This window comes from Benincasa hispida, chromosome 1 (assembly GCF_027475165.1).
Source record: "Benincasa hispida cultivar pf3 chromosome 1, pf3_genome.v1.1, whole genome shotgun sequence".
In the NCBI taxonomy this organism is placed as follows: domain Eukaryota; kingdom Viridiplantae; phylum Streptophyta; class Magnoliopsida; order Cucurbitales; family Cucurbitaceae; genus Benincasa; species Benincasa hispida.
The window spans coordinates 32,044,874-32,116,962 of NC_143478.1; the positions used below are offsets into that span (position 1 = coordinate 32,044,874).

At 35.3% G+C, this 72,089-nt stretch overlaps 1 protein-coding gene across 4 annotated transcripts; it reads right to left on the reverse strand.

Moving 5' to 3' along the window:
- Positions 1–15,034: 15,034 nt before the first annotated feature.
- AHG1 (Protein phosphatase 2C family protein) lies at positions 15,035–23,312 on the reverse strand. 4 transcript variants are annotated; one of them, XR_016531694.1, is made up of 6 exons: positions 22,181–23,312; positions 21,649–22,032; positions 20,497–20,602; positions 19,894–19,997; positions 19,616–19,807; positions 15,874–15,975 (listed from the first exon to the last, which is right to left on the reverse strand). XR_016531694.1 is itself a non-coding variant. In XM_039027755.2 (4 exons), the coding sequence occupies exons 1-4, from the start codon at positions 22,613–22,615 to the stop codon at positions 15,635–15,637; spliced, it is 1,266 nt and encodes a 421-aa protein (XP_038883683.1). In that variant the 5' UTR covers positions 22,616–23,295; the 3' UTR covers positions 15,035–15,634. The 4 variants fall into 4 exon arrangements, 2 of the variants coding, with proteins under 2 accessions (XP_038883683.1, XP_038883693.1); XR_016531692.1 differs by having other exon boundaries at positions 15,874–16,400; positions 19,596–19,807; XM_039027755.2 differs by lacking the exons at positions 19,616–19,807; positions 19,894–19,997 and having other exon boundaries at positions 15,035–15,975; positions 22,181–23,295.
- Positions 23,313–72,089: the final 48,777 nt, after the last annotated feature.

Consider the following 72,089-nt stretch of genomic DNA (forward strand, 5'->3'; position numbering starts at 1 on the left):
TAGGTACAACTATTTTAATTAATCAAAAATTTCAAACTTTAGTACAATGGTTGAATTCTTAGTCAAATTCCAAAAATAAAAATCATTTTTTGAAACCTATTTTTTTTAGTTTTCAAATTTTTCAAAAATCATTGATGAAAGGTAGGTAATAAAAAAAGAAATATGGAAGTGAAAGTGGAACTGTTTTCACTTATTTTCTTATATTACTTTTTTTAAAAAAATATATTATTACAAACAATCATCCAAATATAGCAACAAGTATAGAGTAATGTTATTCATTCAAACATAAACAAGATTTATAAAACAATCATCTAACTATAAATTCATCCAAACAACCATATATTACTACTGTCATCATGCAATCAACTATAATTAAGAATATATGAATATTCATCCAAATTACTATAGATTCATGTTAACGAACCTCACGCAATGCTCAAGTATGCTAATAGTCCACCTTGACAAGAGCACAAAAAAAGTAATGATTAGCAACAAATATAAGTAAGATAAAGAAAAATATGTAACCTAAACCCCGAAAAGGATTATATAAACCATAACAAAGACAAATAGTTATCGCTTTAGCAAGAGAAAGTTGGTAAATAGTGTTTGATTCGACTAATTCATAATAAGACCAACCCCAAAACAAGTTACAATAAAGAACATTAGTACTATACTTAAGAAGTACTTAAGAAGGTATAATAGGGAGGCACTTGTCAACACCTATGATAGAAAAAATGTTGGATAAAGAGGGAGAAGACATACCATTTGCATTTATGAAGTAGATGGAATGTGTTTTTCCTTATACTTGAAGGCAATTGAGAGCATAATTATAAAGTGCAAAAAAAAAAAAAATGGAATAGGGTTGAGCCTCAGAGTTATGAAATTCATTCATTGAAACTTGAATTTCAGATAATATCGTGAATAATGATAAATGAGAAATCAACAATGTAGATAGAATGACCAACAATTTATTTTAAATCATAGACAAACAATAGTAAATTATTTCAATCAAGGAAGAAGAATTGAAAATTAGAGACGAACAATAGAAGCAATAGAAACAAAAAAGATGTAAAGTTCATAGAAACACAGAAAAATGAAATATTGGAGACAAGAGAAATGAGATACCAATTGCATTAAGCAAGTAGATGGAATGGGTTTGGCCTCAGTTAAAATGAAATGAGACACATATAAATAATTGTGTGAACTATTGGCCCATGAAATTTTTTATGTGAGATGCACATGTAAATAAAAGTCCATGGTTTTGACAAAAACCTACCCAATAAATAGTAACTAACAACCACTGTCAATAAGTATACAATAAACCATCCGAAAAAAGGGGATAGGTAATGATGAGTAAATAAATAGTACCTAATAACCACTGTCAATCAATATACATTAAATCATCCTAATAACAAGGGATATGCTAATGATGAATAAAGTAAACAGTACCTAACAACCACTGTCAATCAATATACAATAAACAATGGTCAAGTAAAGGCCAAAAGTTACAAAATGGACAATAAATGGACAAGCAGAGATTGAAATGAACAAACAATGGACAAATAGTTACCAAAATTTACGAAAATGGCCAACTAATGGACAAATAGAGGCCAAAAGTGACAAATAATTGATAGACAGTGACCAAAATTGACAAATAATAGACCTTAATTTAGAAAACAGACAAATAATTAAACCAAGAATTAATAACATAAACTATAAACAACACAGTGAAAATGCCCTAATCAAAATCCATTCTTCTTCATTAGTATTATGAAAAACATAACATCAAATACCAAATCTAAGTTACCAAATTCATCAAACACTACATAGACAACACAGTGAAAATAACATCAATATAATGAAGAACATAATATAAAAAATAAAAGTTACCAAATTTCATCAAACAATACCATATCAATATAATGAAGAACAAAAAATAAAACACTATATAGACAACACAGTGAAAATAACTTAATCAAAGTTACTAAATTTCATCAAATTCGTCAAATAACCTAATCAAAATTACCAAAATCTATCGAATACCCTATAGAATCAATAAACAGAGACAGTAATAGCAAAATGATGAACATGAAACGAAATTCATAGCATAATTTCGAAGCAAAATAATTCGGAGCAAAACAATGAATATGAAACAAAATAGTGGACAAACATGGAACATGATTTACAAAATTTTGAGCTAAAATTGAAAAAAAAGGACCTCATCATCAACTGGGAAAGGAAAAAAGAAGATTACCTTCGACTTCCCCCCTACCAAGCTCTAAATCTCGTCCTTCACACCCTACCACTCTCCAAACGATAACCTCCACCCTCACCAAGCATAATCGTCCCTCAACAAAGCAAATTAGGACCTATTTTGACAAAGTGAGAAGATCGAATAAAGTAGAAAAGGGAATCAATGGTTTAGAGCGGCGAGAGAGACAGATCATTTGGAGTGGCAAGTGAGAGATCGTTTGGGGCGACAAGGGGAAGAGATATGAACTATAGATATGTGAAGGGTCTAAAGATAAACATGCAAGGTGAGAACCACCATCTACAAATTTAGTTTCGACGGCAATGAAATTGACGAAGATGAAGAAATGTGAAACCAGGTCTGAAGACGACACCGAAACCAGATCTGAAGTCAGAGAAGTAAAGAGAGAAGAAAGAACGAAACCAGATTTGAGCATAATGTTTGACAGGACAAGAATGGAGACATAAATGACGAGGGAGAAGAGAGAAGATGTTACAAATAGTGAACGATGTTGATCGTGGGGTTGGGAACGGTGTTCCCTGGGGTTATCAATCTAAAGATAAAATTGGATCTCCAACTAAAAATAGTTGGAGCCCCAAAATTGGAGTGGGATATTATAGCCTACTCCACCCCACTCCACTCTTGGGCCCAACCAAGTCCTAAAAGTTCGACTCTTATAACCTTTCGTTTATTTGACATTCTACGTCAACGTGGCTTTAAAAAAGCTTGAAGGTTTCATAACTTTAACTTAACCTGTAGAAACTAATGCGATAATTAACTTGGGTTTGGAGAAATAAGGGACTATCAATCTCCTCATGTTCATATCATAAATTTAAGTTTAATGTAATTCTAGATTGAGTTGGATCTATATATCTCCTTGCAATTCTCCCACAGCTCTCTATAATGCTCTTTTGTGTGATCCATGCACCATAACTAAAACTAATTTTCTTGCTTTAGATGCTTTCACTTAATTAATTTGTGAAATGTATTTACGTTGTACTTTTTATTGAATGTCACTCAATATCATGTTTGGTTGTTCCTTGATATCATTTGTTATTTTCTAGCTTAGCCTCCTAGATCTCTTAAATATGGATTATTAAAATATCTACGAAAAGGTTTTTGGCCGATAAGTCATCTCTCTTTGCATCTTGACAAACATAAAGCCAACCATTTATAACCATCCAGGTTGGCTATAACTCTCCTCTTATCATTTTTCACAAATCGTATTTGTCATCTGCTTTTAAAAGCATGATCATCTACTACTTTCTTGAACTCACTTGAATGACATGCCTAATTCAAAATCAAAAGAAAATTTCAATGAGATTAGCTCACTAGAGTCAATGTCACTTCCATTATCATTCTCAAAATTCCCATTTGTTTTTATATTCTCAAACAATGTTGATGTACTACCCTATACACCTTTATCAACATTTATATTAGAAATCTTATCATCGCCATCTTCAATTTAGATTCACTAGAATTACTGTCACTCATTGATAGTACTGAAAATGTGTTATCTTGTCTTATTTAATTTAGGATTGTTTTAGAATTTTACGTATCTATTTGGTTGTAGGTTTCGAGCACATTAAGGGTAGAACCGAGCGTTAGAGCGGAATTGAGCTAAAATGGGCTAAAATGGCACTGTATAGCATCGTGCTCGATGCCAAAAGGCAAAATGCTCGATTTCGTGAAAAGCACAGCACCGCAACACTGTCTTAAAGCGTTACAGTGCTTCAAAGTCTAAGCGCTCTCAAATTTCTATCAGTGTCGGGGCACTATACCTTAGCACTGTGACACCATCACAATTTTATAAATACTAATTTTAGCAGCTTAGGTCAGAAAAAATCTTGGATTTCTACCGAATGAAACTCGATTTCTCTCTATTTTCTTCTTCTTTCTGTCAGTAGATTATTCAAACTCAAACCCATTGATCAGTATGTCGATTATGGGCTAAGATAATCTTTTCTAGTTTGGGTTCTTAGGAGTTTTCTCGATGTATCTATGAGTTTTTTAACCAATGTACTTACTGGATTCAATTCCAAGTATTAGAGTTTGTTAATTTGTTGTTCTCTAACTATTAGAGTTTGTTAATTCGTTGTACTCTAACTACTTTGGATAGAGTTAGTTTTAACTCTAACTACTCTAACTAGAGTTAGTTTTATTTCTTTTGTATCTTATATATATACCCACCTGTACACTTCAATAAAACGACGAGGGAATTATTTTTATCAAAAGACTCAAGGTTTCAATATAGTATCAGAAGTGAAACGCAAGTTCTTCTCTTGAGTTTTTATCATATCCCCCTTCGATTCTTCCCACGCCTCCTTCAATAGTGAACTTCCTGCTTTCCATTTTCCTTCTTTCTTGGAACTCTCTACCATTGCCGGTGAAGACCCGATCCCCTCTCCACAAAACCCTAATGTTCCCACCACTTCTTCTACCTTTGAATCCTCATCAATGTCGCTTAATCCCACCGTTCTTAAACAATATACCAACCCCTATTTTCTTCACCATTCCGACAGTACTAATCTGATTCTTGTATCCAATTTACTCACTGAAACAAATTATACATCTTGGAGTCAAGCAATGGTCATCGGTCTCAATGTGAAGAACAAATTAGGATTTGTTGATGGATCTGTACCACGCCCAATGGGTGATTTACTCAATTCTTGGATTATCTGCAATGGTGTAGTCACTGATTGGATCCTTAATTTATTATCCAAGGAAATTTTTGCAAGCACCAACTTTGCTGATTCTACTCGCGAAATATAGGTTAGCCTTCAAGAACGATATCAACGCAAGAATCGTCCAAGAGTCTTCCAACTTCGACATGAGTTATCGAATCTTTCTCAATATCAAACTCCTGTAACTGCTCATTACGAAAAATTGAAAGCTCTCTAGAATGAATTAGCTTCTTACCAGCCAGTGTGTTCTTGTGCTCGTTGTACTTGTGGTGGTGTTAAAGATCTTGTTCAATACTTTCAAACTGAATACGTAATGACCTTTCTCATGGGTCTCAATGATTCTTTCAATCAAATTCGAGCCTAGTTTCTACTAATGGAACCTGAACCAACCATCAATCGAGCATTTTCCTTGATTGTTCAAGAGGCAGAACAATGTGCAATCCCATCCCCTACCATGACACCTTCCATTTCTTCCACTACCCTCATGGTCAAAAACTCTTCAACAGCCAATGGCACTACCATTAATTCATCCAATCGATTAAATAAATCCAAGAAGAAAGATAAACTTGTTTGTTCTCACTGTAACATTTATGGCCACACTGTCGATCGTTGTTATAAGCTTTATGGCTATTCACTCGGTCATCGATTCCATAAAAAAAATCCTTTCATCTGAGAAGGCAGCCCCAGCTGATTGATTCTCTTCTCTGACTTCTGAACAGTGCCAGGGGTTATTGTCATTATTACAGTCTTCTTTAGCCAAGACCAAGACTGAAAATGAATAAACTACCACTACCTCACATGTTGCAGGTATTTGTCCCAACTCCCATGATTCTCTTATTACATCCGGTGCTTAGTTTTTAGACTCTGGAGCAACAACTCACATATATTATCAAGAGGATGCTTTTATATCTCTTATACTTGTTGCAAATGTTTCAGTTTCTTTGCCAAATCAATCTAAGATTGATGTTCAATATATGGGAAATGTGTAGTTATCTTCTAACTTTATCCTTCAAGATGTTCTGTTCATACCTGATTTCTCCTTCAACTTGATTTCTATCAGTGCTCTCACTAAACAATTACCTATTGCTGTCAAATTTGTTGAATCTTCTTGTATGATTCAAGACAAGTTATCTTTGAGGATGATTGGCAGGGCTAGTTTGTGGCAAGGTCTTTACCTATTTCATGTTGAACGACAAGATAGACAGGTTCTTACGGATGTTGTTGTCTGTAATGCATCTCATTGTTCAGTTTCTATTTGGCATGCTAAACTTGGATATCCTTCTCATAAACACTTGATTTCTTTAAAGAATTTGATATCTATTGATTCTTTTAGACTTTCTACAAATGAACCTTGTTTGATTTGTCCTTTAGCAAAGCAAAAACGGTTGAGTTTCCTTTGTAATCAGCATTTAGCAAATAAAATGTTTGAATTGATCCATTGTGACACCTAGGGCCCTTATTCTACTTTCACACATGCTGGCTGTCGTTATTTTTTTTACTATTATTGATGACTTTTCAAGATATACATGGGTTTTCTTAATGAAGAACAAGTCTGATGTCTTGGAAATTATTCCATAATTTTTTTCTTTAATTGAAACTCAGTATGAATTCTTTGCTTTAATTGAAACTTGGTATGAAACCAAGGTAAAATGCTTTAGGTTAGACAATGCTCCTGAGTTATCATTTCAAGATTTTTTTTCATCCAAAGGTGTTGTTCATCAATTTTCAAGTGTAGAATGCCTTGAATAAAACTCAGTGGTTGAAAGGAAACATCAATACCTATTAAATGTGGAAAGAGCCTTGATGTTCTAATCTCGAGTTCCCATTCAGTTTTGGGGTGAATACTTACTGACAGCTACATTTTTTATTAACAAAACTCCATCCCCTGTTTTAAACTGGAATACCCCTATTTTCGTCTTCACCAATCACATGCTGATTATTAAATTCTTTGAGTGTTTGGTTGTCTTTGTTTTGTTGCTTCTCTGTCTTCCCACAAATCTAAATTTCATCCACGAGCTATTCCATCGATTTTCATGGGATATCCTCATGGAATGAAAGGATACAAGTTGTATGATATTGAAAACTAGAAGTTTTTTTGTCTCAAGAGATGTGGTTTTCCATGAAACTATATACTCTTTTCACTAAATCACACATTAAAACCATGTTGTTGATTTATTTCCCGACCTTGTCATACCTACATCTTTTAGCTATTCTGGCAGTTATACAACCCATACTCTCGTAGCTAAAAAAATATAACCACACAGTTGATACATGCACTAGCCACTTCCCTAATTCTGACATGGATGCGCCCCATTCATTTCCTGTTCCGACTGACAACTCTCCCTCAAACCACAGCCTTTCTCCTACACAGGCCCCAACTACACTAGCCTCAATCTCACCTCCTGAACAAAACTAAATTTCACCAGATATGCCCTCACAAGTTCTCAACAACCAGCCAGCCATTCTTAGACGTTCTACTCGAGCCATTAACCATTCTTCATACCTAAAAGACTACCACTGCAATCTCCTACAGTCTCAACCACTTACCTCTTCAACAACAAATACCTTGGGTATGATAAGCTGTCTTCTGATTACAAGCACTTTGCTTTATCAGTCTCCTTTGTTTTTTAACCTAATTTCTACCACCAAGCTGTTCCCCGTGAACATTGGCGCAAGGCAATGACTGAAGAACTCACAACCATGGAAACAAACAACACTTGGTCTGTTGTCCCTCTTCCAGTTAACAAACATTCCATTGGTTGTAAATTGGTTTATAAAGTCAAGTTTAAAGCAGATAGAACCATTGAAAGATACAAAGCTCATCTGGTTGCAAAAGGGTATACCCAACAAGAGGGGCTTGATTATATTGAAACTTTTTCCCCAATAGCAAAACTTATGACTGTCAAAGTTTTACTAACTGTAGTTGCCTCTCTCAATTGGCCATTAGTCCAACTCGATGTGAACAATGCATTCTTATGGTGATCTCCTTAAAGTGATATATATGGACCTTCCTTTGGGCTACAAACATAATCTTGTTACATTTAAGGGGGAGAAACTTGTATGCAAGCTTCATAAATCAATCTACTGGTTGAAACAAGCCTCATGTCAATGGTTTGATAAGTTTTCTCATGCTATTTTACAACATGGCTTCAAACAATCCAAGAGTGATTATTTTCTTTTTATTTGTGGCAGTGGAATTTCTTTCATTACAATTTTGGTTTATGTAAATGATATTATTATCACAGATGCGTCTATTGATAAGATCACTTGTTTAAAACAACTGTTGAATGCCAAGTTCAGGTTAAAGGATTTGGGTTCCCTGTGCTATTTCCTTGGGTTAGAGATTGCTTGTTTAGTAAAAGGCATATTCTTGTCCCAAAGGAACTATACACTACATCTATTAGAAGATTCTGATTTTTTGGCAACCAAGCCATCTTCTGTCCCTATGGATCCTAATGTAAAGTTGCGCATTGATGAAAGTACACGGGAAGCTCCTTTACTTAACCATATCTCGACCTGACATCACATTTGTTGTCCACAAACTTAGTCAATTTGTTGCTAAGCCAAGAAAGTCTCATCTATATGTTGTCCATACTCTTTTGAGATATCTCAAGTCATCTCCTGGTCAAGGCATATTTTTACAAGCTTCTTCTTCATTTTAGTTGAAGGTTTTCTCTGATGCTGATTGGACCTCGTGCCTTGATTCACGAAAATATACTACAGGCTTTTTTGTTTTTTCTTGGAGATTCTCTTATCTCTTGGAAAGCCAAGAAACAAAGCATTGTTTCCCGATCTTCTGTTGAGGTGAAATATCATGCATTGGCTGCCACAACTAGTGAGCTACTTTGGCTACATCGGCTGCTATCCGACTTATAAATAGCTTCAAATCTGCCAACTCTGATATTTTGTGACAATGATGTTGCTACTCATATAACAACTAATCCAATGTTTCATCAACGTACGAAACACATTGAACTAGATTGTCATTTTGTTCTTGATCATGATACCAAAGGAACCGTGAAGCTCATGTCAATTCGGTATTCTTCCCAGCTAGCAGACCTCTTTACAAAATCCCTTTCTCCTTCTGTCTTTCTTCCTCTACTATCCAAGATGGGTGTCATTAATTTCCTCATTCCATCTTAAGGGGGAGTATTAGAGTTTGTTAATATGTTGTACTCTAACTATCAGAGTTTGTTAATTTGTTGTACTCTAACTACTTTGACTAGAGCTAGTTTTAACTCTAACTACTCTAACTAGAGTTAGTTTTATTTCTTTTGTATCTTATATATATACCCACATGTACACTTCAATAAAATGACGAGGGACTTATTTTTATCAAAAGACTCAAGGTTTCAATACCATGCTTAATGAAATATTATCATATTCTTGTATGCTTGGGAATTGTATGATATTGATTTTGATTAACATTCATTTCGTGACATTTGATTGTATGTTGATACGTATAAAGCGATAGGTTAGGTTGGCTTGTAAATTGATTAAGAATAGAATTCTTCTAACCAACTTAGAATTGAACCAAATGAACATTTAACTAGGTGGTTGAAAGTTAAATATTTCACCTAACGTTCTCTAGATCTTAATGCAATTAGGATAATTTGAATATGCATGTCTTTCATCTTTTCGAATTGGATTAGTTACTTGTTTAGGACAATTTAATTATCTTTTCTAATTGTATTGGTTAGGTGTAAGCAATTAATTAATTTTGGCAATGAGACTTTAGTGATAAAATATTTTGGAAAGGGAAAATTCCATACAACCCAAGCTACGCTTTCTCATACAATTCATTAAACCTTTAATTTGTGCTTTTATTTTATGCTATTTAAATTTTCTTGCATCAAAACAAATTCAAACCCCACCATCGGTTACCCTCGGGTTGTAAACTGTTTCATTGAAAAATTCAAGGACTCTATGTGTTCAACTCTTGATATCACTACTCATTAGTTTTAATGGAAAAAGTTTAAAATTATTTGGTCTGGATTTAAGTGATCAAGTCCACCCGATCACTCATATAAGATAATGTTTTACTATCACTATCTAGCAATATTACTTTATCCTCACATTCATGTGCGACATATATCTCAAATGTCATTCCATCACTTAGGATACTAACTCCATGTCATCTTTATCTTTTTCTAATGCATGATAGTTAACACTCACTTCTTTTGCTGGATCCCTACACCACAACTTTAAATTAATAGTACCCGACTTTTGGATACCGCCGATTACCTCAAAGAAAGACCAATAATATGGATCAAAATTTGTACAACGATCGACCATGGCTCATGCACTACAAATGTTCCCATCCCCTGCATATAATATAAATTTTGAATGCAAGTGATAAATTATTTAGATATATTAATTGGATGTGACATAAGAAAATATCCTTCATCCAACCTTCGGTAGTTGGATGCTCGGCTTTTTTTTCTAACCTTACAACCCAATCACAATTGCTAAAATAATTACTACAACATCAATAAGGGGCGAAAACTCATGTTAGTTCATTCTAGTGCTCAACTTCAAAGTTTTAAGGGAAATTAAAAGAGCTGTAAAAGAAATATTTAATATTATTGTATTTTTTTCTTGCATAGGTCACGAATGAAATCAGACCAACATCAACGCGAATCAACTCAATAGAACGGTGAATATGAACGTGAAAAATCAATGCGCTGATTTAGATGTCAATTGGGAATACCGACGCAATCACGTAAGGGCCAAAGGGCATGTGTCCCCCTAACTTCTCGTATTTTGCATTTTTAATATAAAATTAAGTAATATTTAACTATATATATATATATTAAAAGCTAGTAGTTTTCACAAAATCCAAAGGTGGTGTATGGTTTCAAAAGATATTTTCTTATTTCTTGTCAAGATATACGTATTATATTATTCACAAGTTTTAATTTTGTTTCAAATCTTTTTAATTTTCATACTTTTAAAATCTATGTAATAAATCATCATACTTTTATGATAATACTTTTTTAGAATTATCTCTATATCAATATAAAAAGATATTTTAAAAGAAAAATAACAATAAAGACCATAGAAGCCATCATTTTCAAAAAGAAAACATAACTCTAATTCTAATAAATCTTGTATGTAAATCAATTTAAGAGAACTGCTTGTAGATCCTGATGTAAGAATTAAAATTTATGAATATAATAATAAAATTTAGGATCAAGTTCGTAGAGCATACTTACGACAAGGTATTTGTCAGTCTTAGAATCATATTTTTTCATTTAAGAAATTTAGATCGATTTCAAAACATGAAAAACTCGTAAAGAACAGTTATAATATGTACTACATTATTTAATCTATCAAGATATGAATATTCTTTTTAATTCTTTTTATAGTTTTTTAATTACATTGTGCTCCTTTACAGAATTCTTGACTCCATCACTGATTGGGAACCAAGCTAAATCTTCTTTAATCTTTGACAGTTTGGTTGCACAATAGGAAACTCGACAAAAAAATGAAGGATGAGAAATCTTTAGAAAAAAGAAACATAATTCCTCATTTTATCATAAAACTAACCCTAAGTCTCTCAATTTTGAAGTGACATTTCACTTCTTTAATTTGAACTATTTCAACTTAAGCTTGAATCGACTCTGTATAAAATTGTCTATTAAAAAATACGCATGGATCTAGTTAGATGACAGCCACCTCAAACTTTTGTTATTTCTTAACCATAACTTTAACGGTAGGGACTATATCATAGTTAATTTTAAAGTACAGAAATCAAATTATTATTTTTTAAAATTTATGGTGACTAATTGTATTTCAAATCTATATTAATAAACAATTTTTTATTTTTTTTTGTGAGGGCATTAATAACAATTATTGCCAGAGCATTACAGAAGTTTTCGTTTTTATTAAATCAAGATATAACATTCTAATACTTCCCTGGCTATAATATGTTTTGATAAAAAAAAAAAAAAAAAAAAAAAAAAAAAAAAAAAAAAAAAAATTATTGGGTTTTTTTGTAATGAAGAAATTTCACTTATATGAATTGATATAATATATGTGTTTTCTCTATAATTATTTATCCATTCAACATTGCCTTATTTTTGTTTAAAAAAATAGTAATAAATAATATAATAAAACATTGCCTTATTTTGAAGCATGCGCTTCAACCCACGCATGGATAATAATGCCATCATGTGCTTCTCATTCCTTCTTTCCGTTTTTTATTTCATTATGTTATTTAATTTAGTGGATAAATAAAACTCTTAGAAAGAAAATCAAAGAAAAAAAATCTATAAAAAGACAAATAAAATCCAATTTTTAAAATTGAGATTTATGAACTACATTATTCCTATTCTTTCCATTTTCCGCCTAGAATATGTTTCATTGGTTATATTCTAAAAAAATATATGGAAACTAAAACTACTTGAAATTTGATAAGATATCTCATTCTTTTTCCATTCACATATTTGAATAATTATAATAATCTCATTTGGTTTCCTTTACAAAACTAGAAATTTATTCAGTTTTTTAAAAATAAAAAAAATTAATCAAATTATATATAAATATAGCAAAATGTCACTATTTATCCATGATAAACCATGATAGACATCTATCAGTATCAGTAATAGATATCTATCGTAGTTTATCATTAATAGGCAATGATATTTTTCTATATTTGAAAGTATTTTCAATCGTTTTACTATTTAAAATAATTACTTGTTTATCAATGTACGTGAAGTACTCTTGTGCACCTACGTCACTCGTTTACCTTAAAAAATCACTAGTGAAATTATGAATATTATAGGAATTAGGATAATTGATACCTATTAAACTTTTAGGTACCACTTACGCAAATACTCCTATATATTTATATAAAAAAAAAATATACAAGATATTAGACATTTGAAATTTCTAATATCTTCCATTTCGAACGTCCAAAATTATCTACATTCCCAAAAAAAAAAAAAAAAACAAATAGTGGTACAGAAAATAGTCTAACTCTCTAAATTATTAGGTGATAAATAATTTAGTAAAACAATAGAGGAAGTGAACACCAACCAATTGGAGGGAAATTAAGTGGAAACAAACTTGGAAACAGTCATAGAGATAAGTTGAATATAAAAAAGTGAATTAGGTAATTTTCTTTTGTTTGATTTTGTTCAATTCAAAGGCTTTGTCTAAAGAATTATTAGTTTCAAATGGTGGCCCCCACTATTCCAATGGGAGAGCATTATTAAATGCATCATTTTTCTTTGGTAGGTTTTATATCTTCATCCTCATGTGTGTGACTCATCTTAATTTACCAATGTCTCTCTATTATTACCTCTTTTTTTTTTTTTTTTTTTGGACAGCTTTGAATACTAAATTACATTAAATACCCCCAAGTCCCAAATTATTAAAATTCAGAAATTATTATGAGAATAAAAAACACTAAAAACCAGCAAAGTCAAAGAAGAAAAAAAAAAAAAGACTTGTAACTACTCCTTTGAGAGTGATATTAGCCTTTCTAATGAACTCTATTTTCAATTCTTTCGGATCTATTACTCCAACATATCTATTTTTATATGTAACTTGATCGTTTCATTACTTCAATTTGAACCTACCAAATCATATGTTCAGATCTTGTTTTTTATATTTAGGATGTATTTTTTTATATTATACAAAAAAAAAAAAAAGTATAGCCATAATAGTTCAACTCAATAAAATTAAAGTAAAATTAATGATAAAAAAGAGTACGTGGCTCGAATTTCGCACCTTATTGTTCTAAATAAAAATAGAAAGAAGTAAAATATAAGGATGGGTGTTTTTGTAATTTAGGAAAATGTTTGATCAACCGCCCATGACTTCGTGTTTCTAAATTCAATATTTTCGGTCATCCAAATTGAGATTGAAATAAAAACAAGAAAATTGCAACAATTTGGACTGGTTATAGGTGTCACGTGCCACTACCCGTCAATGTCACGTGCGCATCTCTCTCCTCATTAAGTGGTCGTATAAGACAAATTAGGGGCTTTTACTTTTTAGATCAAAAGACAATTCATTTATTAAAATAAACCTATAAGATCACTAAATCAACAATTTTCTTTGCAAAATCTTACATGTGCTTTGGGATTCTTTGTCTCCCTCTTTACACTTCTCTTTATCGATACCCAGATCTAAAAGATTTATAGTTCGAATCTCCACTCCCATTGTACACCTCCAAATCAATTTCGTTCTAAAAATTACTTTGGAAAGCCATAACCTAACACTAATCTTCAACTTTTCAAGGCCATCCTCAACTAAATGATTTTCTAGGCTCCATTTGTTATTAGGAGAAGAAACAAAAATCTTGTGTCACATTCCCTTCTTCTGCTATCAAGAAGAGAGAAAGACAGCGTATTTTTATTCAAGTCTGAGGAGATTTGGGTCAACGGAACTAATATTTTGTAATTGCTGCAGCTTTTCATAAACTAAAATTGCATTTGAAATTGCTTGCAAGATCTGAAAGTTCCCATGTGCTCTTTTTTTATGACTACAATATTCTAGTGCAAAATCCATGCTTACATGTTCTTAACCAGTTTTTTCCCTACTTTTTGCTCACATGCTTAATCTATTCCAAATTCTACCAAACAAGAACCAACTGGATTAGTTGTTTCCCTGGTTGATACCACTTTCATTATGTGTCACAAACCAAAAATAGTAGGTTTAAAGTGATTCTAGACCTAGTGATTTTAACTATTTTCAGATCATTATTGGACTATCATTAGGCTCGAGATAAGGTGAATAAATATCATTGAAATAGTGAATCCATGCCTGTAAAGCACCGACAAAAGTCAGTTGCTTGAAAATGGCAACATAATAACAAAATACAAGCCTTGTGACCACAAAGAGGTTGAAACAACAATTTGGCTATGCATTTAATAAGAATAAGATGGACAACCAGACTATGAAAATATAACTTAACCCTTGAGACATATTCAACAAATTAACCACATATGAGAGAGAGAGACATCTTATATATCCATTGCTTTTAGGGGCATGTTCTTTTGGAAACTCAATAAAATGATCTAAAATAGGGATAACTGTAGCATATTCCAATTGGGTTAGATAATAGTTCCTCATAATAAAAAGGTAGAAATGATCCCCAATCATTCAGATAATTGCAATTAATTTCAATCTCACCAAACCAAATTCTAATAAAAGATCCGATCAGATATTAACATGTGACTTCACCCAACTGCAGCACATTCCAGTGAGTTAAAGCTGGAATCATGTGGCTAAGAATCTAGAGAGGGAGAGGGGTTGAAATCAAATATGAAACAAATGCAATATATTGAGCAAGGCAACATACAGCAAACCTTGTAATGATACATTAACCAAATACAGTCGAATTTCCACAAGCAAAAGAGAGAGACCATGCTTGTATTAGCCTAATCCCATCATGAAGCTCCTCAACAACATCATGTGGCTGGAAAAATGTTGGATTGTATGGACTCGGTTCTTCCAATCATCAGTTCTTTCGTGCTTCATGATGACATGAAATAGCAAAACATCCACCCACCAGACTATAGAACACAACTTTCAACTAATAAATTCAATCGCAGACTTACTAATTAGAGAAATAAGTTTTCACCCTTACTTTAATGGATCATGCCTCCTCACTCCGTTTCTAATTTTGAACCAGGCTGTGCAACATCCATATGCATGGTCAAGCCTTAATCATTTCAATGTTTTTTTTTCAGCTCCTCTTTAGATCAATAACTATGACACTGATGTTGTCGGTGCTTTTCCGCCCTAAAGCAAGACGAGTAAGCAGCGCAGCAGCCAGCGCACTTCGAGAGGGATATGAAATTCCAGCCCCTTCTTCTTCAATTTGAGGCACGGCATTGAGGTCTATTGTAGTAGTATTAGCCGCCACTCCTTCTAGGAGACATTCACGAGCTACCTCACAAGCCAACTCACTTGAAAGAACATCCCACAAGCCATCACTTGCAAGTATTAAACATTCATCATCTGATTCTCTTTTGGTGAAAGTAATTTCAGGCTCTGATATTACAACTGACTTGAGATACTTGTCCCCTGTTTAAAAGAATCATCACGTAAAAAGATAAACATTGTCAATCCTCCAGAAGAAAATTAATTAATAAACGAATTGTTTATTATAGTCCAAAGAATACAATATATCAAACTGGCTGCTTGTCAGAAGCTCCATATATAAGTGACTTAGAATTATCATTTGTGTCGCAAAAAAAGGTGATTTATCTCGCAGAAATCCAGACAAAGAGTGAACTTAATACAAAAGAACAAAATCTAAAAACTTAAAGGAAAAAGGAAAAATCTATGTTCATCTTGAAAATACATGAACTGAAGGAAATAAAAGAAAGTACTTTCCTTCAATCTCTAACACAATCAATTGATCAGAATGACTGAACCCATACACGTAAATCCATTACTTAAATGGGAACATAAATACAAAGCCACCCTCAACAGCTGCACCTTCATACCTGCATTAAATGATATGATCCCTTGCCATTTTTGTTAGTCTTCTTCTTAGATCAAGAGGTAAAATGAGTACTCTGATACAGAAGGAGCAATAGCAGAACAGTCACCAGGCAATAGAGAAACGATGATATATTATTTTAGAGTTCCCATAGTACAGTCAACACAGATGTTAAGTACAGCCTTCCTTAATAAGTTGCCAAAATTCCTAAAAGTTTCCTCACTCTATTGGGCTAGCTAGATTCTTGCTGATATTAAGATTACCTTGCCAACTACTCTCAATGTGCTGACTTAGAATTCTCCAGACATGTAAAGCTCCTCTATAAAATAGCTCAAGCTTACAAATTTGTAGTTCTATCATGTTTCAGGTCAATGAAAGTATTTCTCGACATGGTATTAGATCTATAAACTCCTCATTGATGTTTGGAATGATTTAGATAAGTCTTGGCAAAAGATATCAATTTCTCAACCTGGACTTTGCACATATCATTAAAATATATATTGGCCTGATTAAAACACTAACTCAACACCTAAAAATTCAAGCGTTCATATTAAAAACTTAACGTAGTTTACCATTCCACGTGTAAGAAAGATATTTAAAACTCTCATCATAAGATCCCTCTTCAATCCGTCAATTTCAAAAGCTTCGGTATTCAACCAATTTTCACTGGGGAATAAGCTGCTCAAATTCTAACAGAGAACTCACAATTGTTCTTTCTTTCCAAAATATCATTACATACAGACGCCATAAATCTTGAGCGGATGGCCTTTATGGCAACATCATCTTTTCTCAATCGAAGATCAACATGCAGATTAGCCTATATGGCAACATCTTATCTCTAGAATTCCACACGTTGATATCACACTAATCATAAATCTGAAGTAGGCAACGCTCAGGAAGTCTCCCACCTAATGCCTGTAGAATAAAAACTCATTTCGGTTGAAATTACAAGATGCAATTTCTCAAAATTTGTCTCCATATGTATAGATACATTGCTAACCTCTTACACCTAATAGCTAAAACCTTTTGCTTCAACACTAGCACTTATCTTCAGCCTGATCTTTCAACAATAAAGCATATGACCCATCAGACAAGTTCTGAATCATCTGATATCTAGCTTAGTCTCATCAATTTATGCTGTGAAGCTGGCATCTAAAATTGAATCTAATCATAAGCTGTTGCCACATCAGTCTTATCATTTCTAAGAAAAAAAACACTTAAACCCACATAAGTTTCAATATATGTATATATATAGAGAAATGAGATCAAAGACACCAATGCCCCACTGCTTGAATAAGCTGGAAAACTTGCACTTTCCAAATCCAAGCTACCACTTGTTAACATTGTTCATCAGTCAAAACTACTCTGTTCCGATTTCCCAACATATCTTAGAAAAAGCAACCAATTCACGGTAACGAAACCTACTAAGTTCAGTGTTTGGTCCATTGATAAAACAAAAATGGTGGGTGCGTTTTCTCTAACTCTTCTCTTAACCCCTTATTACTCTCCTCTGCCGTTTTTCTCTCTCTCACTCGTCTCTTCACATTCCTCCCATTTCTTCTCTCTTCTGGTTCGTCCTCTTTGCCTCCTCTATTTCTTCTCTTGATCGTATGGGTCTTTTTCTTGTTGAATCACTCTTTGCTCTTCTTCTCTGTACATTTTTCTAGGGTTGTTTTCATGTTTTTTTTTTTTCTAAGATCTACTACGTGTGTGGTTATTAGTTGTAGATCCGACTATTTTTCTTCTTCCTTCTGTCATGGATTTTTGAATCTGTCTTCTCCACTTTTTTTCCAGAGGCCAATGATGATTTTTTTTTCAATGTCACCTGTGTCCAAAATTCGTATTAAAATATCTAAATTCGATTTAAAAATCATGTTTTCTCATTTTATCTTCAATTAGTTCATTCTCTGTTCTTGTTTTTATTTGTATTAAAAAAATATCCAATTCATCTTGTTTTTGTTTTTTGTTTCAGTACATTATTTTTGTTTTGATTTTTTTTATTGGAGTTAGATTTCTCCCTAAGTAGATGAGGGTTAAAAAGCAATTGTCAAATAGAAAGGAAAATGTTCATTTTATTGAAATATAACATGTATTTGGATAGAAAAATATAATTGTTTTACAAGATTGTGACTAAAATTAAATATGTTACATTTTTAAAAAGAAAAAACAAATATATAGTCCAATTTTTAAGATTATTTGATGTTCATGTTTGAGTGTTAAATACTTGTGTTTAGTTATCATTTATTTGGAATATATTTGGTATTTAGAAATGGAGAAAAAAATATGTGTAATAGAGTGTTCAAAAATTGAATTCAAAATTTCATGTTTAGTATATGAGTACTTCGTAGAGAATTTGTTATGTTTTAAGAATGGAAAAAAGAAATTGTAATTTTTTTTTTTTTTTTTTTGTCTTAAAAAAGTTAGGAAATTAAGTGTACACTTGAAAATTAAAGTCAACAATATATTAAAAAAGAAGAGAAAAAAAATAAATAAATAAATAAATCAGTCTCATTTAGAAAAATTGCACCAGATACCCCAACTCAATTCAACTTAACTTTGCACCCAAATACAAACTTTTTGAATCAACTCCCGCACCCCAAGCACAGACAATAATTACCAACTCAACTCAACTTTGCACCCCAAAAATAGACAATTTAATTCATCAGATAATTTGATTCTCTAGACAATAATTACTAACTCGATTCAACTCCACCCCAAATACAGACAAACTCAACTCAACTCAACACCCCAAACACAGACAATTTAATTATTTAGATAATTTAACTTTCTAGATAATAATTACCAACTCAACCCTACACAACAAATGCTCCCTTAATAACTTACATCATAGTTATCGACCACCTCTGGAATAGTGCAGACTGACAACCAGCCAAGATTAAATGTGACTTAACATTGTTGTCACAAGATTCATCCATCTAGCCATATCCTACCATATTCTCATCCATACATTTCTTGTCAAACAAACACATTACTTCCATACCCTCCCTTGGCAAAAAAGAAGAATTCATCATGAAACTCGAGGAAGAGAGAACTATACACGTGCGCACACACACACTCAAGGGAATGAAGCAGAAATGTAGATAACAAAAGGTTTTCCATAGCAGTCAGCAGAAAACAACATATAGAGGAAAGTACAGTTAAATAACATTAATGATTTTTAAAAAATAAAGTGACTGACCAACCAACAGAGATACTTGCCAACATGACATGATTCTGCAGGATCCTGCAACCGTAACAAATTGAATTTCGAAATCTCTTCTCTGCTGTTTGTGTATCTCACCACAAGAGGAAGAGATCCCTCAACTCGTACTTTTATTAAGGTCATTCTAGTTGCATGAAGTTAGAATCCATATTGAAGGATCTGAAGGCTTCAGACTCTTGAAATGGTTCCTCGAACAAAAAAAAAAAAAAAAGTTTTCTAAATTACAGGACATTTTTTTATTGAGATTCTCACAAAGAAAATTCTTGATCCTTACTCTTATTTGTTGAGTCTTTTCTACTTTCAGCACATGAAAGCCGCATATACATTGCAGTGTTAGCATACAACCCCAAAGTGACAGAGTTCTAGGACAAACGAAATCTGTGAGGGTTTAATGTCTCGATTATTATGTTATGATATGCACCTAATAATATCACTATGGCTTTATAAGGGCATGGAAGACTTCTGCACTGTTATTTTAAAAAAAAAAATGATAATAATACTTTTGCCCTAGACCTTCCAAATTTAAGAAGAAGGTGTTCTACAAAGATACTATGAAATTTTTTTGTCTTTATTCACTACCATTCAATGTCCCACAATCAGTAGATGAGAAAATGCAATTGCATTTTCATTCACAAATCATATACTTCGCCTTTCTGCCATGTAATGCAATGTTCTCAGGAAACCAATTTCAGAAGTATCACAAGGCTTCATCGAGATCAATGCTCCAAGACAAGATGTGGAGCAAGAAGAAGCAAAGTCAGATTTATTCAGATCACACACAATAATCAAGCAAAACAAAATTCAATGGGGATGTTTAAGCAACTTCACAAAAGCAGAAAAAGTCGTGACCATCATTCGTAGGAGCAGTAATTATTACCTATTGCACGGGACATTGCAAGGATTCCTTCAACCCGAGCTCCATTTACGAAAATCACCCGTCCTCCAGCAGCTTCAATTCTTGCTAGTTCATCATTTCTATCAGGCTGAGAGTAAGATTATGAAAATTATGAGAAAGTATTATATGTCCATCATGAGACAACTACTGTGGGAAAACATATCGTGAAAGAATACACAGAGAAATTAAATAGACCAAGAATATTAGAACACAAAATCATTAGCCAGAGCAAACATACAGGTCACCCATATTCTATCCATCTAAAATGTACCTCTCTTTTGGAAAAATGTGTATGAAATGAATGATCATAGGAAACCCTCTCAACATAACTTCAGTCTCTGAAGCACACTTAAACAAGAAAAGAAAAAACAAAAACCAAACACCATGGAATTACTGAACATCTATAAGCAGCAAGGTCAAAGTTCCAACATCTTATCACATAAGATTAGATTAGCTAAACCCATCAAACAACACTTCCATAGAAAGGTTTGCATAATAACAAATAGTTTATGGTAACTCATTAAGTGGTATCCGATTACACACATTTTCAGAAAGTAATATATACCTAAAGTTTCTTCATTCCACTTCATCCACCACTTTTTTCTGCTTAAATACAAGTGTGGCAACAAATTTAAAAACCTCAATGAAAAGCTAAGACCTATTTGGCTTTTAGTTTTTGAAAATTCTGTATACATACAACTGTGGCGAAGTTATCAAAACAGAGCCTGAAGAATTAATTGCAACAAAAGAAGATCGTATCTCGATAGCCACAGCCGGAGCAACAAGTGTCATAAAAATAACAATGGCACGTCAGGATAACTATCCATAACATAACTCAGACGAATTAATATAGCTGTTAAAGGATGGGACATAAATTGAAAAGCATTATGCATCTGTCCCAAAATTAGTAAAGATTGGAAAAAAGAAGAAGAATAAAATGGTCAAATGAATGAGAATCCAAGGGGAACCTAATCAATCTCAAACTAAGGCAAGATATAAACCCCAGCCCCACAATCAGATAGCACCAAAATTAGACAAACAAACCCTTGGGAGTTATCACCTCCTCAAAAATTGACAGCAAAGCACGTGTCGAGCAAACAGATCATTACAGATCAGTTATGAGAGAGAGTAAACCTTGTGATCATTAGAGAGGGGAATGGCCCTTCCTCCTCGGCAAAGGACGGCGCGTGAATCGCCGCAGTTGGCGACGATTATGTGATCTGGTGTGAGTACAGCGACGACGGCGGTGGAGCCGCCGAGAGCCACCTCCATCGGATGGCACCCACACTTGCCTCCGACGCTCCCACAGGCACAAGTACTGAGTGCCACTTCGTCCATTCTCTCAAAGCTCCGCCGCATCACTCTTCTCCAAGTCGCCTCCTCCTCCTCCTCCAACTCAACCCCCTCCGCCGCGGTGCTACCACCACCGCCACTCTCACCTTCCTCGCGCGTGCAAATCACGCGCGAAAATTCCTCTTGTACGAACACGTGCATCTTCTCCCTACATAACGCTGCCACCTGTCCCATCCAATAAAGCAAAGCAAATTAGACTACTACAATGACGATAATAACCTCCCTTCCTAATGATTCAACATGACCTCGATGGTAATTTGAATTATCTATTTACTGGGAAAATAAATTATAAACTTTACTATTAGGGCTTTACGTGAGGGCCTCCATGTCCATCGTAGACGGCGAAGAAATGCACCAGTTGCCGTCGGAAATTTTCTGGACCTAGAACGCACGTGCTCACCGATACTGCATCCTCCATCTCACGTGACCTCCCGGATACCGACATCATCCCGAAAACCGGCTGAGGTACCGATGCTGAAGCTCTTACAGTCTTCACGTCCTCCCCCGATGACGAAGACGATGAAATCTCCGGATTACCGTCACCGTCCGTCTTCCGACCACGTTTCTTCTCAAAACCGGAGCTACCAGTTTGATTCTCTTTCCGGTGGTGAGTGGTGGAGGACGAGGGATTCGCCGACGATACTGTTGCTAACCGTCTCATCTCTATTCTACGTCGCCGGCGCTCTCGGCATTTTGCCGGCGAATCTTCATCATCTTCGCTTGGCATTATACTGTAAACCTCCGTCATCGGAATCGTCCGAAGCAGGAACTCGCCGTGGAGTATCTCTGCCTGAGGACAATCATCATCGGCGAAGTGTTAATATGAACCAAGCAAAGTAATGGTGTGCGGAATTTCGCTCAGAAGAAAACGTGTCGCTGTTTTCCTCTATAGGGGAAAAAAATATATATATTTTTCCCTCGTCGAGCAGGGACACAAAAAAAAAAAAAAGAGAGCCTCTCGGGCAATTCTAAATCTACGGGCAGCTACAGAGCCTGCCCCACCTGTCTACATCCGACCTCTATTTCATGCTGTGAGGACACGTGGTACTCATGACGATCCCTTTTCACTAATTCCTTTCTGTTTCCAGTCAATTTCTCGTATCGCGAGAATTTTCCCTCGAGGACACGTGTCAAAAGTGCTCGAAAAGTGGAGGCCCATCTTGCCAGGACGATACAAGTGGATCAATCAGAAATTTCCACGCCAGGCTTGTCATAAACGACAGAACATCGGTCCCACCTCGACTAGCCTTTTTCACCGAAATTTTTTTTTAAACTTTTTTTTTTTTTGATTTTTCTCCTTTTAATTTCATTTTTGCCACGGGCATATACGTGGCGTGATTTCAGCTCACCAGCACACACATAGTGACGTGTCTGGTTCAACGTTGACACGTTGGAAAGTTATCTGACAGGAACAAAGTTAGTGTTGTAGGCTTACCGCCGTCCGCCTGACGTTACAAAAGTTTGATTCTTCTAACTTTGTGGAATGTTACAAAATTCATTGTTTTTTCAAATCTCAAGTTATAAATCCTTAAATTTTTCATTTGTATTTATTTGATTATATTATTTAATGTATAATTGAAATAGGTTGTACTAAAAAATTAATAAAATATCTCATTTTTCAACTTTTTAAAATTAACTTGTCTAATGGGTATAAAGTGGATTTTTATGTCTATTTGAGCCTTTCCACTTTCAATTCTGTAGGCATAAAGTTTATAAATTTTAAAAATGGTTGAATAGCTCAACAAAGTACTAGACATGAATTTCAATTTGAAAAATTTTAGACTTCTTCGATAGTGAATTCAGAATTAAAAACATAGTACTCTTTTTCTTTCTCTAAAATAACAATTAGACTCTCTTTAAAATTTAGAAATTTAGCTGATACAAAATTGAAAATTTATAAATTTCTCATTTTTCTTCTAGATAAATTATTGGACTTTCTTTTTTGAATGGGTTACATGACTCTTGGGAATCCTCTATATGATACATCCAAGTTAATCTTGGATGGCTCGTAAAGGTCCTAAAAGGCGAGACTATCATATCAAGGCTACCTTATTTTTTTCAACTTAGAGGGAAGTTGTCTAAATCACTATGAGTAGAATCTTACTCAACAAAAATTATTCGAACCCTGATTAAATCGCTGATTAACCTTTCAAAAGCAAAGAACATAGTGGATGCATCTTTGAAGATTGATAGTCAAGTGGGTGCAGTTTTCTTTTATTAATTGTAAGCGTTCTTATAACCCTGACACCCACTCCTTAGCATGGGTTATTTTTAATTCTTTTGATGCCCTTCACCTTCTTCATCCTCTAGTTTAAAAGGCTAAAGAATTTTTTTGGATGTCTAATTTTCCAAATTAGATGTCTTTTATTCTTAATGAAGATCTTGGGAATGGTTAGCTCATGTATTAAAATTATTTTTTCAAAAAAAACAAAAAAAACAAAAATTGTACTTTAATTTTTTTTTTCTAATTTCTTTGTATATGCATGATTTATAAGATGCATTCTTAACCATAAACGGTTATGAAATTACGAATTTATCTTTTTATCATAAGATTATAACATTTATCTAGAGAAAAATTATAAGAGATTAATTGTTCGAAATTTCTAGATGACGTATTAATTATATAACAATCAGAGAGATTTCAGTGATATTTAGTTTTCATAATAGTTTCATTTAAATATATGAAGAATATAAGACGTAGGACTAAAATGAAGGAAGACTTTGTCGCTTCAACAAATTTTTATGGATAGAAACACACTAATTACTTATCATCTAAAAAGTGTGTGGTTTTATTTTTCAATCACCAAAATCCTCGAATCAATATGATTTCAATCCTAAGGATTGGGTGAGACATAAATTGTCTTAAGATCAAATATCTTGAAACAAAGAACAAGTTCCTTACCTCAAGATTCGAACACTTCACAAGAAGGATGATCAATCCTATTTGAATATTCTTGGCATACAACTCAAATGAGTTGCAAATTCGAGAAGCTCTCTGGCTAATCCCAATAATAAATACAAAGGCTAAAACTCAATTCATCGTCATTTGATTAAAACAACCTAATAACAAGACTTAAATAGCCTCCCAATAAAAATTCTAATGCAACATAAAAAGACTAAATGATCGTACTTAATTGGAAAATATTAAATTTAAATCAAAATTATTAAATAAAATTTAATTAATAATTTAATGTGTGGACGGTTGATATCACATACAGCAGGCATAAGCATACAAATATTGATCATAAGTAAAGCAGCATAAAGTATAGTATGACAACTTAATCTTATAATATAAATTAAACTCGTGAGCTAAATGTAAATATAATTTTTTTAAAATTAAAGAAAAGGATGACACAGAATATTTGATGCTTGCTAGTAATGTATTCATGGGACTTCGAGACCAAAAAGGACAATGACACGTGGAGAGAAAATAGAGGGCCAATTAAAGAGGTGGTATTTGTATTTGGGTAAGTAACGGTGACAGCGAAAGCGACCGTTCCAATTCCGAAGAGTCTCTTTTTAACTTTCCGCTCAAACAAGCCAGTGCCGAAGTTTTCACTCATCTATATAAACTATTTTAAAACTTAACACAAAAGTTTGTCTTTTTACACATTTATTTAAGGTTTTTTTTTGGGCGAATATAAGGATTTTTCTATTAATATGGTTTTTGTTGAAATTTACTATTTCAGATTATTATAAATATTATAATAAAGATGTTTAATGCTTAGTATCCTAACAGTCATGTATCCATCTCACGCTGTCTATATGTGTTGTAGTTATTGTGTCTATGTAAGATCACATTTAAAAAATCTCACTTTGAATTTTCATATTACCATATTTCTATGAGTTTAGTTATTTCATAATTTTAGGTATTTTATTTTATTATTTTATTATTTTATTATATATTTCTCCAGTATTCTCATTGTGCTCCTCAATTTTACAACACATTACCAACACGAGCTCTTGTGGCTTCCCTCGTTGAAGTTAGGTCGGTTTTTTTCTCTTTATTAAAATTAATAAATTAAATGTTACTTTGGATATTTAATACATATTAAATTCTAATATAAATACAATGTTCTGTGATAGTCTTGTCATGACAAACCTTACAAAATTAGAATTCGCAGCCCTTGACATTAATGACCATAATTATTTTTCCTGGGTGCTCGATTCCGAAATCCACCTGGATGCTATGAACTTGGGAGAAATATATAAAGAAAGAAATACGACATTTAGTCAGGACAAAGAAAAAACTATGATTTTCCTTCGTCATCATCTCCACAAGGGATTGAAAATGAAGATCTTACAATAAAAGATCCCCGTATATTGTGAAAAATTTAAAAGAAATTTATGATCGACAAAAAACAGTTATTCTTCATAAAGCTCGTTATGGGTGGATGCGTTTAAGGTTACAAGATTTTAAATCAATAAGTGATTACAATTCCACATTATTTAAAATCAGTTCAAAATTATTGTTATGTGGAGAGAAAATTACTGATGCTGATATGTTATAGAAAACATTTTATACTTTTCATGTCTCGAATATGCTCCTGCAACAGCAATATCGAGAAAAATATTTTAAACAATATGCTAAACTAATTTCATGTCTTCTCGTGGCTAAACAAAATAAAGAGCTATTAATGAAGAACCACAAATCTCGACCAACTGGAACAACACCATTCCCTGAAATGAATGCTAGGAATGTTAATAATCGTAGTCAAGGTCGTGACATGACAGAGGAAGAAATAATTATTATTTTCATGGTGGTTATTTTAATATTCAAATTTCAAAAGAACCACACAAAATGATGATCATAAAGGAAAAGCTCCACGAGATAAGAGTTCAAGGAGTGTTGAAAATAAATGTTGCCGATGCAGAATGACTGGGTATTGGTCACATACTTGTCGTACGTCAAGACACTTAAGGCCTGTTTGGGGGCCTGATATCCTATATGGAGAAATCATATAGCCCCTATATCACGGTTTGGCCCACTGATATACTATCTCATCTTTTCACTTCCTTCAACATGTGTACAGTAACCCTCATTTAACAACTCTCAGCTTCTCCACCCCCACTTCCTATGTCTCCTCTCTTCTCATACCACTCTCTTCTCCTTTCCTATGACCCACTTACGTTTTTATTTATTTATTCTTTTCTTGAGTTTATTTCATTATATTTCGTGGTTAATTTTTTTCAACTATATCCATTTTATTAAGAAACCATGGTATTTCAATCTAGTTCCATGCACCAATTTTTTACCTTCAATTTACATACATCGTTTTTTTTCTCCAGTGTCCTGTGATAAAGTATATTAATAATTTATTATCTATAAATTATGTCATTCAAGTTTTCATTTTTTATTTGCTTAGTGTATCAATTATTTATCTGTATAATGCCCATTAAAAAAATTACAATATTTTGGACTAAATCTTTGTACACAATTTCTCAAAATAAAAAAAATAAAAAAAAAATTCTCTTTATATACAACATCAATATTCAAAATCTACTATTCAAAAGCTCATTATAAAACCTCAATAGAAAATATTTAAATGACCATTCAAAACCCTTTAGTTTTTTTTATAGTTTTTAAAAGTTAAATTTATAAATACTACTTACACTCGTCTATTTTTATTCTTTGTTTTATTTTTTAAGTCATGATTGAAATTTATATATAAATAGTATTAAAAAGTGGAAAAAAGTTTTAGAAAAAAAGTCGGTACGTCAATCCCTGACTTAGAATTAAATTTTGTATTTTTAAATATTGGTATTTCGTTGACTATTTATGATTAATCTTAAATGAGTTTTTTTTAAACAACAATAATAAAGAATTATTTAAAAGACAATAATTGAATATAAATTTTTTTTTAATTGATACATTAATTGAATTATAAGATTAAAAAAAATAGTGTTCATACAAACAAATTATTTTATAGTACAAAAAACTGAACCAGATAGCACTGACATATGAATTTTACACACCTAAACACAGACATATGAACTCAGACATAACAACTTTGCACAACCAAACACAAACATATAAACCCAGACAACAATTCTGCACCTCAAACTAAGACATCAGAACTCCAGACATCCTATATCATCTTAACGCCCCAAACAACCCCTTAGTTGATCTCTATCAAGCCTTCCTAAAGGAAAAATAAAAAAATGTGAAAGCAAATTTTGCATACCAAGATAATGACATATTTGACCCATCCCATATGACAAATTTGGATATGACGGACTTCTTTGAATCTCCTGAAGAAAAGATTGGCACAGTTGATGAAACATAAAGTGTTTTTGTGACTTTGAGAATATCCCGACTTAATGTTGTTTTCTTTTATCTATCTTCATGTTTTTTTAGTACATGCTAACCTTTGTATATTCCAAGTATTGTTTTTCTTATTGTAGTTATTTTCTTTTAATAAAGAAACATGGATCATTTTCATTTGTTGGGTGATTAAAAAATGAGCAAAGAAGATTTACGTCTGATAGGCAGTGCAACTACACACACGATACTTACAAATAAAGAATACTTTTCCAAATTAACAATGCTAAAAGCAAAAATAAATATAATATCAGGTTCTGCAAACTTGATTAAAGGTTTTGGAAAAGTAAATATCATTTTACCTAAAGGACAAAATTTACAAATAATAATGCATTGTTCTCAAATCAATCAAAAAGGAATATTCTAAGTTTTAAAGATATGTGTTGCAATCGTTATCATATGAGAATAATATAAAGAAAAACATGGAGAATTTTATCATATCTACTATCTCATATGAAAAACGTATATTGGAAGAGTTTCCTGCTTTATCTTTTGGATTATAATATACTCATAAACGAGTTTGAAACACATGCAACAATGAACCTGAAGTTCATAAATCTAGACATATTTACAATTTGGCATGACAGATTAGATTATCCAAGGTCTATAATGATGAGAAGGATTATTGATAATTCAAATGGACACCCATTAAAGAGCCAAAAGATTCTTCAATCTAATGAATTATCATGTGATATTTGCTCTCAAGACAGATTAATTATTGGATCATCATCAGCTAAAGTGGGAACTGAATCACTTGCATTTTTAAAACGAATTCATGGTGATATATGTGGACCTATTAACCCACCAAGTGCACAATTTAGATGTTTTATTGTATTAATAGATGCATCCAGTAGATGATCACACCTAAGCTTGTTATCAAGTCGAAATCTTGCATTTGTAAGATTACTTGCTCAAATAATTAAATTAAGAGCACAATTTCTAGATTATACAATTAAGACTATTTGTCTTGATAATGCTCATGAATTTACATCTCAAGCTTTTGATAATTATTGTATGTCAATTTGGATAAGAGTCAAACATCCTGCAGCTCATGTTCATACACAAAATGGTTTAGCATAATCATTTATAAAATATTTGTAATTAATTGCAAGACCATTACTTATGAGAGTTCAGCTCCCTACATCTGTATAGGCACACTGTTTTGCATGTAGCGTCACTTGTACGCATTAGGCCAGTAGCTTATCATAAGTACTCGCCATTACAATGAGCCTATGGCCATGAGCCAAATATTTCTCATATGAGAATTTTTAGATGTGTAGTATATGTCTAGTTGCTCCACCATAGAACACTAAGATGGGTCCTCAAAGGAGGAATATATGTTGAATATGATTCCCCATCAATTATTAAATATCTTGAACCCCTAAGGGTGATGTATTTATTGTTAGATTTGCTCATTGTTATTTTAATGAGACAAATTTTCCAATATTAGGGAGAGAAATTAAGAAGTTGGTAAAAGAAATTACATGGAATTGTTCATTATTGGCTCATTTAGACCCTCTACAGATCAATGTGAACTTGAAGTTCAGAAAATAATTCATTTGCAAAATATAACAAACCAGATGCATTTATAGATGCAAAGAATAACTACGTCACATATACCTGCTGCAAATTGATACCCCTGAAGGGATGAAAACCTAAGGCACAACAGAAGACAAAACACAAAACCCAAATGTATTTAAAATTTCCATTTAAAACAGAATAATTTTGCATTGGAATGAAATAGAAAAATAGATTAAGCATGCAATTCAAAAAGATGAATTGGGATTGAGCACCACCACTTGGAGTCCTCTCTATTCTTGTAGGGAAATTGAAGACATGAGAATTGTGAGATTCTCCTTTTTTTCCCCCTTTTGAAACTGGGAGGTGTTGGGGTTGATGCCCTAAACTCTCGTTGGGTCCTGTAGTTTGTAAACATAGTTTTTGAACAAATGTTTGTGATGTAATAATATTTGATTTTTTTCACTTTTGTCTATGAACATTGGATGTTTTAATTGTTTTACCACAAACTAATAAACTAAGATTCCTGGTTGTCGTTGTAACTTAAGCATGTATGTGGTGACATACAGGTGGATTATATCTTAAGTGATAACCAAAATGGTCTGTAGTATATGGATATAGGAGGGAACCCTTATCCTGGTAACGTGGATGCGACCCGCTTTGTAAAATATTTATAAGTGTTGTGACTTACTATAGATGGTCTAATCCTGATCATTCATGTGGAGACTTGTGAGCGGGGGCGTCCTATACAAAGGAGTTTGTATAAGACCGAAACGCGAAGTGTTATAGTCTCGTTATATAACGTTGTTCATGATAGAGACTTCACTTCACTAAGATGACCATAGGTAACATGACCTCAATCCTGGGTGAGTTGGGAACTTCTACCTTTGAGGGTGGTCATTTTATTTGCACGGGTCCGAATGGCTAGATCGCTAACTCAAACCTACCACTTTGGGAATTCTTCTTATTTGGGAGCTGGGAACTCAGCTACATAAGATGGAATTCACTTCTTCCCCCGAGGTAGGGGTAAGTAGATAGATTGCTCCCTTAAGAGTTGATTCCGGGGCTTGAACGATGTGGCGTCACACACCTTTTTATGGCCCGAAAGGTGTCCACATATAGTAGGACTATGTTGTATTGTTAATTAGAGGGATCAGTGGTACTTAAGACGTTAGATCTAATTACAGGGGCAAAATGGTAAATTAGTCCAACTGTACTTACGAGCATCTGTGAAGGGTTATCGTACTGTTGATTGTTTATATCCGATGGACACAGAAATATATCTGTGGTGAGAAGCATGCAGTTGTCGGTCTTTAGTGGAATGCCTGGCAGTTAACGGATGGTGGATCTCGGGCTAAAGAGTTTAGTTAGCTATTCACGTACCGTTGGAGCTTCGAGTCATAGGTCTATAAGGTCCCCTTGGTAACTCAATAGATTCAAGTTGAGAATCAATTTTTGGGTCAGTTTGAAGTGTTCAAATTGACAAGAGGGAGCTCAGTTATACATGATATGATTGAACTGATCTCGTCAATGTTCATTTGACGAGAGGTGCAGTCCATTTGACGAGAGCGAGATTTCTGTGAAGAATGGTTCTTCAACTGATATGTATTTTGTTCTCTTTTGTTGATTAAAGGTTCAAAGCATGCCGTAATTTATTGTTAAATACATAACTAATCTGTTTGATTGTAAATGCGGTAATTCTATCACAATGAGTTTGGAAGGATCTTGCTTCCGTTCAGGTGTACTCTTTGATAAGAGTTCCTTTAGGAGGAAGAGGAAAGACAAAAAAGAAATGCTGAGAGTTTTTAAATATCGATTAATTGATCTTCTCTGTTTTTTTTTTTTCTTTTGTTTTGATATAGAGAGAATGAAAGAGAGGGTGAAAGTGAGAAACGTGGGATTCATCCCACGTCTCTAGTAACTCCCCTACGTGGGGAACTACATTTTATTTAATTAAGATTAAATAAAATTATTTATTTAATTTAATTAAATAAATAAAAACAATAACCATTTAAATCATATTTAAATGGTCCCCTTTCACATAACTTATAGTTTTATTGCACATCTAATGTGCATTAATTTTAACTTATAATTTTGATTTAATAAATTTAATTAAATTCAAAATTCAATGAAATTAAATAATTAATTAATTCTCCAATTAATTAAACATCCAGTTAAATATCACATATTTAATGTAAATTTCTCATTTGAATCATATCCAAATATATTTCTCTTATTTAACCTATAGTTTCAATGTCCATCCAATGCACATTATTTTGAACCTATAGTTTTCAATATGAATCTTATTCATATTAAGTTAATATTTGAACTCTTTTCAAATATTTTGTTATCTCATTTATTATTTTTGAATCAGATCCAAAATTAATAATAAAATCTAAAATTAAAATATATATTAAAATGTATCGACATACATTAAAAATTCCCAATTCTGAATTTGAACATTTCAAATTCAATTTAATGACAGATTACCTCAATACCCTTTACAAGCTATGAAGGGGACCTAATGAACCTGCAGATTAGAAGCTCAAACGATGTGAGATTAATTAGTTTAACTCATTAACCGAATTAATCAATATTTGTTAACTATGGGTACACTCCATTAAAGACCCACAACTGCACTCTTCTCACTACAAATATGTTTCTGTGTCCACGAATATAGACCAATAACAGAAGTTAGTCCTTCATGAGTGTTCATCACACCAGCTAGGTCAAATTATCGTTTTACCCTTGGGTTACCTCTACATCCTTAAGTACCAAGTGCTCCTCTAATGAACAACCTGTTCATGGTCCAACCATTAAACAGAAACCCCTCTCAGGCCAGTGAGAGGGCAGGACCCTTTGTTCAAGTCCCGAAGATACTACTTAAGGGAACACTCATCTATTTATCCTGAAGTCAGGAATGAGTGAAATCCATCTTGTATGATTATGTTCCCAGCTACCACTCAGTCTTATCCCCAAAATGGTAGGCATATTGAGTCGGCGAACTAGTCACTCTCACCTATACAAATCAAAGAACAATCTCTCGTGAACAGGAGTTCATAATATACTCAAGAGTAAGAATAAGTTGCCTAGGTCATCCTATTAAAATAGAAACCTAACTAGCCAACGGAGTTACATCTAGTGGTTACTATTTCACGGTCTGGTCTTGTGCAAACTCATTGCCCAGGATACCCCCACTCGCGTGTCTCTTACACAAATGCATTGGATCACTGCGTTTGTATCAAATACAAAGTGGGTCGTATCCATGGTGTTACCAGGATAAGGTACCCAACCTTACCCTTATACTATAGACCCTTTAGGATATATCTTGAATATTGATCCCTATATGTCTCTACATACAGTTCAAGACTTATAAGACAACCTAGAATGTTAGTTTATTGGATTTTAGGATTAATAAGACAAAATTAAAAAAAAATATATCAATAACACTTATCGAAAAAAACATTAATAACTATTTATTAATGATGGTTATTTAATTACATTCACTATCTACGAGTTTTAGGGCATAAAACCCAACAATCCCAACATAGCAAGTTGTCACTTGTAAATATGGAATACGCCAGAAGCGTGTTAGACCAATGGGTTCCAAAGATAAAAATCCTTGAAAAACGAAAAATAAATAATAGTAAAAAAGACTTGGTTGAGGATGTAAATATCCATGAAGAAATCCTTGACGTGACTAGTGAGGAAGGTAAAATACCTAAGATAATTATGAGATTTCAATAAACTATGTTATGACAGAAAAAAGATGGAATCGAACTAATGTAATTATTGTTAACATTTTTGCGTATAATATTAATATTGATATTTTATATGAAAATGAGGATCATGAACCAAAATCTGTTGAAGAATGTCGACATAGAAAAGATTGGCTTCAGTAGAAAGAAGAAAACGAGGCAGAATTAAATTCACTTTCAAAACATCAGGTTTTTGAACAAGTAGATCAAACACCAGAAGGTATCAAACCTGCGGGGATACAAATGAGTATTTGTGAAAAAAAGAAATGAAAATAATGAGGCCACAAGATATAAAGAAAGACTAGTTACACAAGGTTTTTCCCAAAGATCTGGTATTGATTATGAGGAGATATTTTTGAATGGTGGATGCAATTGCACTAAGATATTTAATTGGCCTGACTGTGTATGAAAATCTAGATATACATCTTATGGATGTACTCGTAGCATATTTATATGAATATCTTGAAAATGATATTTATATGAGAATTCTAGAAGGATTTAAAGTACCCGAAACACATAAATAACATTCTCGAGAATTGTATTTAATAAAGTTACATAGATCATTATATGAATTGAAATAATTAAGACGAATGTGGTACATACGCCTGAGTGGAAATTTGTTGAAAGAAGGATATCAAAATAATCCAATATGTCCATGTTGATGACTTAAATATAATTGGAACTTCTGAAGAGCTGTCAAAGACAATAGAATATCTTAAGAAAGAATTTGAGATGAAAGATCTTGGAAAAACAAAATTTTGTCTTGGATTACAAATTGAATATTTAGCAGATGGGATATTTATTCATCAGTAAACTTATACATGAAAAGTTTTGAAAATAATAAGGACAAAACACATCCATTAAATATTTCAATGGAAGTCTGTTAATTAGATATAAAGAAATATATATTTTTACCTCGAGACGATAATGAATTTCTTAGTCCTAAAGTACCATATCTTAGTGTAATTGGTGCACTTAAGTATCTTGCTAATAATACAAGACCAGATATTGCATTTTTAGTAAATTTATTTGCTAGATATAGTTCTTCTCCAACAAAAAGATATTGGAACATAATTAAGCATATAGTCCATTATCTCTGAGGAATAATCGATATAGGTTTGTTTTATTTAAATAAATCAAATTTTGATCCTAATTGGTTATGCAGATTCTAGATATTTATCAAATCCACAAAAAGCTAGATCTCAAACAAATTATCTGTCCAAATGTGGAGGAACTGCTATATCATGGCAATCAATGAAACAAACCATAAGGTCACTTCCCCAAATCATGCTGAAATTCCTGCAATTCACGAAGCTAGTCGAGAATGTATATGGCTAAGATCAATGACTCAACACATGCATGATACATGTGACATGTCTTCTAATAAAAATCTTCCAACAATATTATACGAAGACATAGCTTGCATAGCCCAAATCAAAGGAGGGTATATTAAAGGAGATAGAACAAAACATATTTCACCAAAGCTTTTCTACATTCATGATCTTGAAGAAAATGGAAACATCATTGTACAAAAAATTTGTTCGAAGGATAACTGGTTTAGACTTATTTACAAAGGCATTCCCTAATGGGATGTATACCTTAAAGCCTCATAGTTTTATGTTAGTTGAATCAATGGTTGATTAATTTTATACTACTTGTGTAATAATCCATTAACCTAAGATCCAAGATTATTTGATGTAACTTAAACATGTATGTGGAGACATATAAGTGAATCATGTTTAAGTGATAACCTAAATGGTCTATAGTATATGCATAAGATTGGGTGCCTTATCCTGGTAACACTATTAATACGGTTCGCTTTGTAGTTGTTACAATTGCTGTAAAGTACTATAGATTATCTAATATTTATCATTCTTGTGGAGACATGTGAGCGAGGATATCTTATATAAAAGAGTTTGTATAAAGACCAGACCACAAAATGTTAAGTCTCTCTTTATAACGTCGTTGCTAGAATAGGTTTACATTTCACCAGGATGACCATAGGTGACTTGACCTTAATCCTGAGTGAGTTGTGAATTCTTACTTATGAAGGCGATCCTTTGATTTGTATGGGTGAGAATAGCTAGATTCGTGGGCTCAATAAGCCTACCATTTAGGGGATTTTTCTGATTGGAGATAAATTGTTAGGGTAAGAAGATAAATTGTTCCTTTAAGGGCTAATTCTGAGGTTTGAATAAGGCACCTGAAGAAACTCTTATACAAGAGTATCGATGAGCGGAAGTGGATCTTTCCAATTCATTATGATAGAATTTCCACATATACATTCAAATATATAGATATGCATTCACAAAGCTAAATTACTAGCATGCTTAAAGGATCAATAAATAAGAGACCGAGAGATCATACCAGTTGAAGACTTTTCTTCACAGCAATTCTCGCTTTTGCTGGAACGGTAAACTATCATTCAACAACACCCACCGTCTACCTCAAATAGTCTCCACAAGAACAGAAGGAAACAGGGACGACACCACCACTCGGAGCCTTCATTATTCTTGGAGTGAAAATCTAAAGGGTGGACTTTGTTCGGATTTGGTAGAGGGAAGGAGGAAAAGAGATCGTATACAACAATCAAGCAAGTGGGAGAAAAACTCGTCTATCGTATAGACAAAATGCTTGATCATTTAGGTGAAGTATACGATCGTGTAGGAAAAGGTAAGGATCGTGTAGGAAAAGGTAAGCGATCGTCTATACAATCGTTTAGTAAAGCTCGGGAGCTAAACGATCGTTTAGTAAAGCTAAGCGATCGTTTAGTAAATAGTGCGTGCAGGTGTAAGCGATAAACGATCGTTCAGCACGATCATATATGTTCTAATTTTACTAAGCGATGACACACTCCCTTGAAATCTCGCACTACACCATGAGCTATTTAAACATCTCAAAACGAATCTTCGTCTTACTCGTCCGTTACGAAAACAGAAGAGATGTCGACAAATTATCACATAACTATCCAATTAATAAATAATAAATATCATCACATTATATTCATAACCTATGGTTTAATATCATATATTAACCATAGCATTTTCCTCCACTAGATATAAATCATATTTATATCCAATTTCCTCTAAATTAATGTATCTCATACATACAGTCAATTATATCATATATAACTAATTAGTTCAGTTATATCATATATAATCAAACTTCCTTTAGTCAATTTGAACATTTCAAACTGACCCAAAAACTGATTCTCAACTTGTATCCAAGTTACCAAGGGGACCTTATGAACCTATGACTTGAAGCTCCAACGGTACGTGAATAACTGACTAAATTCTTTAGCTATGATTTCCACCATCCGTTAACTACCAGGCATTCCACTAAAGATCGACAGTTGAACTCTTCTTACCATAGATATATTTTTATGTCCATTGGATATAACCAATCATCAGTACGATGACCCTTCACATATGCTTGTAAGTACAGCTAAGCCAAATTGCCATTTTGACCCTGTTGTTACATCTTACTCCTTAAGTATGATCCCTTTAATGAACAATACAACATAGTACTACTATGTGTGAACACCTCTCAAGCCATGAGAAGGTGTGTGGCGCCACATTGTTCAAGTCCTGGCATCAACCTTTAAGCAAGCAATCTATCTACTTACCCCTGCTTCAGGGAAGAAGTGAACTCCATCTTGTAAAGCTGAGTTCCCAGCTCCCAAATCGAACGAATCCTCAAAGTGGTAGGTTTCAATCGGTGCTCTGGCCACTCGCACCCAAGCAAAGGACCGCCCTTAATGGCAGGAGTTCCCAACTCACTCAGGATTGAGGTCATGTTACCTATGGTCATCTTAGTGAAGTAAAGTCTCTATCATGAATGAAGTTATACGACGAGACATTAACACTTTGTGGTCAGGTCTTATACAAACTCTTTGTATAGGATGCCCTCGCTCGCATGTCCTCTATACGAATGATCAGGATCAGACCATATGTGACAAGTCACAACATTTGTAAGTATTCCATAAAGCGGGTTGCATCCGTAGCATTACCAGGATAAGGTTTCCCTCCTATATCCATATACAACCTATAGGTCTTACCCCATCAACACCCCGTTTGCGCTTGTAGATCCATTTACAACCTATAGGTCTTACCCCATAGGCTGATCTACAAGATCCCATATTGAGTTGAAGTATATCAACTCTATCTCGAGATTCATGGCTTTGATCTATTCATCTCTGTTAACATCCTTCATTGCCTTTTGATAAGACAACGGATCCTCAATGTCGCCATTTGCCACTATAGCTAGGATTTTTGTGAAACTCAGATAGCGATCAGGCGGGTTCGTAACCCTTCTACTGCGTCGAGGTTCCCTCAACTCTTGAGGTGCAACTGACCTACTAGATGAACTATCATCAACAACTCTGGCTGATGAAGTAGGTCCTTCAACAATTCTTGTTGAAGTTTCAGTAGTTTCGTGGAAAGCTCACATAACACGATTTTACTACGTAGACTATGCTCCTAATATGATCCTCCTCTAGGAAAGTAGCGTTCATAGAAACAAACAACCTATTTTTGGACGGATCATAAAAGTAACCCCCTCGTATACCTTGGGGGTAGCCTACAAAGAGGCACAACCTCGACTGTGATTCCAACTTCTTAGGATTTGCCTCAAGCACATGTGCTGGGTAACCCCATATGCGGAAGTGACGTAAACTAGCTTTACGCCTATTCCACAACTTCAGAGATATTCTCACAACATTCTTGGAAGGAACATAATTCAGTATGTATACTGCAGTCCCCACTACTAAACCCCAAAACGAGTCCGGGTTGGAAGCGTAACTCATCATCAAATGAACCATGTCTGAGAAGGTTCTATTTCTCCTCTCTGCTACACCATTCTGCTGAGCTGTACCCGATGCTGGGAGTTAGGAAATGATTCCATGTTCTAATAAATAGTCTTGGAACTCTGAATCCAAAAACTATCCACCTCGATCTGATCGAATTGTTTTAATTCATCTATCCAAAGCATTTTCAACTTCAGCCTTGAATACTTTGAACTTTTCAAAAGATTCAAACTTTTGTTACATCAGATAAACATACCCATATCTAGAGTAATCATCAATAAAACTGATAAAGTACTCATAGCCTCCTCGAGCTCGCACATTCATAAGACCGCAAAGGTAAGAATGTACTAATTCTAGAGGCTCTTTGACTCGATAACCTTTTCCAGTAAAAGGTCTTTTAGTCATCTTACCCTAAAGGTAAGATTCACATATTGGTAAAGAATTTTCTTCTAACTCGCTTAGAAGGCCATTCTTCACCAATCTCTCTATCCTATTGAGATTGATGTGCCCTAATTGAAGGTGTCAAAGTCAGACATTTTCTTTTGGAGAAACTCAATTACGTTTAGATTGAGTTACGACAGATTTAAACATCTCTATGTTATGGATGAAAATTAAGGTTAACAGACTTAGCACATACAAGTTATTTTCCAATTTAGCTGTACAAATTTCAACACCTTCCTTATGAATAAACACTTTATTCAATTTAAAAGAAAGAGTGTATTTGCATTGTAAAAGACACTTTACAAAAATAAGGTTTCTTTTTAGTTCAAGAACTACAAAGACATCTTTTAATATAAGAAATTTATTTTGTAAAGTTAACTGGATGCCTCCCACTACCACAGCTGAGGCGATGTGCCCGTGCCTACATACAACGTCATCTCACCAGCCTTCAGCTGTCGCCAGGATCTAATCCCCTGAAAAGAAGAACAAACATGATTAATGCCACCTGGATCAATTATCCAAGAAGAATCATCATTCTCTACTAAACAAGTTTCAAACATTAGTAAATCACATTTACCTTTGTCTGTCTTGGCCTTAACCTTGGCTGTCTTTCTTTCCTTCAGATAGTAAGGAAAATTCCTCTTCCAGTGTCCGTCTTGGTTTCAGTGGAAACATGTTCCTTTTTCAACCGGCGGTGGACGTTTCTTCTAGGCGACAGGTGGCGGGTTAGTAGGCGCTTTCTCTTTCCCTTTACCATCATTCTTCTTCTTCCCCTTTCTAGAGTTAGAAGTTGAAGGTGTAGACTTCGTCCCTGAGGTCGAACCTCGATGGAACCTTTTAGAAGACGAGACAACATTTGCCTCACCTCCTCTCTTCTCCTTACTTTTCAGCAAAGATTGGTAAGTCTGTAACTCGTTGAGGAAAGTAGTAAGATTATAATTCACTTTGTTAAGAATCGTATTGCTAACAAAGTGGAGGAAGCTCTCCGACAATGAATGTAGAATAATGCTAACCTAACTATCCTCATCAATTTTAGACTCATTCATCTTTGCGACGTTAAAGTGGACCATCATATTCAACACGTGTTCACGAATAGAGGTACCTTCCTTCATTTTGGAGTTGAAGATGTGTTTTAGAGCCTCGTACTTGAGCTGTCTAAACGACTGTCCAAACATTCCCTGCAAGGACTCCATGATCTCACATGCTGAGACCATGGGCTCATGTTTCTTGGCCAATATTTCACTAAGACTAGCCAAGATATAGGCTCGGGCCTTCTTGTTTGTATGTGTCCAACGCTCGTATGCCCCTCGAACATTTCAAATACCGTCCTAAGATGGGAGGATAGTCCTCCATAAGGACAAACTTCAGATCCTCGATGATGAGTATCGTCGTGATCATTTGTTTACAACTCGAATAGTTTTGGCTATTTCGTTTTTCAGTGCTAAACAAACTAATAATGGTTGTAGCCATATTTAAAACTGTTGCTGAAAAATGAAGAAAATTTTATAAGACTTTGCAAAAACCACATTTTAACCAATTAGTTTTAGCTAAACAGTTTCCAAGTACCCTCAGTGATAAAACTTCTATTTTGCAATGATGCCCCAGCTCGGCAGGACAAACGTCACCGGTGGAGTGATCAGATGCCCCTCCACTAGGATGAGACATTTTCAACCATTAGGCAGAATCAATTCTTGGAACTGAACCTAATAGCTACCATTTGTTCAGTCCAGAACTGTTAACCCTTAACAATTCCGCGTAAGTGTAACCCCTCGTTTTCAACCCCAGAGTTAAGTCCTAATGCGCCCACCGTAGGGAAAAAGCAGATTACGACAAGAGACTAAGTAACCTTATCCTCTTACAAGAGATCAAATAAAGAAACGCGCAAAACAACCATCTTATATGGGGACACTCCCGGGGTGCCTCGAGGCGATGCACATAAACTTTATTTAATCCAACGAGAGAGACCGTGGGATATGCTGTCGCACTTTCCACTCCCACTTACTATGAACATTCTCTCCATCCACCTTGATATTGACCTACCCAAACACCATCCTTTAAGGGGACACTCCTAAGGTGCCACGAGACCGAGGATAGATCTCACGGTGTGGACAATAAGGCAGAAACACGAGAGGTTTAAATGAAGCAACAAATGTCCCAAGTACCTCCCATTGAATGTTCTACCTAGGGGTTCATTAACCTAGACAATCCGGCTACTAATTAAAATCTAAGTCAGCTAAAAAACAACATTTTTCTTTGAAATAAAACAAGTTCAAATAGTCACATATAAACTCTTTAATGAACTGTCCTTAACTTGCATGCATGCATCAAATCTATCTAATTCACCTTTCTAGGTAGGGATGTTCCGTTATCGTCACCTTAAATACTCCAGCCTAGAAAGAATCCGCCTTGGACAAAAGGTCCCTTATAGATAGATTTGCTACACTTTAACCTTTTATTACTGATTTTAATTCTAATTTCATTTTATAACCTTTATAAAGAAACAACTAAAACATACATTGCCACATAACGAGGTATTTATAACACTTAATAAATAATGCATGCATAAATATAACTTTTATATTATATGATGCATGAACATACACTTACGTAATTTAAATCATGCTTCTCTAAATCATAACACTTATAATAAAGAGAAGATGCACGACCAATGCATAACCTAAGGTGGGAGTTTTCTATATGTACATACATAATGACATAGAAAAAAACATACATCGCATTTATAAAACCATAGATTAATGGACCGGGATGAACCAACACAAAATAGGAATAAAAATTCTATCTATTACATTATTCCATCTTGAACTGTCGGGCGAAGCTCCATTTTTTAGTAAACATCTCCAGATAAACGATCGTGTAGTGCACACTAGACGATAGCGCGAAAACGAAATGTTTGAATAGATGACAACGAGGCCGCGAAGCTTGATTGTCTAGACGATAGCTTAACACGTGAAAGGTAAACGATTTACCACGCATTTACTTCGCGATTGTATAGTCAGTAACTAAGCGATGAGGCTTGCTAAGCTATACGATCGTCTAGTGCGCGCATGTGTTAAACAACACCGAGCATTTGATACTTAGTGATCGTCTACCCCATCGTCTATACGGCCCAACCAACACTTGATCATCTTGTTCCTCGAAAAACAACAACCCTTGCTCCGAACTTCATCATGAACGACTCAAGACTCAAGCTAACTTTTAAATTACATACTGGATAACAATTAATTGTGCCAAAAAATGTAGAGGCCTTTACAATTAATTGGAAATATACAAGAATTTAACAAACCGAGATTTCATCCTAGAAAACTCCATTAATCCATATATCCACAAACGATTTAACAATTAAAACAGAGAGTAGATATGTTTCACCCACCGAGAATGTAAATGCAATTCTTTTGCAGCAACGAATTGGAATATCAGAAACCTGACTCTGATACCAATTGAAGAAACTCTTATACAAGAGTGGGCGGAAGCGAATCTTTCCAATTCATTGTGACAAAATTTCCATATATACATTCAAACATACAAATATGCATTCACAATGCTAAATTATTGGCATGCTTAAACGATTAATAAATAAGAGACCAAGAGATCATACAAGTTGAAGAATTTTCTTCACAGCAAATCTCGCTTTTGCTGGAACAACAAGCTATCGTTCAGCAAAACCCACCATCTACCACGAAAAGTCTCCACACGAACATAAGGAAACGAGGACGACACCACCACTCGGAGCCCTCAATATTCTCGGAGTGAGAATCTAAAGGGGTGGCTTTGTTCGGATTTGGTAGAGGGGAGGAGGAAAAGAGATCGTATACAACAATCAAGCAAGTGGGAGAAGGACTCGTTTATTATATAGACAAAATGCTTGATCGTTTAGGTGAAGTATATGATCATATAGGAAAAGGTAAGTGGTCGTCTATACGATCATGTAGGAAAAGCTAAGTGATCGTCTATTCAATCGTTTAGCGATCGTTTAGTAAAACTCGGGCGCTAAACGATCGTTTAGTAAAGCTAAGCGATTATTTAATAAATACTGCGCGTGATTGTAAGCGATAAGCGATCGTTCAGCACTATCGTATAGGCTTTGATTTTTCTAAGCGATGGCACACTCCCTTGAAATCTCGCACTACACCATGAGCTATTTAAGCATCTCAAAATGATTCTTCATCTTACTCATCCGTTACGAAAACAGAAGAGACGCCGATCAATTATCCCATAACAGCCCAATTAATAAATAATAAATATAATCACATTATATTCATAGCCTATGGTTTAATATCATATATTAACCATAGCATTTTTTCTCTACTAGATATAAATCATATTTATATCCAATTTCCTCCAAATTAATGTATCTCATACATAAAGTCAATTATATCATATATATAACTAATTAGTTCAATTATATCATATATAATTGAACTCCCTCTTGTCAATTTGAACATTTCAAACTGATCCAAAAACTGATTCTTAACTTGTATCCAAGCTACCAAGGGGACCTTATGGACCTATGGCTCGAAGCTCCAATGGTACGTGAATAACTGACTAAATTCTTTAGCCACGATTTCTACCATCCGTTAACTGCCAGGCATTCCACTAAAGACCGACAGCTGAACACTTCTTACCATAGATATATTTCTATGTATATTGAATATAACCAATCATCAATTCGATGACCCTTCACAGATGCTCGTAAGTACAGCTGGGCCAATTTACTATTTTGCCTCTGTAGTTACATCTTACTCCTTAAGTACCAATGATCCATCTAATGAACAATACAACATAGTCCTACTATGTGTGAATACCTCTCGAGCCATGAGAAGGTGTGTGGCACCACATTGTTCAAGCCCCAAGATCAACCCTTAAGGAAACAATCTATCACCTTACCTGTGCTTCGGGGAAGGAGTGAACTCCATCTTGTGAAGCTGAGCTCCCAGCTCCCAAATCAGATGAATCCCCAAAGTGGTAGGTTTGAGTTGGCACTCTGGCCATTCACACCCAAGCAAATCAAAGGACCGCCCTCACTGGCAGGAGTTCCCAACTCACTCAGGATTGAGGTTATGTTACCTATGGTCATCCTAGTGAAGTGAACTCTCTATCATGAACGGAGTTATATGATGAGACATTAACACTTTGTGGTTAGGTCTTATACAAACTCTTTGTATAGGACGCCCCCGCTCGCATGTCCTCTACAAGAATGATCAAGATCAGACCATCTGTGACAAGTTACAATACTTGTAACTATTTCACAAAGCAGGCTGCATTCATAGCATTACTAGGATTAGGTTTCCCTCCTATATCCATTTACTACAGACCATTTTGGTTATCACTTAAGACATGATCCACTTGTATGTCACCACATACATGCTTAAGTTACATTAAGACAACCAAGGCTTTTAAGTTTATTGGTTTGTGGTAAAGCAAATTAAATATCCAAATGTGCAAAGTCAAGAAGTGAAGTAAATATCATATATTATACATCACAAGCATTCGTACAAAAAATGTTTACAAACTATAGGACACGAGACTTTAGGGCATCAATCCCAACAACACCTTATTCTCTCTTGGCCTGAGAGGGGTTCGGTTATAGTTGAACTATGACTAATTATTCATTAGAGGGATCAGTGGTACTTAAGAAGTTAGATGTAACTATAGGGGTAAAACGGTAATTTGACCCAATTGTACTTAATAGCAATTTGTGAAGGGTCAATGTACAATTGATTGGTTATATCCAATGGACATAGAAACATATCTATAATGCAAATAGTTCAGCTGTCGTTCTTTAGTGGAGTGACCGATAGTTAATGAATGTTGATTAATTTGATTAAAAGAGTTTAATCAATTAATCTCGTATCATTGGAGCTTCAATCTATAAGTCCACAAGGTCCCCTCGTCAACTCAATGAGGACAGATGGGAATCAAATTAATTTTGGTATGATTTGAATTGTTTAAATTAATTAAAGAGAATTAATTGTATAAGATACAGATAAATAATGTATATTGATACACTATATAATATTAATGTATGTTGATACATTTTTATGAGAAAAATAAATATTTGAATATGATTCAAATATTAATTATATGAATATGATTCATATAAGAACTATATGTTAAAATTTAGTGTGAATATGATTCATATTAAATTTATATAATTTTATGAGAGAAATAAATATTTGAATATGATTCAAATATTAATTATACGAATATAGTTCATATAAAATCTATATGTTAAAATTTAATGTGAATATGATTCATATTAAATTTATATAGTTTTATGAGACAAATAAATATTTGGATATGATTCAAATATTAATTATGTGAATATGATTCATATAGAAACTATATGTTAAAATTAATATTAATATGATTCATATTAAATTTATATAGTTTGATGAGAAGGGTTGTCATTTTAATGTGATTCAAATATTAAATTATATGAATGTGATTTATATAAAATCTATAGATTATATTATATGTGATATAATATAAACTATAGGTTATATGTTATCACACACACATACCTCTGATCATCATCTCCTTCCTCTCTCTCTATTTTTTCTGTAGAAATTTCTCTCCGAAAAATATCTCATACTCCTCCCTAAGCCAATATTGAGTGCAAACCCACATCTCTGTACGATTCTTGTCCCTAAAAATAATGGAGAAAACCCCATGGTGGTGTCCCGTTGCAGTGTTCGTTGGATCGGGAGAAGATGACGCGAATAAGAGAGGAACACGAAGATTTGTCTTCAAAGGTATGTGATAACTGATATCCTAACTCTTATTCTTCTTCTTGTATAGTAGAAAACATGTTTAATTAGTTTTGTTTATTCTGTGTTTCCAGCATCTGATTATTATTCTATAAAATTAAAATTAGGACACGATTTCTTTCGCTACAGGTAATTTTAATCCCTTCAATTGGTATCGAAACATGGTCGTTTGAGTCCCATTTTTTTATTTTCAAAATTTTGGTGGGTGCATATTGAATTTTGAATGTATGGGTTTTGCATATTGCATGGTTACAAAATTAGTCTAGAATTTACTGCTTTAAAGATGTTTAAAGTTATAATTGCCCAGTGTTTTGGGCATTTAATTTCATGTAATTGAGTATTTAATTGTTCGTGTCGTTCATGATGGAGTTCTAGCTTCGAATCGGTAAAATTTTGGAGCAAGAATGGAGCAAATAGGATGAACGGGCAAAGTAGAGCAAGCTTTTTGCCTTAGAGTGTCGTAGCTCTCTAGCCACAACATTGCATGCAGCATGGCCCAACGTTATAGCAACATAAAAGCCAACGTTGCAATGCTAGCATCAAAACATTGCAATGCTCCAAATGGTTGATGCACACATCAAGAAACCTCTAGGTTGTGGGTTTGAGGTTCCCTAGGTTGTGGGTTTGAGGTTCCCTATTGGTTTTTTTTTTTTTTTTTTTTTTTTTGCAGTTTTCCATTTTTTAATTATTAATTTGTAGTAATTAATTATTAATTTTATTTTCATTCATTAAACTAATATAAGTGTTATATTAAAATAATTAATGTTTAGGATGCTAGTTCGGTCCAATATTGTTGTTTTGTTTAATTATATATATGATGTATGATTTTAATTATTTATATGTCATATTGTATGCCATATAGTTTAAATCCCACCATAAGATAAATAGAAAAATCGTGCATCATTTTAATATAAAAGTTATATTATATAGTTGTATGATTAAGTTAAGCACGCTCATGTATCATATTTAATATAAGAGTTGTATTATATGATTGCATACATAGTAACATGTCCATGCATCATACTTTATTATAAATGTTATATTAGTATGATGTATAATATAAGTGTCATGTTATGTGATGGGTATGTTATTTATTTTCATTATGTGATAGTATAATTGTTATGTTATATAATAAACATGAAAATGCATGAAGCATGACATTACCTTAAAAATATAATTGTTATAATTTTATGTATGTCATTAGATGCATGACTTAGGTTTTACTTGTTTTATTAAACTTTATAATAATTATAAGTTAAATGAATCTAGAATTAAAATCTATAATCAAGAGTTGCATGCAAACAAAGGTTAAAATTAATTTTAAATGTTTTAAAATTAATTTCACCTAGACTTATGTTAATATTTTTTTCTAATATGATTAGAAATATGATTAATCTTTTAATTCCCTTTTAATAGGATTAAATTGGAGTAAATAAAAAATTAAATTTATAACATAATTGTCTATAAGGGACCTTTGTCTAAGGCTAGGGTATTTAAGCTGATGGAAACCGTACACTCCTACCTGAGAACCAATCTGAAAGGTGAATTAGACAATAATACTATAAGCATGCAATGAATGATTTAGGTTTATTAAAGTGTTTAATAAACAAAAATCAACATCGTTAAACTATCAAATATAATTGTTATATTAGGCCAACTAAAAAATTCACTCAGATAAATTTATTAGCCTGTCTAAGTTATGAAACCTCATTTGTAAAACACTCAGTGGGAGGAAAATGATGTATATGATACTTCAATTTTCTTTTCATGTTTCTCCCTAAATAGTTCACATCGTGAGATCTATGCTCAACCATGAGACGGCTTCATTTGTTTTCCCCTACGGATGATGTTTACATAGGTTAATACCAAGGTAAATGGAGAGATTGTTTATAATAAGTGGGAAAGGGAAGTGTGTCAACACATCCCATAGTCTCCTTCATTGGTTTGTGATAACTTATAGAAATACAAGCTATTATAGTCTTTTACTTAGAATAATGAGAATAAATAAGAAGAATATGCGTTAATTTTGTTAATAATTCATGCTAAATATTAAACTTGCTCTGAAGTATCTAATAAACACCTGCTGACTGCATATCATGAGTTATGTGGAACCAAAGTGTCTATTTTGCAGTTGACCGCATGAATTACTACATGTGTTGATCTTCCAAGGAGCAAATGGTTAATTGCATACCTTGGTATCTTTGAGCCTGTACCAGCAGATCTTCTGGCAAGTATTCAGAATATTGACCATGATAGTAGTGTTGGCATTCTCACCTACCGTGTCAGATAATAACGACTTATTAGAGCGAGAATCCCAACAATTGTCAATGCATGACTCTATAAATAGAGTCTTGATGCCATAAAGAAGGGATGGAATTTTAAACCCAAAGACTCTGAGATTTTCACGAGAGAAAATTTCACCTCCATATTTCACTCCGATTCTTCCTCGAAGCTTCGTCGGAGAAAGAGTCTGAGAGGGCCTTCTATGTTCACCTAACCACTATATCACCAATAGCCTTAATATTCATCTGTTGGAAGCAGGAGATTGCTAACAACTACCTTTTACCTTATCTCTTTATCACTTTAGCTGTCGTATAGCATTTTGTTTAAGTAATTGTTCATCTGTGTATTCAACAACTCTATTTTTATTTTAATATCATAATGTCCACTTTCATCATCTTCTCTATCTTCACTTTCACTTTATTTGTTGTCATGAGTAACTAAATGGAGTAAGGGGGAAGATTAATATCATGATCTAAGTAGAATCTATGGAAGTTATCTTGTTTGCTTAATGTATGAGCATTAAAATGCTAGTCTATGAGTACTCATTAAGTCAAGTAGTTATGACTAACTACTAGAGAAGGAAAGCAGTAATGGATCTCATTAAGCAAAGCAGGGGTAAGTAGATAGATTGCTCCCTTAAGGGCTGATTCTAGGGATTGAACGATGTGATGCTATACACCTTCTCAAGGCCCGAGAGGTGTCCACTCATAGTAGGACTATGATGTATTATTCATTAAAGGGATCAGTGGTACTTAAAGAGTTAGATGTAATTACAGGGGCAAAACGGTAAATATGCTCAGTTGTACTTACGAGCATCTGTGAAGTGCTATCATACAGTTGATCGGTTATATCCGATGGACATAGATATATCTATAGTGAAAAAAGTGCAGTTGTCGGTCTTTAGTAGAGTGCGCAATAGTTAACGGATGGTGGATCTCGTGACTAAAGAGTTTAGTCAACTATTGACCTATCGTTAGAGCTTCAAGCTACAAGTCCATAAGGTTCTCTTAGTAGCTCAATGGATTCAAGTTGAGAATCAGTTTTTAGGTCAGTTTGAAGTATTCAAATTGATAAGAAGGAGTTTAATTGTATATGATATGATTAAATTGGTTCAATTATATGTGATATAGTTGACATGATGTATGAGATACATTAATTGGAGGAATTTGATATAAATATGATTTATATCAAGTAAAGGAGAAAAGGACTATGGTTTAAATGTTACATATGATGTGATATTAAAACTATAAGTTATAAATATAATATGATAAGTTAGTTATTATATTTATTTATAATTAAAATAATTATGTGATAATTGTTGGTGGTTCCTCCTTAATTGTGCGCGAAAGTGGGAGGTTATATTTAGTTTTCATAATTGAAGGATAAAAATGAAAAATGTTTTCATTTTGTAAAGGATCGCTTCATTAAGTACACTGCTTATCGTTTATCTCACTAGAGACTACACGACAACCTTCAAGTGTTTGTTTAAACGATTGTGTACACGTGCCATTCTCTAAATGATCATGTAGCTTTTTACTAAACGATCGCGTCGCAAGGGAGCTTCACTAAACGAGCGTGTAAGCGATAAAATCTGTATTCCTACATGATCATGGACAGTATCCATCTCCCACTTTCTTGGTCATATAATGCGATCGTAGTTTCCTCCAAGTCTCTACCAAATTCATAACAGAGCCTACACCTCCTGCATTCTCATTCTGAGAATACCAAGGTTACTGAGTGGTGGTGTCCGAGAGGTTACCTGTTCGTGAAGAAGATTGTTCGTGGTTGACTAGACAATTGGGTAGACGATCGTAGAGACAGTGAAAGGTTGTTGTTCCAGACTCCATGAGAGCGAGAAGTTAGAAGAAAAGTTCTTCAAAAGTAAGTCTCTTGTTCCCTTTGTATTTTTTTTCTAAAGCATGCCGGAACTTGTTAGAAAATGCATAACTAGTTTGTATGTTTGTGAATGCTTGTAATTCTGTCACAATGAATTTGGATCGATCGTGCTTCCACTCATGGGTTCTTTTCGATGAGAATTCCTTCAATTGGTATCAGAGCCAGGTTCTGATATTCCAAATCCATTGTTGTATAAAATAGTATTTACATTTTTGGTGGGTGTAAGCATGTCTGAATTATGTTTAAGTGTTAAATATCTTTGTGGATGTGGATTAATAATGTTTCTAGGATAGTTGCCTCTGGTTTTTAAATTCTTTTACATTCAAAGTTAATTGTAAGGGCCCCTGTGATTTTGGGCATATTAACTTGCTATCAAGTCTGTAATTCAAAGTGTTTGAGTCAGTGTGAGTCACTCGTGATGAAGCTTCAAAGGATGAAGTTATGCATTACTTCGAGAAGAAGAAGACCAAGCATTGGTCAGATCGTGTAAACAATGGGAGTAAGTAATTGTTGAGTATGGGACACTCGGCAGCAAGGTGAACGTGCACGCACTAAACGATCGTGTAGCTCAGCAAGCTTCATCGCTTAGTCACTGACTACACGATTGCGTCGTAAAAGTTACTTAGCGCTTGTTCTATGATTGTCTAGGCGATTGTGCTTTATAGCAACATAGTCATCTAAACGATCGTTTAGACTTCTATGTTTAAAATTAGTATGCTAAACGATTGAGTGGCCTCATGCTTCATTGCATTGTAAATGGTACTCGATCGTAGCTAAGTGATCGTGGTTACTCATCCAATTTATTAAACAATCAAGGAAGACTTCGCCTGGGCGGTTTAAGTCCCGTTTTGCTTGTGAACCGGTTCGCTCGATGGTTTTATGTAATAGATAGAATTTAATTCCCACTTTTTAGGCTAATCATCTCGGTCCATTAATTTTTGTGAATGTACATAAGATGTATGTTTTATTATATGTCATATAATATGCCATATAGTTGAAATACCACCTTAGGTTATGCATTGGTCATGCATGATCTCTATATTATAAGAGTTATGATATAGTAGTTTGCATGATTAAATTACACAAGAGCATGCTCATGCATCATATTATATAAGAGTTATATTTATGCATGCATTAAGCATATTCATGCATCATCTTTATATTATAAGTGTTATAGTATAAGGGTATATAGAAGCATGTATGCTTAGTTCATTACTAAGTATATAAGAGTTATATGTAGTAATGAATGGACATTGCATGAAGCATGACACATAGGTTAAATTTATAAGAGTTATAAATACCTAGTTATGCATAGTAATGGGAATGGTTTTGGTTGTTTCTTTTATAAGTATTATAAGCAAAATTAGAACTAAAATCAATAAGAAAGACATACATGCGAGCTTAGGCTTGAATCATGGTTTAAATAAGTTTGAAAACTTGGTGGAGATAGACCCAAGATCACGGTTTTAATGAGATTAACAACCTAAGGTTTCATCTTTTAATCAGTTTAATAGGATTAAATTGACTAATAAAAGATTAAATATGTACCAAATCCATCTATAAGGGACCTTTTGTCTAAGACGGGTTCTGTCTGGGCTGGGGTACATAAGCTGGAGGAAATGGAACACCTCTACCTGGGAACCTACCTGAAAAGGTGAATTAGATAGATTTGATGCATGCATGCAAATTTGAGGATAATCTGTTAAAGAGTTTAATGGGACTTGACTTGAACTTATTTAATTTCAAAGATAATAGTTATTTTTGAGTAAATTAAACACACTTAGATAAAATCAGTAGTCGAATTGTCTTAGTTAATGAACCCTTAGGTAGAACATTCAGTGGGAGGTACTTGGGATATATGATACTTCACTTAAACCTCTTCACGTTTCTCACTTTATGTTCACACCATGAGATCTATCCTCACCCTCGAGGCACCTTGGGAGTGTACCCCTAAAGAATGGTGTTTGGATAGGTCAATACCAAGGTGAATGGAGAGAGTGTTCATAGTTAATGGGAACGAGACGTGTGACAACATATCCCACGGTCTCTCTCATTAGATTGGATAACGTTTCTGTACATCGCCTCGAGGCACCCTGGGAGTGTCCCTCTATAGGATGGCAGTTTTACATGACTCTTTATCTGATCTCCTGTATAGGATAAGGTCACTTTAGTCTTTTGTCCTAATCTACTTTTTCCCTATGGTGGTCGCATTAAGGCAGGACTCTAAAGCAAAAAATGAGGGGTTATACTTACGTGGAATTGTTAAAGGTTAACAGTTATGGATCGAAAAATGGTGACTGTTAGGGTCAGTTACAAGAGTTGTTTCTACCTAATGGTTGAGAGTGTCTCATCCCAGTGAAGGGGCATTTGATCACCCCACCGGTGACTTTTGTCTTGCCTCGTTGGGGCATCATTCTGAAATAGATGTCTTTTCACTTAGGGTACATGGAAACTATTCTGCTAAAACTAAAATTGGTGTTAAAAGCGGTATTGCATAGACTCATTAAGTTTGTTTTGTTTTCAGTAACGTTAGAATGGCTACAACCACATTATCTCTATTATTCGTCGATAAGTTGACTAGCAAGAATTACGCTAGTTGGAAACACATGATCACTACTATTTTAATCATCGATGATCTGAGGTTTATTCTTACGAAGGAGTGTCCTCCTATTCCACCTTATAACACCACTCGAAATGTTGAGGAGCCTTATGAGAGATGGACACGGGTGAACGAGAAGGCCCAAGCTTACATCTCAGCCATTCTTAACGATGTTTTGGCCCAGTGCGTGAGATCATGGAGTCCCTGCAGGGAATGTTTGGACAACCGTCAGGACAGCTTAAGCATGAAGCTCTCAAATGCATCTTCAACTCCAAAATGGAGGAAGGAACATTTGTTCGTGAACATGTTCTGAACATGATGGTCCACTTCAACGTGGCAGAGATGAATGGGTCACGCATCGATGAAGGCAGCCAGGTTAGCATAATTCTGTAGTCGTTGCCAGATAACTTCCTGCATTTTGTCAGTAACGTTATTTTGAACAAAGTAGATTATACCCTTACAACTCTCCTCAACAAGTTGCAGACATTCCAACCTTTGTTGAAAAGTAAAGAAAAGAAGGTTGGTGAGGCAAATGTTGCTTCATCTTCAATGAAGTTCCATCGGGGTTCAACCTCAGGGACTAAATCTGTACCTTCTACTTCTAACATTACCAAGTGGAAGAAGAAGAAGGGTGGTAAGGGGAAGGGGAAGGCACCTGCTAACCCACAGCCTGTCACCCAACGGAGTAAGTGACCAGCACCAGTTGACAAAGGAAAGTGTTTCCATTGCAACCAGGATGGGCACTGGAAGTGGAACTGTCCTCGCTGGATAAAGGAGAAAAAGAAGGCTAAGGCAAGACAAAACAAGGTAAATATGATGTACTAGTTTTGGAAACTTGTTTAGTGGAGAATGATGATTCTGCCTGGATTATTGACTTTGGAGCCACTAATCATGTTTGTTCTTCTTTTCAGGGGATTAAATCCTGACGGCAGCTTGAGGCTGGAGAGATGACGATGCGAGAAGGCATCGGGCACGTCGTCTCAGTTATGGCAGTGGGAGGACTCCAGTTTACTTTACAAAAGAAATTTATCATTTTGAATGATGTGTATGTAGTTCCCGAGTTAAAGCATAACTTAATTTATGTAAAGTGTCTGATACAATGTAAATATACTTTTCACTTTGAATTGAATAAAGTGTTTATTCTAAAAGATGGTGTTGAGATTTATTCAACAAAACTAGAAAAATGTATGTGTTAAGGCCATTAGAAAAATTTCCCTCCATAATTTAGAGATGTTTCAAACTGTTGTAACTCAAAATAAATGACTTAAGGTTTCTCTCAAGGAAAATGCCCAACTTTGGCACCTTCGATTAAGGCACATCAATCTCAATAGGATTGAGAGGTTAGTGAAGAATGGAGTTCTAAGTGAGTCAGAGGAAAATTCTATACCTGTGTGCGAGTCATGCCTTGAAGGCGATATTCTAAAAGATCTTTTATTGGAAAAGGTTATCAAGCCAAAAAGCCTTTATAGTTAGTGCATTCAGACCTTTTCAGTTCGATGAATGTGCGAGTCAAGGGAGGCTATGAGTATTTCATCACTTTTACTGATGATTACTCTTAGTATAGGTATGTTTATTTGATGCAACAGAAGTCTGAATCCTTTGAAAAATTTAGAGGATTCAGAGAGTTCAAGTCTGAAGTTGAAAATACATTGGGTAGACAGATTAAAACACTTCTATCGGATCGAAGGTGGAGAGTTTTTGGATTTTGAGTTCCAAAACTATATGATAGAACATAGAATCGCTTCCCAACTCTTAGCGCTAGGTACACCTCAGCAGAATGGTGTAGCGGAGAGGAGAAACAGAACCTTGTTGGACATGGTTCGGTCGATGATAAGTTACACTTTCTTACCAGACTCGTTTTGGGGTTTTGCAGTGGAGACTGTAGCTTATATCCTCAACTGTGTTCCTTCCAAGAGTGTTTCCATAACACCTTTAGAGCTGTGGAATGGTCGTAAAGCTATTTGCGTCACTTTCCCATATGGGGTTGCCCAACACATGTGCTTGAGGCTATTCCAAAGAAATTGGAACTACGTTCGAGGTTGTGCCTGTTTATAGGCTACCCCAAAGCTATACAAGGGGGTTACTTTTATGATCCGAATGAAAATAGAATGTTTATGTCGATGAACGCTACCTTCCTGGAGGAAGATCATATGAGGGAGCACAGTCCACGTAGTAAGATCGTGTTCCGTGAACTTTCCAACGAAACTAGTGTTGTATGTAGACGATATCCTACTCATTGAGAATGATGTAGGTCTACTAACATTAGTTAGAACTGGCTAGTGACCCAATTCCAAATGAAAGATTTGGGAGAGACTCGGTTTCTTCTGGGTATTCAGGTCTTTTAGAATCGAAAGAACAAAGTGCTAGTGCTGTCTCAGGAATCATACATTGACAAGATGTTGCTCAAGTACTTGATGCATAACTTCAAAAGCGGTTACTACCTTTCAGGCATAGAGTTACATTGTCTAAGGAAATGTGTCCTAAGACACCTCAAGAGGTTGAGAAGATGAAATAGGTCCCCTATGCATCTGCCATTGGCAGTTTGATGTATGCGATGTTGTGAACTAAACCGAACATCTGCTACGTTGTGGGGATAGTCAGTAGATATCAATCTAATCTAGGATAGGGTCACTGAACTACCATCAAGAACATCCTCAAGTATCATCGGAGCACGAGGGACTACATGCTCGTCTATGGATCTAAGGATTTCATCCTTACTGGATACACAGACTCTGATTTTTCAGATTGATAAGGATTCTCGAAAATCCACTTTAGGCTCCGTGTTCACTCTTAATGGAGGAGTTGTAGTGTGGTGAAACACTAAGCAGGGGTGCATCACCGACTCCACGATGGATGTCGAATATGTAGCAACTTGTAAAGCGTCTAAGAAGGCCATTTGGCTTAGGAAATTTCTAACTGATCTAGAAGTTGTTCCAAACGTGTCTACATCCATCACCCTTTATTGTGATAATAGTGGTGCTATGGAAAACTCTAGGGAGCCTAAGAGTCACAAGCACGACAAACATATAGAGTGGAAGTATCATCTCATCTGCGAGATAGTGCATTGAGGGGACGTGATAGTCGTGAAGATCGCGTTGGAGCACAACGTTGCTGATCCGTTTATGAAGGCTTTCACGGTTACAGTTTTTTAAGGTCACCTTCAGAGCATGGGTCTATGAGACCGCTCGCGGCTGGACTAGGGCAAATGGGAGATTTTTTTATTGGGTCTTAGTGCCCCAGTTTATTGTTTTGTACATGTTTTTATCTTGTACACCCACTCACTTTAGGACAAGTGGGAGATTGTTGGGGTTGATGCCTTAAACTCTCGTAGGGTCTTGTAGTTTGTAAACACTGAAGGAAATCAGATTCGAGATTTCCATGAGCAGCAGAACAGAACTATTCCATATTACAATCATGAATTAACATCAAATTTACAGTCGACTTCAAACATAAACGGTTATGCAAATCATATAGAAATTACAGCATGAAAGTCTTAAAAGCACAAAGGGAAAACTATACAAAAAATGGCAAAAGCGTCTCCACGCTCCGTTGCGCAAGGCCGCTCGAAAAACAACAACCTCGAACGCCCGATCTCTACGATCATAACACTACACGAACACAGCACGAACACTTCGCGCTTGTCCTCAACGATCTCCTCATCAATAAGAACGACCTCCACAGCACCACGAACGGCCTTCAGAAAACCTCGATGGTGTCGAGTTGAGTGTGACACCACCAACAAGGCGACCTTGGTATTCTCGGTGTGAGAATCTAGAGGGTGGGCTTTGTTCGGACTTGGTATGAGGCAGACGAAGGAGGAAACAACGATCACGTACATGACTAGGCAAGTGGGAGATGCCGAAGACCTATCACATAGGTCGATGCCCAATCGTTTAGATAAAGCTATGTGATCGTCTAGCAAAAGCTATGCAATCGTTTAGTCTATCGTTTAGCACGGTCTGTAGCCTACAGACACTATACGAGCATTTACCTTGGGCCAGCGATCGTCTAGCAAAACACTGCGATCGCTTAGTAAATATTGCACGATCGTTTATATCACACCTGCACAATCGTTTAGCTTGCCCAACTGTCGTTTAGTAAATCTGAATTTAGTTGACGACTTCGTGAGTTTCTTTTGTGCGGAGAAAACTTAAAAACTTTTTCAATCGTTTTTTAAAAACTCATCTTTGAAAATAGAAAACCACTTTCCTTTTAAACTCACAGTTACCATGATCCAATAACCACCCATTCATATGGTTATTAAAAGAAAAGGAATTAATTATCTAATAATTAATATTATTATAAACATAAATGATAACCAACTTATCATACTATATTTATAACCTATAGTTTTAATATTTCATCTCATGAAACATATAAACCATAGTTCTTTTTCTATTCCATAGTACTTAATGTAAATCTCATTTACATCAATCCTCCACTAGATGTATCTCATACATCAAATCGATTATATCATATATAATCAAAATACCTTTTGTCAATTTGAACATTTCAAATCAACACCAAGAACTAATCCTCAACTGAATCCATTGAACTACCAAGGGGACCTCATGGACCTATAGCTCGAAGCTCCAACAGTACATGAATAATTGACTAAACTCTTTAGACCGACAGTTGAACTCTCCTTACCATAGATATATTATGTGTCCATCTTAATTAATCAGCAGTGCGACAACCCTTCACAGATCGCTCTAAGTATAGCTGGGTCAATAACCGTTATGCCCCTGTAGTTACATCTATGTTCTTAAGTACCACTAATTCCTCTAATGAACATAAATCCTACTATGACTAAGTCTTCTCTTCCAAAGAGAAGTTGTGGCCACTATGTTCAAGCCCCGGAATCAACCCTTAAGGGAGCAATCTCTCTACTTATCCCTGCTTCGGGAAAAGAGTGAATTCCATGTTGTGGATTGAGTTCCTAGCTCCTAGATCAAACAAGTCCCCAAAAAGGTAGGCATGTTGAGTTGGCAATCTGGCTACTCTCACCCATACTAATCAAAGGATCGCCCTCAAAGACAGAAGTTCCCAAAACACTCAAGATTAAGGTCGTGTCACCTATGGTCATTTAGGTGAGATGTAAGTCTCTAGTATCAACGACGTTATATACAGAGTCTAGTCATCTCATGGTCCAGGTCTTATACAAAATCTTTGTATAGGACACCCCCGCTCCATGTCTCCATATGAATGGTCAGGATCTACCATCTGTAGTAATTTACAACACTTGCAAACCTTTACAAAGCGGACCGTATCCGTAATGTCACCAGTATCAGGTATCCCACCTTAATCTTTATACTACAGAGCTATTTAGATTATCACTTAAGGCATGATCCACTTATATATCACATATACATGCTTAAGTTCACATAAGATAACCGAAGAGCTTTGTTTATTGGATATGAGTAAATGCCATAATTAAATAACACTTATTTTTATTCATTGAACAATGTGCATCTTTACAAAACAACGAGACTCGGGGAGAATTAGGACACCAATCCCAATAATCTCCCACTTGTCCTAATGGCTCGGGAGACAAATGTACAATATACAAATACCCCAGTATCATCTCTCACTTGCCCTAAACAAGATGCCACATGTCCCGTTGACCCAGATTCTCTAGGGGACCTTTAAACACTTTAGCCGTGAGAGCCTTTGTAAAGGGATCAGCAACATTGTATCCTGTAAGGATCAGATCCTTATCTCCATACACAAGTATGTAGACCCTCGTTCTCCGAAGATACTTGAGGATCATCTTGACCCATTCATCTTTGTCAACATCCTTTATTGCTTTCTAAAAAGACAACAGATCCTCGACCCCATTATTCGTAATGATGTTATGGGCTTCAGTCAAACCCATGTAGCGATCTAATAGGTTCATAACCCTCCCACTACGTCGAGGCAGTCTCAACTCTTCAGCTGGTTGACTAGACGTTTTGACCTCATTGTTGATCTATCGATCTGTTAAACAACTCTTGTTGAACCCTCAGCAGTCTCAGTCTCACTTGAGATCTCATGTTAAATAAGCTTACTTCGTGGCTTATGATCCCTCATGTGATATTCTTCCAAGAAGATAGCATTAGTGGAAACAAACACTTTTTTCTTACTCAGATCATAGAAGTATCGTCCTCTATGATCCGAACAGCCTCCAATCCTGAAGTGACGTAAACTACCTTTACGGCCTCTCCATAACTCAAAAGGTATTTCATAAACACTTTTCGAGGGAATGTTGTTCAGGATAACATGCAGTCTGCACTGCATAACCCCAAAACAAGTTTGGAAGATGAGCATTATTCATCATAGACCGAATCATATCCAACAAGATCATGTTTCTCCTTTCAGATACACCATTCTGCCGAGGTGTACCTAGGGCCGAAAGTTGAGACACAATCCCATGTTCTATCATATAGTTCTAGAATTGAAGGTTCACATACTCTCCACCACGATTAGATCATAGTGTTTTTATCTTCCTACCTAACAAGTTTTCAACTTCAGCCTTATACTCCTTGAACTTGTCAAGGGCTTCAAACTTATGTTGGATTAGAAAGAGATACCCAAACCTTGAATAATCATTGTGACAAAAATTTAGAGAACGCAATTGTGCGATGCATGTCTTAAGCTATGCGTTGATTCTCATGTGTCGGTGGTCATGCGTTGGAGTGAAAATATGCGATTACGAATGTATGCAATGACCATGCGTTCCTGTCACAAGTTTCTTGCACTCACACCAACTATAACACGAACACAGGTTTCTCAAGTGATCCGAGGTCGAACTCAGGGACTTGTAACTAAATGCTATATGGTAATATGTATGCGGCGGATGAATAAAAGAATGATGGGGAGGCTATAAGTTAATAACTACTCCTACTCCTAACTAATAGACAAAGCGATGAGAATATGAATGAGTGGTAGAGACACGGGAACTGTTGACGCGTAGTAAATGCATGGAAAAATAGATAAAATGGTGAGGATGTTTTCATCACAACCCTTAAGATTGACCGCAAGGACAACCTCAGCCAACGCAAGCTATGCGATCATGCTACACACACTCGAGCCTAATTCTAGGATCCATGCGATGTATATGTGAAGTATCGAGAGGCCTTATTCCTAAGTCTCTATTCCTGCTCATGTGCTCCCACACATAAACAAGATGACTGCATACCACCGTATCCTACTTCTTGGACGCATGCAATATCCTCTCCGTAGGGTGCATACACTGTGTAATAGCAAACTAAGCTTATCTCTAAGTTCCCCATTCTTGCTTATGTAATCCAATCCGCTCTCCTGAGACTTAGATTTGGTTTTTAGACTACTCTCTCAAGTATGCCTAAATGATGAGTGATGTGCTCATATAGTAAGGTAATCGTAATAACCTAGTTAACGTAAGATTATTCCTATCTGTAGTGAATACATGCTTACATTGCTTAATGTGACCAACCACTTACCCTCCAGGGCAGTTAGTTGTGGATGACTTTACTCATAGACAAGCGTTGCGTCCGCCTATAGACAAGCGTTGCTACCGCCTCACACTAAGCAAATAAGGTTTTCTCACAACACTCACGCAACACACACCTCCCGGTGGTCTGCTACATGCTTCATATTCCTATGTCGCATGATTAAGTATGCGGTACTCTCACAATCTCACTAAGTGATGCAATGAAGATTAAGGATGGAATCGAAGGAAATAAAGAAATGCATTGATCACAAAATGTATTAATTCCTTAACCAAAATGTAATACAATACAATATAAGGAAAGAAGAGAAAATGAAAGGACCAGTTGGAAGCAATGTCTTGCTTCTAGCGGATGTGTGTCAAGGCTGCCGGTGGTGCCATGGAAGGGCGGTGGAGGAGACTCTCTTGAGATCTAACTCCGACGAAGGAGATAAAGAACTTTCAAGCTTTCTTCTAACACTTTGGTCTGGATCACAAAGATCCACCCGAAGGTAGGACACCTTGGATGAAAACCTTGGATCCAATGAAATTCTGCTCATCGGCTTCTATTTATAGAGCTTGATCGCCAATAGCACTAATGGACCTGCTCTGATTCTGACATTCACGGTGCATTAGTACTTTTCTGAATCTTTGCTGCTAACCGTGTGGTAGGTGAAATGTCAACATTGTCTTTTGATTTTCCCGAGATATGTGTTGATGCCTCCATTCCACCAACCTTGCATTCATCCCTCGATCATGGTTATCATCGTGTAGTCGCAATCTTGTGATGACTGCATTCGCACGATTACCGCAACTTCTACGCGATGACCGCAATCGCTTGACGATCACAATTCCTATGCAATGGACGCATGCGGTTGATTACTGCAACACCCATGTATTAAGCGTATGTGTTCGCCTTTGCGATGGAGAAATTCTCGACATGCGATCATCTATGCGATAGCCCGGCTTTCTCGTATGCATCCGCTTCCTGCATTAGCTACAAAGATAGAAAAATGAATGCATAATAACGCATAATAGTGGGTTAGCCGAGATTCTTGATGTTGAATGACGCAAACTCATTTTCTCATGAATTCCTAACATATTCACCGCATATTCTACTTAACAACCCTTATAATTCTAAATAAAAGGCCTAAGATGACGTGCATTTCTGCCCGTCATCAATCATCTATGAAAGAGATGAAATATTCATACCCACCTCGAGCTGTAACATTCATCGGACCACAGAGGTCTGAATGTACAAGCTTCAAGGCTTCCTTGGCTCTATAACCTTTTTCAGTAAAAGATCGTTTGGTTATCTTACCTTCGAGGCATGATTTACATACCGGCAAGAAGTTTTCTTCTAAACTCTTTAGAAGTCCACTTTTCCCCAACTTCTCAATCCTATTGAGGTTGATGTGACCTAACCTAAGATGCCAAAGATGGGTGTTTTCCTTTGGAGAAACCTTTGGTCTTTTAGCTGTTGTTGCCATACTGAACATTTCAGTTTTAAACAAGGCTTTTATGACTAACAGCCTTAGTACATATAAGTTATTTTCCATTGGACCACAACCAATCTCCATTCCATTCTTGAAAATAAACACTTTATTCTAAAAAAAGAAGATGGTATAGCCTTGTCAATGAGACAAGAAACCGAGATTAAGTTCCTCTTAATATGAGAAACTACAAAAACATTATCCAATAACAGATAATGTTTCTTGTCAACAAATAACTTCAGCCTTCCAGCAACAACTGAAACAACCTCACCAGTACCGACTCGAAGAGTCATCTCTCCCTGTGGCAACGTTTGCTAGGAACTGAATTCTTGATAAGAGGAACTGACATGATTGGTAGCATCTGAATCGAAGATCCAGGCAGAAATATCATTCTCTATTAGACATGTCTCCAAGACCAATAAATCATATTTACTGTCTTGTCTCCTCTTTTGGAGAGTAGTGGGATTGAGGTCGTTTGCCACAAATTTCATTTCACACGATTTTTTCCACTGTAAGTAATTGGTCATTTTTAAAAGCTTTAAACAGAAATACTAACGAGTTGCTGAAAAGAAAAATACATTGACTTACGTCAGGTTTTAAGCAAATACCCATTGTAAAACAAAACAACATCCAATAAGGTTTTAGCAAAACTAACATGAACCCCGTGTGAGATCAAGTTTCACAATGATGCTTCAAAAGTTTAGGACAAAAACCGCCGAAGGGAGGTCAGTCATCCCTCCTCTGAACTGAGAAGTTCTCAACCAGTCATTAACACCAGAACAACTTTTGTTCCTATAACGACAAGCCATCATTGATTTGGTCAAGAGATCATTAACTTACTTAACAATCTCCCATAAGTGTGACTCGCCATTTTAAGCCCTAGAGGTCCGTCCCAAAAGGCCATTCCGAAGGAAAAAAATCCGATTGGGACAAAACCTAAAGCGACCCTATCCATTTCTGGAGTTCACCTTGATATTAACCAACTACACAAAACCCATCCGAAGGGGGACTCTCCGAAGGCGACACGAGGGCGTACAAAATGATCTCACGGTGTGAACCAATGATAGAGACCATAGGACATGTTGACACACACCCTTCATCCATTTACTATAAATACTCTCTCCATCCACCTTGATACTGACTCATGCACACACCATCTAAAGGGGAGTGCATCCTGAGCATCTCGAGACCAAGCATGAATCTCATAGTGTGAACATATAGGGAGAAACGTGAGTGGAATCATAGACATATCTGATACGCCTCTCTCTCGGTGAATATTTTATAACCTAGGGTTTACCTTAGAAAAAACACGGCTAAGGATTTTAACTAAGTGACTTTTAGGTTTTTCCAAGAGTAACATTTACCTTGGATAGTCGAACAACTTTTGATCATCATCCATTAAACTCTTTAACGGAGTCTTTGACCAAAACATCGCATGCTTACTGAAAATCTATCTAATTCACCTTTCCAAGTAAGTTATCAGGTATGGGTGTTACGTTTCCGTCAACTTAAGAACCCCAGCCTAGCCAGAACGCACCTTAGACAAAAGGTCTCTTATAGATAGGTTTACAAAAAATTTAATCTTTTATTCCAATCAATTTAATCCTATTAAATCGATTTTAAAAGATTAATCTAGGTTACTAAACTCTTTAGAACTACTTGAACTTAGGTCTATCTTAATCCAATTTTAAAATCCTTTTAAAAAACTTGAGTTCATCCTAAGTCCGCATGCAACTCTGAATTATTGATTTTAGGTTTAATTTCCTTTATAACACTTACTTATAAACAGAAACAACCACAATGCTAAGTTAACACATGCAAGGCATTCATAACGATTATAAACAGCCTAAGTGTCATGCTCAATGCATTGTCCATTCATTGCTACTTCTTTTATATAACACTTATACAAAACAGCAATGAAACAAGCAAAACATGATTCCATTCACCCTTAGACTATAACATTTATAATAAAAGGATGATGCATGGTAATGCTCAATGCATGCAAAATATAAGTCTTATAATTCATGATGCATGCATATGCTTTCAAGTAATTTCTTCATGCTCAATTATAACATTTATAATACTTGATGCATGAATAATTGCACAACCTAAGGTGGGTTTTTAACTATATGACAAACACTTTGACATATTGGCACCATACATCACATGTATAAGCAATAAAATTTGATGAACCGAGTAAAATTGCCTTAAAATATAGGTCAAACCGGTGAATCAAGTTTTGAACCGCTCGGCAAAGTATTGCTTCTCCAACCATCCATCGTGTACTAAGCACCCCGCGATCGTCTACACAATAAAACAAACTCTTTGCTCTATCGCTTAATAGCGCTTTCAGAGCTAAACGATCGTTTAACATTTATGATACGATCATGCTGAAAAATCTAAATGATCGTTTAGTTATTACTACATGATTGTGTACCTTTACTAAGCGATGAAGCCAGAAATACACGATTGCTTAGCGCACTCCGCACAGTGCCCGCCTTTTGCGATTGTCTAAGCGATCACTTAGGTAGCGTCTCCGTATCGCATAGGTAATAACTAAGCGATGAAGCTTGCTAACTACACGATTGTCTAGCGCGCGCCTTTTACTAAACGAAGAGCATCACATGCTCCCACTACAATCGCCTACCTCCAGCGCCTACGCGATCGGGAACCAAAGCTATGCAATATGGTAAACGACTTACCCCATCGCTTAGCATTAGCTAAACGATCGATTAGAAAATATTACATGATCGTCTAGAAAAAATATCTAAATGATTGCTTAGTAAAATCCCTACGATCGTTTACCTGAGGCTACATGATCCGACCAATTTTGGTCTTCTTCTTCGTTGAGAACTGCATCGCTATGCGCCGAAGCTTCATCACGAACGACTCGACGAACTCAAACTTTTCAAATTACAGACTCGATTGCGATGTTAATTTTGCCCAAAAACACAGGGGCCCTTATAATTAACACTTTGTAATACCGAAAGTTTTAACAAAAAGACAATTTAAACCCGAAACATTCATCAAAATTCATCCACAATTGTAGAAAATGGTTAACTACAAATGCAGAAACCCACCGCGACCTTAAAAAGCATTGATTTCAGATCTGTAATTTGGAATATCAGAGAACCTGGTTCTGATACCAATTGAAGGAAATCGGATTCGAGATTTCCATGAGCAGCGGAACAAGACTATTTCAAATTACAATCATGAATTAACATAACATTTACAGTCGACATCAAACATAAACGGTTATGCAAATCATACAAAAATTATAGCATGAAAGTCTCAAAAACACAAAGGAAAAACTGTACAAACAATGGCAGGAGCGTTTCCACGCTCCGTTTCACACGGTCGCTTGAACAACAGCAACCTCGAACGCCCGATCTACACGACCGCAACACTGCATGAACACAGCACGAACACTTTGCACTCGTCCTCAACAATCTCCTCGATCATGAACTCATCAGCAACACGAATGACCTCTACAGCACCACGAACGGCCTTCAGAAAACCTCGATGATCTCTATCCTCCCGAGTATCTCTAATGGACGAATGAAGCATACATAATACAAGATAATCGCATAGCATGAAGATTCCCTAGTTGTGCTAGCTAAATGCTTCTCAACCCATTCAATTGGTTTAGCTACTCATGCGTAAATAAAAGAGAGTGAATAGATATAGAGAAGAAAATTCTATTTTTATGAGAATACGAAATAACAATGGAAGTTAAAGGTAGAGAGCCTGGTAGCAATTCCTTGCTGACCGAGGCTTTTACACTGAAATCTTTATTCGGTTCTAAAGATGTTCCTGCTCTCGCAGGCGCCGACCCTCTCTCTATCCTTAAAGCTTCTGTTGCTCTCCCAAGCTTACCGAAATGATCTGTCGGCATAACCTTTTCCCTCGCGTCCGCCTTAAAAGGAAAGAAAACTAAGAACAAAAACGTGTGTATGAACTTCGAACTTAAAGAATGGTGAACTGCTCAACCCCTTTTCTGAAGGCTGCCCTTGGTATTTATAGAGCATCCATGGTGAAAGACAGCTTCTCTCTCATGGTTGTACAGATGGGACGACTTTAATTCCTGATTGATGCATCGAATATTTGTCACCGAAAAGTTGAATGTACTTGTGATCATTATCAGCTGTCAACTTAATTCGGATTCGACTGTCATTAGCTTTCTGTCCCATCGCGATTAATTAGCCTTTCACCCAGATGCGCTCACCATGTTGCACTGACCAAGTTGTGGCGATTCTTCTCGAGCGAATATTTGCGAACACAATCATCGCGAAGCCTTGCAGTGAAGTTGCGCTCGACCAAATATTTCCTATGATCGCAATTTTTGCATTGCGTCAACGCATATTCTGCATAAAAATACAAAAATCAACTGTTTTAATGCGATGAACGCATGCGTCCTCAATATTATGAAATTGATGCTTAATGGACGCAAATTAACATATTTCATCAACACAACCCAACATTGTTTAAGAACTTAGCACTATGATAACGTGCATTTTTGCCCGTTATCACATGGCAAGCGAGCTTCACTAAACGATCATGTAAGCGATCAAACCTGTATTCCTAAACGATTGTGCACCTTTACTAAACGATCAAGCACCACAATCTATACAATAGATAGTATCCTTCTCCCACTTGATTGGTCATATATGTGATCGTAGTTTCCTCCAACCCTTTACCAAATTCATAACAGAGCCCACACCTCCTAGATTCTCACTCCGAGTATACCAAGGTTACTGAATGGTGGTGTTCGAGAGGTTACCTGTTCGTGGAGAAGATTGTTCGTGATTGAACAGACGATTGGGTAGACGATCGTTGAGATAGCGAGTGGTTGCTGTTCCAGACTCTACGAGAGCGAGAGAAAATCAGAAGAAAAGTTCTTCAAAGGTAAGCCTTTCGTTCCCTTTGTATTTGTTTTTCTAAAGCATGCTGTAATTTGTTAGAAAATGCATAACTAGTTTGTATGTTTGTGAATGCTTGTAATTCTGTCATAATGAATTTGGATCGATTGTGCTTTCGCTCATGGGTTCTCTTTGATAAGAGTTCCTTCAATCATGACAAAATTTGCTTCACCATATACGCACATTCACCTATCACTCTTATTGAGAATATGCTTCCTAGCCATTATTGAAAATTAGATAAATTTCTCATAAGAAACCTATCTGTATACTAACATGTTTACAATGATTCTCTCGGCTAAAGTGTTTAAGAATCATCTAGTAAGACTAGAAATACCAGAGGTTAATAATCTAGGGCAAGTGGGAGAAATATCAGGTATGAGATACGAAATGATAAAACCATGGGTATGGGATGCCCTGGTTTATTGTATTTCTCTATAAAACTCAAAAACTCAGTCTTATATATCGGATATATAAGTTACCACTGGAGTTTTAGTCCAAGTGGGAGTTTGTTGGGTTTTATGTCCTAAACTCGTGGTTTGTAAACTTTAGAACTTATTCTGAGAATTCGATAAAGTTGTTGAATATATTGTTTTTTAGAAATCCAATAAACCTAAGTCCCTTGACTATTATATGAGTACTTGAACTTTATGTGGAGACATACAAGTGGATCAGGTTCGAGTAAATAGTCAAAGTGATTTATAGTATATGAATAAGGTTGGGTACTTTATTCTGGTAACACTATTGGATGCGGCTTACTCTGTAGTTGTTACAAAGTGTTGTAAAGTACTACATACGAAGTGATCCTAATTCGTGCATGAATTGTTCACATTAGAATTAAATGAATTTACAGAAATAATATTTCAATATGATTTAAATATTTAAAGATGGAATTGTGTTAAAAATTAATTTAATATTTGATATTAAATGAATTAGAATTATTTAAATTGTTTAAATAATTATTTATTAATTGTATTAAAGAAAATTAATTTTGTAAAATTAATAATATTTTCAGTTTTATTAAATAAAAAATATTTTTGAAATCAATTTTGATAAAATTGAAAAAGAAAAGAAAAACACAAAATTGAAAAAATTGATTTTCCATTTACTTCTTGAACTAGCTCACCAACAACCCACTTTAACTCTTCATTAACTCCAAGCATGAGGTACATCTCGTGCAGCAAGCTTCTTTGCATGCATTTCTGCAATATATAGAACATTTTGGAGTGTTTTGGAGAAGGGCAACCGAATAAAATTCTTAGAAAAAGTTGAGAGAAGAAGGGTGTTCTTCTACATGGTTGCTGCTGTGAGCTTCTCAAAATTTCCTTAATTTCAGCTTATTGTGAGTCTCACTACTCAATCTTGAGCTCCAAGAGGATAGTAGGGAAGATCTTGGAGTGATCTACAACAAGATCCTGTGGAGATTTGCAGCTGAATCAAAGCTTAGAGGAAGTTCTTCAAAGGTATGTCATGAAGCCTTTTTTTCCGGTTGAAGCATGTTTTCTTTTCTGTCAAAATTAATGAATTAGAGTGCTTGTGGATCCTGGTTTCTTCCGCTGCACATTAGTACTTTATAATAGCTGGTATCAGAGAATCAATAAGCATTCAATTCGGTTTAACTTTGGTCTGGTGGGTGTTTTATATAAGAATTATGAAACTGCTGTACTGATATGGTTCTTTCAGTTTTGGCTTTTAATTTCGATTTGATTTTCCATTTAAATTTCTAATTGGCTCTTGCTTGATGAGTTTTAATGTGTTCCCAAGAGTCTATAATCAGGCTGGGGTGATTGGGTTTTTTGGACAAAGGCAGCAAGACCTCATTTTCCTTGCTACTGATCGCAACATTTTGATCAGGAACTTGCGGCGCTGAATCTCTACGACTTCTTACCTAGTATCATAAGGCCAACCATCGATGAGAATGCAAGGTTCGAGGTTAAGTCTATGATACTGCAAATGATTCAGAATGTTGGGCAACTTGGATGATTGTAATGTGAAGATCCACACGCCCATCTCATGAGCTTTATGGAAATATGCAACACATTTTCCATTCCAGGCGTAACACTAGAAGGAATCCAGTTATCTCTCTTTCCTTATACTCTCCATGATGAGGCTAAGAAATGGGCCTATTCCCTTGAATCGAAGGAAATTGTATCCCAGGACCTGTTACTTGAGTGCTTTATGAAAAAGTTCTTCCCTCTAGACGTTAACGTAAGGAGACAGTGGGATATTCTCAATTTTGAGCAAGAAGATGCAGAAAATCTAAACATCGCATAGGTTCGATTCCAGCGTCTTGTGCATAATTGTCCACGCATTGGCATTCCTATATTTTGATGGAGACCTTCTACAACAGACTGAACAGAGCCACACAGGCAATAGTAGATGCATCTGTAGCATAAGGATTTATGGATAAGACCTATATGGAGGCTAAAGTGATCTTGGATTGGATTTCCAAGAACACAGATGATTGAGTTAATGACGGTTATGGGAACAGAAATGCGACAGAAGAAAAACAGAAGGAGCAATAGTACCTACAGATGTGGAAAGCTCATCAGCCACCTAAATGAGTACTTTTACTTCTCTTCTGCAAACCATGGCAATAAACCAAGGTGCATTGAATACAAATGTTGCTCAGCTGAATACCATGACACAAGTTGCGCTAGTAAGCAGTATACAAAGTGAGGAACCCAACTCAGCCAAGGCTTGCCCGCATGATCTACAGACGGTTTTTTCCATTCACAATAACCCGTTTAGTAACATCTACAATTCGGGTTGGAGAAACCATCCTAATTTCGCTTGGGGTGGAAACCAAAACCAGTCTACGCAAAATAACATGCATCAACAATAATAAGCACATAGAGGGAATCCTCCGGGATTCAGTCAGCATCCTTAAGGCCATCAACAGCACTAGAATCGAAAACAATATAATCAAAATCAGGCATCCAAGTCCAACACATCGTCATCATTGGAATCACTCCTCAAGGAGTACATTCAGAAAAACGATGTGTTAATCTTGTCACAAGCCTTCTTCATACGAAATTTAGAGGTCTAAGTGGGGCAGATTGCCAACGATTTAAAAAGCAGGCAACCAAGCACCCTGCCAAATAACTTTGAAGCTCCTCGCAGAAATGGAAAAAAGCAGTGTCAAGCTATGACACTATGAAGTGGAAAGACGACATCTAATGCAACTGTTGAACCCAGAGAAGCTAAATCATTGAGATCACAGACTCCCACAACAAAAGAAATTGAATCTCTATTCACCTCAGACAGAACCGATAATTATGATTCAACTATCTCGACTTCAACCAGAAACCTTCCGACAACTTCGTTTGAATCCTTAGATCAAACTCCTAATAATTTAAATTCTCAAAATAGAAACTCTTCCCAACCAACCAGTCTAGAACATATGTCGCAAGCATCTGATGCGATAGAAGAACAAAAACAAGCAAGTGAAGCCTTGCAAGTTCCACCTTCTTACCTCAACAGACTGAAAAAGAAAGATGATAGTCGACAGTTCAAAAGATTCATGGGAGTTTTGAGACAAATTCACATCAACATTCATATCGTAGAAGCTCTAGAACAAATGTCGAGCTATTTTAAGTTCTTAAAAGACATCCTTTCAAACAAATGCAAGCTGGGTGAATTCAAAACCATTGCATTGACGCATGGATGCAATGCACTATTTAAAAATAACATCCCTATGAAACTAAAGAATTCAGGAAGCTTCACTTTGCCATGTTCAATTGGGGGAAAAGAAGTTAGCCATGCGTATGACTTGGGCGCAAGCATCAACTTGATGTCATTATCCATTTTCAAGAAGTTAGGGATAAGTGAGGCTAGACCCACCACAGTAACCTTACAGCTCGCTGATCAATCCATAACGCATCCTTAAGGAAAAATTGAAGACGTGCTTGTTCAAGTAGACAAATTTATTTCCCCTGTTAATTTCATTATTTTGGATTACGAGGCAGATACTAAAATTCCCATCATCTTGAAGCATGCATTCTTGGTCACAGTATACACATTGAAGTTGTATAGAAGGGAGAGCCGACATCCGCATGGATGATCAGCAAGTTAAATTCAATGTGTTTAATGCATTGAAATACCCAAGTGAACTGGAGACATGTCAATGCATTGATGATGTGGGGATTGGACATTGGGAATTGTTGAAGAAGGAGTTGGAAGAAGAAGGAAACCTGGCTGTGGAAGAAGTCCATGTGTTGATAAAATCTAATCCTGGTTTCGAACCTTTGAATCTGATCGAAAGAAAAACAACGAAAATTAAACCATCCTTAGAAAAGCCCTTAGGGCTAAAGGCTCTGCCAGCACACCTCAAATATGCGTATTTAGGCGATAATGACACCCTGCTATTCATTATCTCTGCCACATTAAAAGCGGAAGATGAGGAGGCCTTGTTCAAAGTTTTGAAGAAGTATACAAAGGCCATTGGCTGGACCTTAACGACATTTTAGGGATTAGTCCTTCATACTGTATGCATAAACTAAGGCTAGAGGAAGGAAAGGAAGGCTCCATTGAGAGGCAATGCAGGCTGAACCCAGCAATGCATGAAGTTGTAAAAAAAGAGGTCATGAAGTAGCTCGATGCTGGAGTCATTTACCCAATCTCTAGTAGCAGTTGGGCAAGCCTAGTTCAATGCATGCCCAAAAAAGAAGGTATGATAGTCGTGGCCAGTAGCAAAAACGAATCGACCCCCACTAGAACCGTTACTGGATGGCAAATTTGTATAGATTACCACAAAATGAATCAAATAACAAAAAAGGATCACTTCCCCCTCTAATTCATTAATCAGATGTTGGACAGACTTGTGGGGAATTATTTATTTATTTTTTATTTATTTATTTTTTATTTTTGGATGGCTTTTCCAGCTACAACCAAATAGCAATCGTGCCTGAAAATTAGGAAAACACCATATTCACATGCCCTTTTGGAACCTTTTCCTTTCGGCGCATGCAATTTGGGCTTTGTAATGCGCTCGAAACCTTCCAGAGATGTACAATGACATTATTTTCTAAATTCCTAGAAGAATCAATGGAGATGTTCATGAATGACTTTTCCGTGTTTGAAAATTCAAATGATGTCTGCTTTTCCAACTTGGAGAATGTATTGAAGAAATGTGAAGAAACCAATCTTGTCCTCAACTGGGAAAAATGCCATTTTATGGTTACTAAGGGCATTGTATTGGGTCACAAAATCTCCAAGGTCTGGCTAGAGGTAAACTAGGCAAAGATCGATGCAATCACCAAACTGGCAACACCCGTAAATGTCAAGATGCTAAGAAGCTTTCTAGGGCATGCGAGATTTGATCAGAGATTCATCAAAAGTTTCTCCCATATTGCTAGACCCCTTAGCGCACTCCTGGAAGCCAACATACCGTATAACTTTGACGATGCTTGCACTCGAGCATTCAAAACATTGAGGAATTTGCTCATCTCTATGCCTATCTTAGTGGCATCAGATTGGTTGCATACTTTCGAGTTGATGTGTGATGCAAGCAACTATGCGATAGGTGCTGTGCTGGGTCAATGCAAGGATAAAACCCTCCATTCCATCTATTATGCTAGCAAAACCTTAAAGACTCCTAAGAGAACTACACAACTAAAGAAAAAGAAATGCTTACTATAGTATTTGCAGTTGACAAATTCAGACAATATTTGGTGGGGCCTAGGGTTGTGGTTTACACTTGTTACAAAATCGACAATTAAAGAACACAAAAAGCAACATAGAGATAGAGAAGATCGACACACAGATATACGTGGTTCACTAACAGTATGTTAGCTACATCCACGAGCAAAGGGAGAATAGTATTATTAGCGAGAATGTTTTCAAAAAATTACATTCATAACGAGGCCTCTAGGGTTAGAGAGTTTATATAGCGCACTACTCTAAATAACTACAAATAAATAAATATGTTGAATACGAATTCTGAAGCGCCAACAGAT

What these genes read in the sequence shown, in the direction of transcription:
- AHG1 (XM_039027755.2), bottom strand. Translation starts at nt 22,615, where the DNA reads ATGACGGAGGTTTACAGTATAATGCCAAGCGAAGATGATGAAGATTCG. An exon ending in ATGGACATGGAGGCCCTCAC is followed by an intron (nt 22,033 to 22,180) that starts GTAAAGCCCTAA and finishes TGGATGGGACAG; the next exon opens with GTGGCAGCGTTATGTAGGGA. An exon ending in TGCAATGTCCCGTGCAATAG is followed by an intron (nt 15,976 to 20,496) that starts GTAATAATTACT and finishes TCTTTTAAACAG; the next exon opens with GGGACAAGTATCTCAAGTCA.